The following is a 72,089-nucleotide window of genomic DNA, read 5'->3' as shown; positions in this document are numbered from 1 at the left end:
AAAAGAGAGAGGAGTTGAGGTGGAGGATGCTCCATCTGCAAGGCAGCAGTTGGTGGGCTCTCTCTTGCCTGAGCCTTTTAAAAAACTCCAGTTAAAACTGATGTGATTCAGAAACATCATAGTTCCAACAGACCCCTGCACAGTGGAAGTGCAGGTTCCTTTATGATGGAAAACAGTTTTCAGTAGGAACATCCTATCCAATTCTGCTCCAAAGGAAAGCAAAAGAAAAACAGTGCTCAGACAGAGCTTACATTTTGCTTTTGCTGTTCCTTGTGGAAGAATGGCTCTGATCTGGCATGTTGTGTTGGTTTAAGTATGTGGTTTTGACACATATCAAAGTTAAATCCACCTCTCACACAAAGTATAGTAGACTAAATGATATATTTAAAATAATAAAGACAAGGAAAAAGAAAGCTGGTTGTTAAAACTTTTAAAGCAAAAAGATTCAGTATGTGGACCTCCCAGCCAATGTTGTTTGTATGACAGATAGGAAGCTATCAAGCTTTCTTATATTTTGGTTTCCATCCCTCCACTTTTCCTTAAATGTCAATGATCCATGTAGATTAAGAAAGTTACATAGAAGTTTTATGCCTAGTGCCATCCAGCTAAAATAGCTTGAGGGTCCAGCTGTACTTCATTCAAGTAATTTGTAAAAAGCACACTTTGCCTTTCTACTCTTTCATCTCTTAAATGGTCCTATATGTACTGTTTTTTTTTCACAGCCTAATTATCATGTGGGATATAAGTACAGTCTTACTTGGTCCTTATTTGAAGCACTTGATCCAGGTGTTTTGATAGCAGGGCATGTTTGCTGAAAGATAATTTGCCAAAAAGGAAAAGACTCTTTTAAAGCCATCTGCCTTAATTAGAGATCATTTAAATTTAATTAATTTAAAATACATTAATTCAACTGTGTGGAAATTATCTGACTGCCAGCCCAGTACATGTCTTAGAAATGACTGGTGTTTGTTCTTGAATAACAGATAGGCTATAATATTTGGAGGTGGGGTTTTGCATTTAGGGATTACTTTTTTGAGAGACAATAATTTACCTCAATTGCCAGATAAGCTCAGGGAGACAATAAAACAATTTCCCTCGTACATTTCACTAGAATTTTGATGGAAATATATCTGTTTTACCAAACTGGTCTGTAACCATGAAGCTTTACAATAGAAAGGTTGTTTTAATGTCCTAGGCTAAGGGCATTGGAGGGTAATAGAAATGATTCATACTTTCATAAAATAGAAGTATATTGAAAGGCTAAAGAAATTAAACTAAATGGATCCCAGGTGTGATTCTACTGACTTGTTTAGGCTTATAACTAGTATGAATTTCACCTATTAGGCCTATTCTCATAGGAAAAAGAGACACTCTGAAACAGCAGGAAAGTTGGGGGGTGTATAAATCACTGTGATCAATGGAATCCTTTCAGCAGAGATGCAGAGGAAACAAATGGAGTCATCTAAAAATGGGAGGGTGGGAGCAGGTGTAGTACTGCAGATAAACCCTTCACCTGAAGCACAAAATTAATCCAAAGTAAGTTGCAAGGAAAAAGTTATGAATGTGTACTGTGGCTAATCATATAGCCTATTTGTTTGCATCATTAGACCTCAAGAGATTGTGGGTTTGGGGTTATTTTTTTCTTTTTCATTTATTTGAAATTATATTTCATTGGTGCTGTTCAGTAGAGCAGGGTGTAGCTAGCCTATTGCCAGAAGATTTAAGGACAAGATGCTCTCAAATATTTGTGCTCCCATATCCCCTATTCTTTGGAAAAAAATGGTATGTTTTCCCCTCCAGTCTCAAAATGTTGTGGCAGAGAAGTGAATCTGTGATTTGTCTTGTTCCAGTTGTGCCTGTGCATGCACTGAATACCGTGTGGTCAGACCATTGAGGCGCAAAGACTTTCTGGCGCAAAAATAAGACAGCTAACCAGGGAATGTATCAGAAACAACTGGAGACAACTGTTATCTCCAAATATTAGTGGGACAAATCTGACCCAGTGAACTGCTCCTGTACACTAAAGAGCGCTTTCCTAGTGCTGCTCCTGTCGGTGTTACAAATTTCAATGGAAACAACAGAAGCCTTGCAATTAGATAAAGTTAGGTACATGCATAACTGCAGGATCAAAATGTAAACCTGTACAGGATATGTTTCAGTGAATTTTAATTGATTGAATTTATTTTTCTTTTTTACTTGTAAGTTGAAGTATATTGCAAATATAGTTGTGAAGTCTTGTGAATCAAGTTTATTATTAAACTTAAATTATAAGCCTAAAGGAAGATGCATTTCTGAAATCTTAGTCTATTTTCATGCTGAGTCACTATGAGATGGGGCAGATTTTTCTACCTATAATTTTATTAAAATAAACAGAACTACTACCAGGATTTAGCAGGTATGCTCTAGAGGATACGACTTGAGTGGAATTGTATTAGACTAAATGTGATGTATATTGAAGAATTAAATTAAAATGAAAAAATATTTAATAGCAAAGAAATACTATATCTGAAACAAAAATATGTTGTAAAGCATAAATAAAATATAAATTGAACAGACAGAGGAGGGCACTGAGGGTCCAAATTTACAATGCAATTTTGAAGTGCAGAAAAGTCATATAACGTAACTTCTCAAAATGTAGCTGTATATCCTATTGATTTTTCATCTTTGTGAATGTATAAGTCACCAACAAGTCAAGCACAGCAGCAGAAAACTTCAGTAACTCATTAAAAGGTGCTTCAGTGCACCAGGGTGACTTGCAGTTGGGGGTTAACTCCATTTTGTTTGTGTTAGCCTTCACTTGCCAAATGACTGTTTTCTGCCTGGGCTTACTAAAAGTCATCAGATTACTGGAAAAAGCACAGTGATCCCTGGAGGTTCACCTTCCCCTGAAGGCATACTGAATAATGATTTTGTAGAACTTACCAGCACCTGCAGTAACCTAAAGACATGGTCAATACAAAATTTTTAGGGAGAGAAAATATCTTTTATTTGTTAGAAAAATGTCATTGGAAACACTTTTGGGTAGACCAGCTCTCCTTCAAGCTAAGATGGCTTTATACAATTATCCCATAATAGTTCACTTATATTTGCAAAATCAAAGACTTTTTATTACCTTTGAACTGAGTTAATAAAGTAATATTTATTAAGAATTCATAAAAATATATTTTATTAACTAACTAAACATTTATTGAGCTGAGCAAACACAATTTTCTTTCCAACATCCTATCCAGTGAAGAATGCCAAATGAAGTATTTTGGACTGGATTTCCAGAAGCATTTGTAGATGAGCCAGAAGAATATTTCAGGAAACCCAGATAATTTGTGAAGTAGAAGAAGCATCTGAAGTGAGAGACAGAATAAATAATTATGTGGGGAAACAGTTATGCAGAGCTTCATAATGAAAGCAAAGAATGCTGAGACCCCCAAGAACCATGTTTGAGTGAAGTGTTGGGGTCATGTCTACAAGATATCTTAGCAGCTCTCAGACTGGTATTTGCTCATTGTGAATGCTCACATTGACACTATACACTAGTGAAATAGCTGAAGCTGTCAACTGCTTTACCTTTCTGGCTGGTGCCTAAGAAAGCTAGTCAAAGAATAAACATTTGGCATGTTAGATTTACAAACTCATTCATGACAAAGACAAGCAGGCTTTGTGTCTTTGTTACAGCTTGCTGTCCTAAAGGAGGTAGCATTAGCTTTTAGTAGTACATCAGGACTTTGCTCAGTAAAGAATTGGGGGTTAATCAGACACTGCTTAAAGTGCCAGACCTCTATGAGAAAGTAGCAATTAATTACTAAGTTGCACATCAGCGTTTGTTGCTTTGGTTTAGTTTGTGTTGGTGTTTTTGGTTTTGGCTTGGTTTGTTGTTTTGTTTTATTTTATTTGCCAGAGCTGGCAGACAGAGAACCAAACCTTTGCTGCTTCTAATAAAGAATACAGTACTGACATACACATATGTGAGTTTACATAGCTGTTGACTTGTCTCTGTTGCAGGAAGCATTCATGGAATGCTGGGGCAGCAGCTGTCAAAGTAGAGGGGAAATGTCCTTTGATTTTTCCTAAGAATTCCCAGTTTAAAGGCTGAGAAACAAGGAGATCAGAGATGCTGGAGGATACGCATTTTCTTGTGTGCCTTTGGCAATGTGAAAAATCGTAAATACAAGTCAAATGCAATGTTGTAGTTGCAGGGCCTCTGTAAAAATAGCCTTAAAAAACGTTTCTAAGTAATTCCTAAATTATTCCTCAGGTATGCTCTCTTGGGTGGGCAAACTTCTCTCAGATGTCAGGCCAGATGCAAAGCATAAGAAAGGATTTGGAAGAGTGGAGCTTTGTGGCTGAACTCAGAAAGTTGTATGTGGGTAGGGACGGGCAATATTTATACATTTTGCAATAGAAAATTAAAAGTTTGTGAGTATAAATGGCCAAAATATAAGAGGAAGAATTAGGTTGGTTGGTTTGCTACCATTGAGCTTCATTTTTTATTCCATAGTAGGGGATGCTTTTTTTTTTTCCAGCATAGGTGATGCATTAGAGTTTCTTCCCTGTTGAATTGTGTTTCCTGCAAAGTTGACTGAAGCTTATGACTGTCACTGGTTTTGGTCACTCAGAGACATTTGAAAAGTGACTTGCTTGTCTGTTATTGACTGCCTTCAGCTAATGTCACTGCATTTATTACATGCTGCAGATAACTAACGATTCAGTTGTCAGCATCATGACCCTTCTCCTCTCTTTCTTATTTCTTTCACAAGGGAAAGTTGTACCATTACTTAGAACTGCTGTTAGTTTTGTCATGTGCTCTTCCATGCATCAGAGCACTGTGCGCACTCAGTGTCAAACACAGCTCACAGTAAAGCTGTTCTACTCTGTATGGGTTTGTAGAGGGTGAACTGTACCATGGTATCTGTGCATTCTCCAGAAGTATAAAAGCAGCATGACTAGTAAGTTACGTGGCTTTTTTTTCTCTGTCTTTGTCCATGAGTTTAATACTGACTTTATGGAAGTGATCAGAAAATTCAACTGAAAATTTCGAAGTACCAGTCTGAGGAAGAAAAAGGTCATTTATATACAAAGTGTTTTCATGCTGTACATACCTTGTAGTGCTGGTGTGACATGCTGCCTTACAGCAGTCTTTGCAGCTGCAGTATCTGTGCAAGTGCACATATACACTTTTTAGGTACTGTATACAGGAGACAGCAAAAGTTAAGATATATGTTGCATTTGTAGCTGAAGATTAGTGAGGTTTGTGATAGTCCTTAGTAAAATTAATTCCCCAGCTTCAGCCATTCCTCATGAAAGCAAAGACAACATTTATCTAGAAACTGGACTCACCAAGGGGCAGAATTCATCAGCTTCTGTCTTTACCCTACAGCTTTGGCCAACATTTTTAGATTCTATACCCAAACTGATGAGCATCTGAACAACATGAACAAGATCTTGGATGTTCATTCAATGCTTCTGTGAGCACCAAGGCAGAAAATAGAGAAATAGTGTAATCTTAGTATCTCAAGCTTACTTGTTTGGGACTAGGAAAGCCATTCTTGCACATTATCAGTAAGGATGTTTCCCCTGGTGCGGGAGTGTGGAGTAGGTCACATATCCAGAGCAGAAGAAACACACAAGACATTTGTGTTAAATGTCTGTCCAGCTGTACACTGCAAAGAGACAAAAGTAAAAACCTGTTATACAATATACCAAACTTTCAAATATCATCCCCAAAATATCATGTGTTATATGGGCTGTAACATCCAGACTGAGACAGAAGATGCAGAAGGACTCAGACATGCTTCTGCACTGTAGATTTACTGAGATGAAATATAACTTACTTTCCCTGTATGGGAAAACAACTTATGAATTTGCAGAGAATAGGCACTAGAGAGGTCACAGAATCACGGAACATTAGGAATTGGAAGGGACCTCAAAAGATCATCTAGTCCAATCCCCCCGCTGGAGCAGGAACACCTAGATGAGGTTACACAGGAAGGCATCCAGGCGAGTTTTGAATGTCTCCAGAGAAGGAGACTCCACAACCCCCCTGGGCAGCCTGTTCCAGTGTTCCATCACTCTCACTGAGAAAAAGTTTCTTCTCGAATTTAAGTGGAACCTCTTGTGTTCCACTTTTAGCCCATTACCGCTTGTCTTACCATTGGTTGTCACCGAGAAGAGCCTGGCTCCATCCTCGTGACACTCCCCCTTTATATATTTATAAACATTAATGAGGTCAGCCCTCAGTCTCCTCTTTTCCAAACTAAAGAGACCCAGCTCCCTCAGCCTTTCCTCATAAGGGAGATGCTCCACTCCCTTAATCATCTTTGTCACCCTGCGTTGGACCCTCTCCAGCAGGTCCCTGTCCTTCTTGAACTGAGGGGCCCAGAACTGGACACAATATTCCAGATGTGGTCTCACCAGAGCAGAGTAGAGAGGAAGGAGAACCTCTCTTGACCTACTGACCACCCCCCTTCTAATACACCCTAGGATGCCATTGGCCTTCCTGGCCACAAGGGCGCAGTGTTGGCTCATGGTCATCCTCCTATCAACCAGGACCCCCAGGTCCCTTTCCCCTTCACTGCTCTCTAAAAGGTTATTCCCCAACCTATACTGGAACCTGGGGTTGTTCCTACCCAGATGTAACACTCTACACTTCCCCTTGTTATATTTCATCGCATTTTTCACAGCCCAACTCTCCAGCCTGTCCAGGTCTCGCTGGATGGCAGCACAGCCTTCTGGCGTGTCAGCCACTCCTCCCAGCTTAGTGTCATCAGCAAACTTGCTGATAGTACACTCAATTCCCTCATCTAAATCATTAATGAAGATATTGAATAGTACTGGCCCCAGCACTGACCCCTGAGGCACCCCACTAGATACAGGCCTCCAACTAGACTCTGCCCCATTGACCACAACTCTCTGGCTTCTGTCCTTCAGCCAGTTTGCAGTCCACCTCACCACCCGACCATCCAGTCCACACTTCCTCAGTTTAGCTGTGAGGATGCTGTGGGAGACTGTGTCAAATGCTTTACTGAAGTCAAGGTAGACCACATCCACCTCTCTGCCATAATCCAACCACCTTGTTATGTCTTCATAAAAGGCTATGAGGTTGGTCAAGCACGACTTCCCCTTGGTGAAGCCATGTTGACTGCCCCAATGACCCTCTTATCCTTGATATGCCTTGAGATGGCACCAAGGATAAGGTGTCCCATCACTTTCCCAGGGATGGAGGTGAGGCTGACCGGTCTATAGTTACCCGGGTCCTCCTTCTTGCCCTTTTTGAAGACTGGAGTGACATTTGCTTTCCTCCAGTCCTCAGGCACCTCTCCCGTTTCCCAAGACTTGGCAAAGATGATGGAGAGTGGTCTAGCAATGACTTCAGCCAGCTCCCTCAGTACCCGGGGGTGCATCCCATCGGGACCCATGGATTTAGGGATGTCCAGATTGCTTAATTGCTCGCTAACCCAGTCCTCATCAACTACGGCAAACTCCTCCAATTTTTCAACTTCCTCTGGGTCCTCAGGGGTACGGGGCTCTTCAGGACTGCCTCCAGCAGAGTAGACAGAGACAAAGAAGGCATTCAGCAACTCTGCCTTCTCTGTATCTTCTGTCACCAGGGCACCCACCCCGTTCACCAGTGGGCCAACCTTGCCTCTGGTGTTAGTTTTATCTGCCATATATTTGAAAAAACTCTTCCTGTTGTCCTTGACCCCTCTCGCCAGGTTTAATTCTAAGGAGGCCTTAGCTTTCCTAGTTGCCTCCCTACATCCTCTAGCGGCAGCCTTATATTCTTCCCAAGTGGCCAGCCCCTCCTTCCATGACCTGTAAACTCTCCTCTTCCATTTGAGCTTACCCAGCAGTTCCTTGTCTAACCACGCAGGTCTCCTGGCTCCCTTCCTTGATTTCCTACATGTCGGGATGCTCTGATCTTGAGCTTGGTAGAAGCAGTCCTTGAATGCTGACCAACTATCTTGGGCCCCTTTACCTTCAAGCAGCCTTGCCCATGGGATTTCCCCCAGCAATTGCTTGAAAAGGCCAAAGTTTGCCCTGCTGAAGTCCAGGATTGCAATTCTGCTTGCTATTCTGTTCCTGCCGCACGAGATCCTAAACTCCACCATTTCATGGTCACTACAGCCGAGGCAGCCCTCAACCTTTACTGCTTCAACTAGACCCTCCTTGTTAGTGAGGATGAGATCCAGCAGTGCTCCTCTCCTAGTCGGTCTCTCCACCATTTGCATCAGAAAGTTATCATCAATGCACTGGAGGAACCTCCTGGACTATGGCTGGGTTGCTGAGTAGTCCTTCCAGCAAACATCAGGGAAGTTAAAATCCCCCACGACTACCACGGCCTGTGACTGTGAGGCTGCTCTCAGCTGCCTGTAGAAGGCCTCATCAACTTCCTCACCCTGATCTGGTGGCCTGTAACAGACACCCACAACAGTATCACCCCTGCCAGCCTGCCCCTTAATTCTCACCCACAGACTCTCAACTCGCTCATCCTCTGTCCCTGGACAGAACTCAGTACATTGCAGCTGCTCTGTCATGTAAAGAGCAACTCCGCCACCTCGCTTGGCTGGCCTGTCTTTCCTGAAAAGGAAATAGCCATCTCTGTTGGTACAGGAAACCCAAATCATCTAACATTAAATGATAAAAGGCTACACTTAGAACTTTCATATAGTTAGATATATTGCTTCTGTGTATTAAGAAATGTGTGATCTCTTGTCCTAAGCTCCAAACAGAATTGAAACCCCTGTGTTTGATCCAGATATGGCAAAGACTGCTTGGTTATCTTTCAGTGTGCTTCCCAGTATTAAGCTTATGAGTGTGTTACAAATGTTATGGATGTCAAAAAAAAACACATGTAACAAATTTTTCTCACAAAAATTGTCATGCAAGTGCCGAGGTTACTGTTAGTCATCATTATAATCCACGGGCTGTCTCCCTTAAAAGATGCATGTTCCTAGCTTTTTTCCTTTTCTGTGGTCCAGTAATGCTTCAGGATAAAGCATAAGGATTACATAAACATATGTTCCTATTCTGAGATCTTTGGGAAGAGGAGGCAAAGCCACCAGGATGCAGCTGCAGTAGAAGAGGATGTGAAAGTGTGTCAACTGCATAGCAAGGAGATGTGGTTTTCATCTCAGTTGCACAGCGGGAAGCACTTCATTCAATAAGTTTTCTGTTCTCTTTACTTAGACACTACAAGCTTTTGGGGTAAAGGTGCTTGGAGAACACATTGCTTACAAGTAAATAAAAAACTAAACACAACTGAAAGGATTAAGGTTCCTTCTGAATATAGTGATATACTGAAATGCATCTTACAGTAAGAGACCATCAAGACACACAGTCAGTCAGGATCTAAAAGTCCTGCTGGGCTATTGTATTTTTCAGGTGTTTCTGAGAGGATTTAATGTTTTCCATTTTGTTGCTACTAAGGAGCATTCAACAGGAACAGTGTTAAAGAAGTGTAGCTTTCTCTGATAGTGCAAGAGACTATTCATAAGACCTAAGAGAAGAGTTTTTGAGAGGAGTGCCTGAGTGGCAAGGAGTGATGTGTTGGGCCTTTGAGTTGCTTGTATGGAATTGTAACAATACCAGTATCGGGAATCTTTTGACGTTTCCTGAGGAATAGTTTGTCCTTCCAAGTAGAACAAAAACAGTATTTTGTCTCCTTGGAAGACAGTAAAAAGGATCAGAAGAAAAAAGAGCTTTCACAAATACATATGGTGGTGATTTATCTACTTCCTACAGGTAGGGTGAGGAAGAGACAGCACTGACATTTAATTTCGACTGTGTCACCTGCTACAACTGAGTACTGTAAAGCATTTTTTCCCTTGAGCCTCAACACAAATTATTTCAGGATACTTATTTGTTCTTTTCCTTTGTCATTTATTTAAATAAATTCTCACCAGCTTCTTGTGACTCATTTTCCCCCAGGGGACTGGCTATGCTGCCAACAAATGAAGATTCAAAGATTAACAAACTGTCTGCTTAGAGAAAATCCCACTGGTAGTTTATCTGCCATTGCTTTGTCTGAGGACACTTAACTTCAATATCTGATAGATACAGGAGTTGGGTTTTACTTTAATTGTGACCAGTTTTCACAAGCAGAGTATTTCCTTCCCCTTTGCACACACGAGTGGTCTGTTGTGCATTCTGGGTGGTCCTGCAGGGATTTCAGAGGCATATATGAGAAGATTAACCTAGTACTCTCAAAGCCCCCTTGGTGCTATGTCATGAGTCCAGTAATTAACTGTGAAGTTAGTCTGGTGCCATGGAGTACTGGTGGTAGCTGGGATGTCAATCAAAGTCATTGGTCTCTAATAGGTGAGCTTTTCTGGGAGATTCACCTGCCTTCCTACTACTGACCCTGTGCAAACAGTCTTCGTTCCTTCTCAACTGTTTTCCACCCAGTCCCCTTCTGCTTTCAGGTGGCCTGTTTTTGTTATGGAAAAAAGGGAGCCAGGAAAGTACAGAACCTTCTGCACTGGAAGTCTGTCTCCATTCTTTCAGAGCTCTGTACCATTAGTCTGGTGAGCAGTGACATGTGAGAAAAATGACAACAGTAACTTGGAATCTGAGGAGCAACTGCACACAGGCATTGGCACGATGGAAGTATCTTTAGCTTGGATAAGGTTACAGCAAAATGAGTTCAGTGAAGCTGAAGGAGATGTTGCCAGCAAGAGGAGTAGATTTTGGAAAGTAGATGCTGTGCACACTGTGATTGTTGTTTACTCTGTGAGCAAGCATGGAAAATACTACACATAACAGATGCAAGAAGATGCCAAAAAGATAGTTATTTCCTGATGGATGTATTTAAAAAAAAAAAAAAAAAAAAGAAACAGATGAAGAGTGGAGAAACTCTACATCCTGACCTGGATGTCCTTAGAAAATGCTATTATAAGAGAGCATCATAATTAAACTGAAGACATGCCTTTAGGACATTAAAGAACAAAATGCCATTAATCTAAGGTACAGCAGTAAGCTATTATGAATATGGACTTAAATTTTGATTTATATGGACCTAAATGGACATAAGTTTTGTTTTATAATGTCAATTCTAAGCCTGCTGGGGTAGTCCCTCAACTTTGAAATACACTTAGAGAACATCCTGTGCTTGCACAATGGGTAGCCGTTAACTTTTGAACCAGTCTCCTCTTTAGTCTCTAGCACCTTAAGTGTAGTATAGAAAACACAAAGGTGAAAACATAATGGTAACAGCTGCATATATAAAAGATGATGTACTTTTTTTATTTGTAGATAGCTACATTTGAGTTATAGCCACTGGACTCATCGATAATGATCAGCTGATTTTCTGTGTGACAGATGTTCTAGGTTTGTCTCTGCACACTTTTTAAATCAAGTGTGTAAATCAAAATTTATGAACATGAAAGCATGTCAGACTGTGTCCTTCATCACCTTCCTGGGTTGTCTAGTGTTATGCAATGCAGGGACATTACCTCATGGGAGAAAGATGAGCTGGAGAGGAGAGGGAGGGATTTGAAAGTGCACAAGGTGGGTAAAATGAAACTGTATTACAGAAGAGATGAGTTTCATACTGCATCAGATGCAGAGCAGATTTTCTCTATTTAAAAGGTAACCATTCAGGGACCAAAACATTCATGCAGGAGAGAAAAAAAGAAAAAAACCAAACCAAGCCCACAAGACAGGTTTGAGAAAGTCTTCGATGTGTTCTAATATTAATGTCATTCTGTAAATCTTTTTGTGATTAACAGAACAACAGCTCTGTCTCACCAACCAAATGGCTGGAACTGCAGCAACACTGGTGTTTTGGCACTGGGAACAAATTTTAACAGCTTTACTAAGCAAAAGGAGATCCTGAGTATTTTCTGTTCTGAAGTGTGATCTGTGGTCTCCTTACTTGCTCTCGTGAGCATTTGGAGAAATATATTTAGGACACCTACAGTTAAGTAAATATGAACACCCACAAAAAGCCGTGAGACTGTGTCTGTAAATATGGATTCATTCTCTTTAACATTTCTTGTTAAATACTGACCTCACCCATTTTAGTGAATACATAGTATAATACTAAATCTAATGGAGAATGTTGATACATGTATTTTGTACATTTTCTCAAGGTTGCATTCCTGAATGCCCATGTATAGTTTTTATATTTTTGCTGCTTACGGAAGAGATAATTTGTACTTGACTTGACTGTTTTCATGCAATACAGGAACTTGTGCTGAATCTCCAGCTCAGAACTTTCAGTTACTGACTTTAGTTAAATAAAGCAGTTTATTTGTATGCTCATCTTTCAGGCTTGCTGTTTTTACTCATGCCTTTGTTTCTTGCCAAGAAGGGTAGATTTCTTTTATTACAAAGCATTTAGAGATACAAAGAAGATTAAGGATATTTATTCTTGTTGATAGAGTCACACAGCTGAAAGGCACTTTAAGGGAGAAGAGGAAAATGTACTTTATGGTGGGAATGCCAGGTCAGCATCGGTAATCAAATTTCCTCCCCTGTCTTCTTGCGTATCAGAGCAAGTCATGTTTGATCTCTGTTTGTCTCGGGTTTTCTGTTCATTAGATGAGAGCACTGGTATTTCCCAACTGTAGCAGAATTTTAGAAAGGGGACTATTATGCTTTGCTTCTATATGAACAACACTAAAATGAATAAGACTTTTCTTATCCAGTTCTTATTATAAATACAGCCAGTTGTCAACCAAAAGCTGACAGCCTTCCATTGGTTTGGTCTCTGGCCCTATCTGTATCCCTTCCCACACAAAGCACTGACCGCATTTACACATAGACAATATTCCTTTTCCCACATTGCACACAAAACTGTATTCATATAGAGCAAGTAAATACTGTTTTTAATTCAACAAATCATGTCTAATTATGAGAAATGACGCCCTTAATTATCACATACTGTTGTGTACAATTCTGGTATGACAGTCTTGTGATTCTTAATACAGTTGCTAATGGCAGTTTTCACGCACTATCCCTGTGTGCCACTTGCAGCTAAGCATCATCACCTTTGGCTTCAGGTGTTCTCACTTAAACTGGTGCTCTGGAGTGTGATCCTGCAAACACCTCTGTGCCTCATCCAAAGCCCGTTTTGGTCTGCAGGAGTTTTACCATTTAGTTCAGTGGGCTTTGAGACAGGGACTGAGGAAGCAGAGCGCTGTTGGTTCTATTATTTCAGGATTCAGTTATTTATTATATAAAAGTCACATGCACAAGCTGAAGTTAAACTAAGCTAACAAGGAGCAGAGGAAAAAAAATGGTTTGATATTTGCAGGATGAAGAAATTTTATGAAGTTTTATTTTGATTTTTGAGAGTTGGTTTGTTTTTTTTTTATTAATTTGGTCTTTTGTGAAAGGAGTTTGTTATAACAATATTCTAAATAAGAATCTAAACATGTTTCATAATAAAACATGCTTTGCTTCACAGAGACAATATGACAAAATAGAGTTGCAGTTCCCTTCAAAGTAGTTATATGACAAACGGAAGAAATTCTTTACTGTGAGGGTGGTGAGGCACTGGAATGGGTTGCCCAGGGAAGTTGTGAATGCTCCATCCCTGGCGGTGTTCAAGGCTAGGTTGGACGAAGAATTGGGTGGCATGGTTTAGTGCGAGGTGTCCCTGCCCATGGCAGGGGGGTTGGAACTAGATGATCTTAAGGTTTCCAACCCTAACTATTCTATGATTCTATGATTCTAAAACCACTTAAAAAGAGGGATCAGGCCATAAAAAGACATACAAGTGGCTGGCAGAAAGGGCTGTTGCTGACCTTATCCACAAGGTTTCTTGTAGGTGTAGAGCTGTTATTGTGCTTGTCTGATGTGCAAGTGACACTGTGCAGAGATTCTTTTATCTTCTTCTGGGGCACAAAAAAAAGCTTAAGCACTCAGTATTGAAATGTATGGCTTTTAATAACAAAAGATCCACTGGGCAAAGACTATTGTATTATTGAGCAGCTGATTAGAATCTATCCAGACTACAGCTGTTTTCTCCTTATGTTTGTTGCATATGCAGATGTTGCTATGAGGAAAGGAGTCAGCAATGACTGATGTGGAGCCTGTGGTCACAGATTTTGCAGCATCAGGACGGGCAGGCCGCCGGAACGCCTTACCAGATATTCTGGGCTCTCCTGCTGGTGCTGGGACTTCAGACCTGCCACACAAACTGGCTGAGCTCTCCGTTTCAGAAGGTAATGGCTGCACATTCAAGAAATTGACACTTTTATGCAGTCGTCCTTTGTTTTCTTCTCAAGACTTCCGCCACCTTGCAGTTTTGATGTCAATACTAATATTTCTTTTTTCATGGAGGATTAAATTCAACCTTCAACAAACAGTTGGCACTTGTACCTCCTAATGAGACAAGTTAATTTTAACCCAGACTAAGTCTGCCATATCCACCTGCAGATTCAGTGTTCAGCAGCCTGGGGAAAGGTGCTGGGAACTGAATTCCAATTCCCCTGAGGAAGAGCAAACACAATTGCATTGCTGGACGGCTTAAAAAAACACTGCTCCAGCTATAGAGTCTACTCCTGCGCTGAGATAACTTAGCACAAGACAGCAAGCTATGCTGTTAATCCAATCGCAGCTATCCTAACTCAAGCATATACATTAAGAGTAGTTTTTACAGTAATTTACTCTTGCTGGTAGGCTTTAAACTTTGCTGTCTGAGACCAGTGTCTTATTTTGCCATATCCTTTAATTTGATAAGGTGCTCTGAATTTAGCACAAGTCTAATCAACACCAGATTTACTTTTTACTTTCGGGTAGGATTTCAGGGGGATTTTCAGATTCAAGAAAATCTAGTTTCTAATGCCTATGAAGTGAGAATTGTAAGGTTTGCCCTGAGCATGTGTTGCTCCTACTTTTTTAGGTTCTGATTTGGAAGTAACTTTTTCCTCTCATGCCCATCGCTCTTGCTTCTGTGATGAATGCCACCGCAGTTGGTGGGCCCATGTCCAGGTGCAGTGTAGTGAATCTATAGTAAATGAATCTATGCAGCCCATGAATCTGTAGTAAATTATAAGAGGGATTCCCAGGCTCCAAGGATGTGTGTCCTGCTTGTATGTTGCCCGAAGCAGCTACAGGATGTTGATTTTACAGCCTCATGAAGCACCATAAAGGCTGAGGGGCAGGGAATTCCTTTGATTTAAAATTGTTCTTGCTTTGGTGATTTAATTTATGTTTATTTATTTGGGGTTCTGTAATTTAAACCCAACATGGGCTACTAAATGACTGCTTGGCAGGTAGAAAGAACATTACTAGGAGCAGTGAGAACTGACAGAATTACCACCTTCAGGCTTGAACCTGGGAAAGAGAAGAAAATAAGAATCTCAGTGGGTGCTGGAAGGAGACACTACTTTTGCAAAACTAATTGCAAAGATTTGTGAAAGAGAGAGGGTGGACATAAAGCAAGAAAAAAAGGGAAAGATGACACAGTCAGATACCCTCAGGCTGCAGGACATTACTGAGAGGAACTGGGATAATCTGGAAAAGCAGGTAGGAAGGATGGCAGGCACTATATCAGAGTACATTTAAAGTAAAGCTGGGAGCCCTGTGAGTCCAGTTGAAACTCCTTTGTTTCGAGCAGAGTTTTTTCCTTAGGAATATGAGAAGTATGTCCCTACAGATTTTCTCCTGGTGTGTGCAACTGGAGCACTGGAAATCCATTCTAAAGTACAGTAATTTTACTAAAATACAGTACTATTTACTGCTTTGGTTTTCAAATATTATGGTGTTCTTTTTATTCCAAATCGCTCTTCTGCCTGGCACAGTCAAACTCCAACAAGAGACAACTGTTTCCCTTATCAAAGGGGAGGTAGATGAGAACTTATATTGTTATTAGTGTCAGGAGCTATGGAAGTGAAGTGACTGGTCCAGCCCACTGAAATATTCATTGCTACGTTATGTGTATTGTTAATAGCAGTGAACCTTGAGGGAGAAGCACAGTGTTAACCATGTTAAGCAAAGAGCTGTAGATAAGATCTTCATGTTTGTTTCATTTTGGCATCTAGAATGTTTAGTAGTTGAAAAATATATACTTTCTAAAGCATGCAAAATTTCTATCTTTTTCTTTTTTTTTTTTTTTTCCCCGGATAAAAATAAACATGAAGGAGTCAAAGTCTTGTTACAGAGATTTTAAACAGCAAAGCATAAAATAAGTACTTAGCCCTCCAGACAGAATAATCCTCATTTTCTAATGCCCATACAATGCACTAAGAAGAAATGAAACTCAGCTACATTAGTTACAGCAAAATGTACTGATGCTTTCTTACAAATACAAGGACCAGCATGGCCAGGATTTGAAGAACAGTTAAGAGAATGGAATTATGCTTTGCTTTTGTCACTGACATATAGCTGTGCTATAGTGTGCCCTGAAAGAGCGGTTTCTGTTATGAGCAGTTTGAGGTAGTGATAATAGGAAGTGAATACAGGAGACACTTAGGTCCACTCTGACTACTAGAATGCTTTTTGGAATTAGGAATTCCAGATGTATCAGATGGGAATTACAGCCTCGCTGTAAGTTAAACTACTGATGAGACAGCAAGGAGTGAGAATTCATTAAAACGGAAAGAAAGTTTGGAAGTTCAAATGCTGTGACAGGGAAACTGTGAAACATTTGGGGCTCTACCAGGCATCTCTTTTTGGTTGATTCCGGCTTTAAGAATAAGTTGTTAAAAAAAATGAAAGCTATTTCTAGCTCAGAACAAAGAAGCTGGATAAATGAGAAAAGTGGAGAAGATGGAACATGTGGCTATATAAAGTATGCCCTATTTTTTTTTTTTTTTCACTCCAAAAGATTCAGTGAAGATTATGGAAAATGGTGAGGAGAACTCTCTCCATCTTGCTTCAAATTTAGCTAATGCTCATTGGGTCATATATTTCCCCTCTTTCTAAAATGCTGTCAGCTGCTGTCATAGTGAAAGGTCAGGAATAGGATGTGCTAATACCTTTTGTCTGGCTTAGAAAAGAGACTTTGCTTTATTCTTTATGCATATACAAAGCTCATAGCTGTGTGATATAAATTTCCATGTACTCTGCAAGCTGCACCAACTTAATGTTCTCATGAGATGAACAGGAGAGATTTTAGCACCAACTGTTTATCACAGAGCCTAACTCTGAAATGAAGACCATCTGTATCCAGTCTGATCATCCTCTGATGGTGCGTAGGGTTTGGAGGGCCATGATGTTCCGCAGGTGGTCTGGTGGGAGGCCACAAGTGGAACCATGTTAAACAGTTGATTGGTGTCACTGGTGATCAAAAGGTTGAAGAGGAGGCTGCAAGAAGTTTGAGAGCAAAGAGGCTGTACTGGTCTATCATCATCATGGCTTGACTTCGTGAACAAAGATTTGGGAAGGGCTTTACCCACACTTACTACAAGTGCGCTGATGACTAAAAAGGCCAAGGTGGGATAGGCAAATCCGGCACTAATATTAAGCATCCAGCCTCACATAGGAACGGTCAATAGAGAAGATTGTTCTGTCTCCCTTTCCTCAACAGTACTGTGCTACGTAATGTGGAAGAGTGTCAAAGTAACTCAATTCTTAATTTACCAGTATAAAACTCCATAGCCTCCAAACCTCTGAGCAGACTTGCTCCATCAAGTGGTTTCTGCTAAGAGCTTTAGCTGATGAATTGTGTACAGCATTATATATTTGCTGTGATATGTAGAGACCAAGATATATAATCTTTTTGTCTGTTTGTGATACTTTACGCAAAGTCTCCAGTGTGAATAGCTGAAAATATAACCTCTTAGATTATATCTAGTAACATTGAAGACAATTCAGATATGCTGAGCAGAATTCTCCTTGCCCCAAAAGCTGTAGGTTGTCTAGAAAATTATTATGCTTTGCAAGGAAATAAAGCAAGAGGTGTTCCTGTTTCTTAGTGAGAGAATTTGAGCATCAGAAGTGATGATGTTGAACTCCATGAAGTGACCATGTACACTGGAGAGCTTTTACTTCTATTAGTCATGTAAGCATGCAACTCTAATATATGGGAGAGTGAACTTCCAAATGAAACTTAAAAAAAATTCCCTCATCTTGTGAAGACACGATGAATTCTCCTGGGTATCTCTTGGCAAGGAAGGTCAGCCAGATAACTGGCATGTTCATAAACTGTGATGTTATCTACCTGAAACCAAGCAATGCTCAGAGGAATGCAATATTCTACCTTGACTTTGGAAATGACCCAGAAAAAAAGAATAACAATAATAAAAAGTTGTCTCCAATCTTACAACCAAATGCATATTGATCAGTATGTGCAAAGAGCAGGCACATCAACACCAATAGGGAACTGCTTTTGGAAAATGCCTCTACAAGTTTTTTATCTGTCAAGTTAATCTCTGTTTTTAAAGCATCATGAGTGTGGTAATAATAAGCCAATCCAAACAGAGATGATCAGTGAACGATGAAGATATTTGGCTGCATTAAAAAAGCTGTGAGAATGTGTGTGGTATAAACATTTAATTCTGTCTTTGTTTTAGATGAAGGAGCAGAGGGTGGAGAAGTGTCATCATCCAAAGCCTTGCTGGAAAGTCAAGAGGCGGAAGGAAAAAGCAGCGATTCCTAACACCTAAGGACTGCTGGATTAATGAAACCAATTGACAGACTTTCCAGTTTCCCTGTGACACCCCTTCTGAAGTGTGGTAGCAACTTTAGGAGCACAGATGAGATTTTGCAGCACACTTGTACCTAGGTGACATTAATGTGGAGCTACTGTTTTTTATACAGTCATCCTTCAAAACAGATGTTCTTCACATCCAAATGGGAAGAAAACTAAAGAATGTGTCTCTTGTTTTGGGTTTTCTCATGGTTATGGTACTCATCCTAACTAATCTTCTTTGACAGTTTTAATTAATGTACCTAGCAGATGTACCACCAACTAAAGATTCCTTCAAAATAAAAATCCTGTGTCTTAATTTCCCAAAAGAGCTTCTTTCTCTCTGACACAGAGGTATATTCACTCTCCCCACCTTAAGGTGATATTAAGCATATATTAGATTTCAGATATTATCTGTAATGTATCTCCTGAGATTTTTGTTCTCATTAGGCATATGTAAATGGGTGTGAGAAATAAAAAGAGAGACATTTCTTTTTCTCTCTTCCTCCTGTCTCCAAAAGGTTTGGTAAACTACTTCAACATCAGTGTTTGCTTTCTAACTCGCTTTAAATTTTATTTGATTATGGCAAGTCATCTCAGTTCTCCTGCTCTTAGCAGTCTTGACACTTCTGTCATTTCTGCTTTTAGGCTGAATATTGTAGCTGTTCATGTGTATCTAAAATAAAGTAGTCATGTTTGTAAGTGATTAAAATTGTTCAATCTCACTGTGGAAATTAAATAGCTATCATATTTTCTGTCTTCTGTTGATTCCTTGATGTTTCTTCTGTATGACAAGACTTAAAACCCCACAATACATATTTCTTTTATTTCATATGGCTTTTGCTTTAATGGTTTGCTGACAATAAAGATGTTTCAGTCATTGTGATTTTTACAAAGATTTTTAAGCAAAGTTTTTTTCTCTGCTGAAAGGAATTGTTTTGTTATGGAGGTCATGCTCCTGAAAATACTTAGCATTCATTCCCTTATTGTAGGAGACCTAAGTTTCTAGACCTAAGGTACAGCCATGCACCTTTTACTGCAGCCTGGGGCAGCAGCCATTTATGTACTTCTTGAAACCTAACCAACGCTGACAATCGAATGCTTTAATTTGCCCACACAATCTCTCTGCTGGGCTACAGCCAGATGGAGGAAGTATCTCTGAGTACATTCCACATTTGACCAGTATACCACCTCTAAAATATTTGTGTATTTGATAGCTGGCAGAGGGCTTGTAAGAGGTCTCTCTACACACCTACCATTCCTGCTGTGCATTTATTTACTCATGCACTTCTGTCTTCTGGGGACCATTCAGTAAAGGATTCAGTTTCATCCAACTGAATTCACACATAGTTCCCTCCACTTACTTGTAGTCATCTTACAAGTGCAACATCCCAGAATTACTTGCAGGTTTGGAAAGGTAAAATAACCTACTCCACTGGAGCAAAACAAGTGGCTTAAGAAAGTCTGAGCAACTGAACTAGCTGAAACTGGCAGACCAGAGTTGAAAACTGCAGTGGAGAGGGACTCAGAACTGACTAGATTTGTGGTACATTCTCTTGTTCTGAGTTGCAGTCCCATTCTCATGTACCAGCCTTCTTTATATCATCACGATACATAAAATTGTTCAGTTTTAGGAAGTTAAAATGATCCCATGGAACTCAAGTAGCTGAGTATTACTGAAACAGAATTCTTTATACGCTTTAAGTGGAGCATATGCTAAAGTGCTCTTCTGGGTCATGGCCTATATTGAATTCTTTTCCATAATTGCAGCATTGGATATATTTAGATTTTTCTCTTACAGTCACTGAAATTTGGGTTACAGGAATAGATACTTAAAGTATTTTGTTAGCCTAAGATGCTTTCAAGTTTTTTACTATTAAAATGCCAATTACAAACCAGCTGAATTTAGCAAATTATTCATGTGCTAACTTCTACACAAAAATCATCCCACAGCTATATACATACATGTAGTTAACTGCTCACAGACATACAGCTTAGAACTAGTCAGAGTGCTCAGTACTCTGGGAAATTGGTGCTTACTTTGTACTTGAGCTATATGAATCTGTCATTGAGAAATTGCTGTGTAGAATGAAGGATTTTCACAGAAAATTAGAAAAACCTCATATGAAGTAAAGATTAACCAGAAGATTTAAAATGAAACTCAAAAGTGGGATGAACATTTCTGATCTCTAATACATGGGTCACATATTGTACAGTCCTCATTTGCCTGTGTATTATCTAGTTGCAGATCAACCAGTACAGATGCAGAAATACTTCTCTGCCACATGAATGTAGTCTGTGTCTAAATAATTATTAGTTTAGGCTGCATGAGAGAGTTTTTCTGTGGTAAGTTCAGATATAGGAGAGGAATATCTAGTTATGCCCTGGATTTTGTCAAACAAAACTGAACTAGCTATGTATTTCTGACCAGTATAAACACTTGCTGGTGCAGGAGAGATTGTGCCATATAAACTTCGGTCCAGAAGAATTTATTGGTTCTATATTATGCTTTCTCAGCCAAATGGGGAGCTACCCCTTTTATTGCTATCTGGGGGTCTCTATGCCATGCTGTCAAGTAGTCTGGGGTTTAGGCAGGGCTAACTAACTCAAGCACAGCTGAAGTTGGGTTCATTTTCTTGTTAGTATCTTGAAGATAGGTAATAGTCCCACTAAACTTTGTCTGAGTCTGTAAAGAGCAAATGAAGTGCTTCTGAGTATGTTTCTCACTGAGCCTGTTTATCCAGTCTGAACCATCATCCAGACTATACCACCCTCCCATTAGCTCAGCTAAGGGTAATTGATGACAGAGAATTCTCTTAATCCACAGGATAACAAAGTTATGGCCCTGAATCAGCAGGTTATTTTAAAACATGCTTAACTTTAAATGCATATGTCTCATAGAAGTCAACAGAACTTCTTAGTGCCTAAAATTAGGTACATACCTAATTACCTTGATAAATTACAGCAGCAAACTTCTATTAAGGCTAATCCAGTATTATAATGCATTAATCCCAATTTCCATTCCAGCAAGTATGGCACGGGTAATAGTGTCTATTTCACCACTTTACAGCACTATCCTGGGCTTTTATAGAGCAAAGAAATTCATTCTAGTACCAAGCAAAAAAAGGTAACTTTGTTGTCTTCAGATTTTAGAACTTAATGAAGCAATTACTCATTATTAGCCACTCTGCATATTTAAAAAAAAAAAAAAAAAAAAAAAAAAAAGCCAAGAAATATCCTTGTAACTTCACTGTGCATATATAAAACAATTTAGGTACTTTAAATATACAGAAAATTGGCCTCAATCTTTTCCACATGTTACTAGGAAGGTAATTTTCTTTGTGTCAGCCCTTCATCAGAGGCTTCATGTAAGAAGTAGATTAACATGCTGAGGTACATCTTTCGTTGCTATAAACCAGGAAAATTTAATTTGTTATCTGGAAGGCAATAAAGGATGAAATAGTTTTCGAGATATGGAACTGATCATTAGAATGTTCTCATTTAGAGAGATTAAGAGAAGTTATTAAGCATTTTTTTAAATTAAGCTCATTTGCTATGATCCCTCATACAGCTATTTCCATCTGTGCTATATACAATCATTCTGGTGTAATACTGCATAGGCTGAGCTTGGATGGATAAAGTAAGTGACCAAGCAGTTTGCAAAGTGGTATATTTTAACAGAAATTTCCAAATCATTGACAGTACAGCAATGTACAGGACAGACTTAATTGTCATTGCAGACAAAGACTGATTTTATACTAAATACAGTGTGAATTGTATCTAATTTTAGTTTTAAGTCACGAGTTACTAATCATATAGAAAATTTCTCCCAACTCAGAAAGTCCAGGAACACAAATGTTTAGCAGCAAGAGGGCTAGTCATATATGTTTGCCCTATCGAAATACAATAGGGCAACATCAAGAGAAACATCATACATGTTTGCACTGTCCAAGACATCGTATTTAGTTATATGAACCCACAGTTTGACCCACAGTGGCCACTTCTGTGTTGTGCAGCGGCGAGCATACAAAATAATATGACTGCACTTACATTAGTTAAAAATGCCAACACCGCAGTGACTAGAAGAGGTTTAAACTACACTTTACCATCAGTATTCCAAGTATCCTTTATGTATCACACATAGAAAGAGGAAACAAGGTTTAGAAAATTACTTAGGACTAGTTCATATTCATCTTTCCTGTCTGCTGGTGGTGCTTTATGTGTGGTAAAGCCCATCAAAAGGAACTGAATGGACGTTTCTGCATGGATTTCTCCACTGGATTCGCACAGGCTGTGTTTGCTGTGCTCAGTGAGCATAAGCCCCGGACCCTACGTGGTGGTGGGGGGGGTCCCAGGCACTTGCTCTGAAGTGGTTTGGATAGTAATAAAGGGCTTAAACTGTCCTGCCATCTAGTGGGATTTTAGCTTATCAGGTAGTTCGTGCAAATAAGTGGAGGGAGACAGTTTAAGAGACCTCAAAACCAGCTGGGGGGCATCTGCTTTAGAGCAAAAGAGCAAAGATGGTGGAGTTTAGTACCTTGGTGTCTTTGTGTATTCAGAAAGTTGGATGATGGCAAACAGGAGACGTCTTACGTTGCTGGGAACGCTGCTCCAATGGCTTAAGTCAGCTTGGGAATCCAATGCTGGGTGAAGCTCCCTCACCCCACAGGACTGCCTGTGGGGTAGGTATGTGATGCTCCTTCCTGCTGCCCCTTGGAGCTTATTACCTCCTCACCCAGTCCGCAGGAGCACATCGCCTAGTTCAGAGGCACAGACTTCTTGATGGAAACTCACTAACACTGCATGGGCAAAGGAAAGACGTGAGACTTGGGCACCGAGGAGTGAAGTAGCCAAAAGCATCTTCAATCTGCAAGCTCTGCCACAAAACAGATGTCTAAGTCTAGCTTGCAACCTATGCAGCTTTAGATGCCCCCTCTACAATTTGGGCTAGAGTGCCAATACCAGATGACTGGTTTTGACCTTTTTAAGGGAGAACTCAGTTTCATCTTCCACACCTGAAGCTGTTCTACTTGTTATAGTAATTAGCAATAAATGATGAGAGTTGTTTTATTATTGGTTTATTCTCTCACTCAGACCAGTGTGGACCAGTTCATATCGCAAGATGGCCTGGAGCAAGAGGAGGCCTGAAGGCCATTGCTCTGTGTCATGTCCTAAAGACAGATCTCTGGATTCTAATTAAAGCCTTAACACACTTGATGGAAAATAGTTGGGGTTTTTTGTTTGGTTTTTTTTGGCTGTTGATACAAAGCCTGAGTGCTGTGGGCTTTTCTGGATCAAACATATATTCAGCAATTACCTATAATGTAAAGGGTCCTTATGTTAGGATTTGGACAATCCTTACCGGTGCTTGACTTCTGGGGCTCTGCTGTTCAGTGACTGATCCTGTAAATTCGGTGTTTATCATACAATGTACAGAAAAACTAATCTGTGAGAGACTGGATTAACCTTCCCATTTATTTTATTTTTTTCCAGATCCCTTAGGCACGTTTGTAAATGACACATCAGCAGTGTAAACAAAAAGAAGGAACATGTAAACTGCTATTAAGCCCCAGCAGTATTCGAGAAATGGTTTCCTGATAAACCACCTAATTTTCTAAAGGCACAGGAGCACCTTTCGCCCGAGGGCTCCGCAGCCGTCAGACAGGCAGCCGGGCACTCCATGCACGGTGGCCACAAGATGGCGCCCGAGCCCGAGCCAGGCACACGACTGCCTTCCCCTTCCCCTCAGCCTTTCAGTCGCCTCGGGCATGGCAGTCGGCGTGAACCGTAAAGGGAAGAAGAAGGGGAGCTGTGGCACCGCCCGGCGGCCCGGCGCCGGTAAGGCGAAGGACGGCGCTCCCCGGAGGTGCCGAGCGGTGCCAGCAGAGGGCGTCCCCGCTCGCTCCGGCAGGGCTCGGCTGCAGCGGTGGCGTCCGGCCGCTCCCACCTCGGCGCTGCCCATGGCGCTGCCCCAGGGCCTCGTCCCACAAGCGTCTCAGAGGCGCCAGAAGGCCCTGCACGGTGTCGAAACGCATGGGGAAAACGGGGCTGAAATGTGCCGCCCTCTTCCCCCACTACAGCCAGCGCCTGCTGATCTGCAGGAGCGGGCAGAGGGCAGGTGAACTTCCCTCAGAGGTGCCTGCCGCCGTACCCGTCTGGTCAGCTAAACAAGCAGTTTATTTACAACAACGTGAGTTCTGACTCTCCAGCACAGCTGTCACTCCTGGACGGCCACCGTTCCCCAGCAGCACCTCCGTGACTTGGCGGGCACCTGTACACAGCTGCCCAGTGCACCAGTAGGTGGGTTCTGCCCTAGCAGCCGCCTAAGCCACATCCAGCAGAGAACAGGCGGCAGGGGCTGAGCCATGGTATCCTGTGCACCACGGAAGAAAAGCACCCTTTAAGTGTAAAACAGCCATACATACATCCGCGAGACAGCTACACGTTTTCAACCTTCTTGTTCCTCCCACCAATGTAGTACCTATCTTCTACTTTAATTGCTCAATAATACCATTCCTTCCAGCACTCTGAATTTCTCATCTAGTGCCATTCAGAGCTAGCATTCACCTACTCACTACTGCTCACCCCTTGCTTTGCTCACTTACACCTCCTGATTTATGCCCAACATCAACTGTTATTGCTTCAAACAGCCAATATAAGAAACTAATCTCTTTAATTGCCTCCATATTTGGTAAAATGAGATGGTAGAAAGACAACTCATTGCTATTCCTCCCAACAAGTCCTGAGTAGAGATCTTATACATCAGACAGACGCATTAAAGACCCTTGAGCTTGTCCCTGAATAGTCTTTGTCTTGAGCACTGAGAGAAAGCTCCTCTAGAACAAAAATAGCTTGTGATTATGCAAATAGGGATGGTGTTGCAATATAAGAAAGTGCTGAAATAAGTTTCAGACATGTTCTTTCAGACAGCCTTTGAACTCTTGACTTTGCATCTTTTTTTTTCTGATGATGTTAAAGTTGGCTGTTATGAGTAGAAACTTTTAGTTAAATTTATAAAGGATAAAATAAAATGTAAGAAGGAGTATACTTAAGGGGGGGGGGGGGGGGAGACAAAGGACAGTGAGATGGAGTTAAAGGCATGAAAGTTGTGAAATGTTTCCTCTCCATAGCCCTTCTTTTAGCAGAACAGCTGAGCCTGTTGTGGTGCAAGTGAGTCAGCCTCCTCCTGCACCCTCCACTGGCTCTGGACTATGGATGTTCTGAGCTGTGGCTGCAGCGCTCAATAAAGTTTCAAAGGTCTGGAGGAAGACACTATTAGAAGCCTTGTTTAACTATTACAAGATTAGTTACAGACTTTGTGATCCATAGAGGGTCTGGGTTACGTTTATGACTGACACACTGAAGGGGAAATCTTTTGAAATGTACACATGGATGTGTAGAATTAAAGGAATAGTGGATGTGTCTATACTTCCCTAATGGCACTTGCTGCGGTATAGTCCAGAAAGTGAGACCGTTGATTATCCACGCAGGGACTACACATGTATTTTACTTTCTGTGCATATCTGCATCTTTTCCCATGATAGACTTTGTTTTGGCAAAGAACAAACATACTCATAGCAAGTGGGGTATGTTCTAAAGTTTCCTGGTTTAGACTTGCCCATTGTGACCATCTCATGTGACTTCTCGCCTAATCCAGGATATGGAACTTCTCTGAATTACTTCCTGCATCATGTCTAATAGCTGTAGTTGTTAACACAGCTTACAACTTGCAGGGATGAAAAATCTAATGAGGCATTTTGAAAGCTGGTCAAGGGGCGAAGTTTCATCACAGCTAATATGTACTTCATTTTTAATGTAAATTTCTCTAGGCTTAATTTCCAGTGACTGGAGTTTTGTGTACCAGACTGGAGACCACTCTATTCTGTTTCTCTGGGATAGTCTGCAAAAAGCAGGATGACTGAAATTTTCTCCAAGATTGTCTTGGCACTGGGTCCCTCTTTAAGGCTAGTAATGAGCTATCATAACCCTGTAATGCTTCAAATTACTCTAGAGTTTCGTGTTCCAGGAATTTTAATATTTAGACCCATTCAAACTCAGAAATGACATAATGCTTGGTCACGAACCAGTATGTAAAAGCAGGGATATAATTGCAGTCTTGAATGAAGCAAGTCAGATGCATAATTCTGCCTAGGTCATCCAGCATGAGGTTTCATTTCAGAAGCACCTCTGTCTGATGTCAGGCATTTTTTTTCCATCAACAGGCCCATAAATTGATAACCTAATTAAGTTACTTATCAAAACTGTGGGATTCAGACATTTTTCAGGGGTGCATTAATGCTCCCTGTAAACCCACTGCTAGTTTAGAACTTTGGAGGAAATGGCTTGCTTTGGCTGAGAGATTCCAATTTAGAAGAGACAAACCCAGGAGTGTGTCTCCAGCTGCATCTGAGGGATCACTTCTGGCTCCAGCATGCCTTGACTCTGTCCTTTTAGTCCATAGCCGAGGGGAACAGAGGAGGACCCAGGCAATATCTAAATACAGCTAGCTAATGACCTCAGTTACTGCTTTGCATCTGTTCTCCAAACTTAGTGGTTATTTTCTTAAATTTGTATTTCAGTCAAATAAAGCTGATTTTATTTTTTGTCTGAATTTCAGATGGTGTTGAGAGTGATTTCAGGATATCACAGCAAATGGAGTGCTTCAGTATGGGCAAACAGAACAAGGTATACTGTGCTATTCCAAAAGTTTCTTAAATCCAGTCCTGCAAAGTTGTCTTGTTATCCTGCAAGGATTTAGCTTGAGGTCAATTATACTGAATTCCAAATAGTCACACTTATTAAGTGTTACACAGCCTTCATGGCATAAACTGGGACTACAGAATATGACGCTTAGAGATTACCTGTACTTTTAATACCATAAAATTTGTATTGCTTTTAATAAAACTCATTCTCTAGGTTTGTTATAGTACAGAATCTTTGGACCTTGATAGAGGGTGTGTTTCTGGTCCGCTAATATTCTCACTGGGCTGCTCTGAACACAAAATCTACACAAGTCTTGAAGAATCAGTTGCAACAAGTCAAATGCAAGTCACCTAGTCTCTTTAAACCTATGTGATATTTTCCGTTCATGCACATAAGGATTATTTTAACCTTATTTACCCCTGAAATAGTCAGTTGCGTATTTGTAAGCCTGTATTTATTTCTTCCTTGCATTTGGCCATGCTGAAATTGTAAGTCTGGACAGCTGATTTTGTGTATTGATTTTACAGTAATGAGACAGCTATTGTAAGGGACACCCAGTATCAGACATTTCTGTTACATTGTAGAGGATTTTAAATACTCTTTCTACTCTTAAACACAAAAGAAAACAAAGACAAATATTAAAATAACAAAGGCCTAATAGCACAAAGTTAAAATAACTGCATTCTCAATAAGGAGAACTGTGAGCCAGGAAGGTGGGCGGCTTTAGTGGAGGCTAATTCTTTGAGGAGAGCCTCCTACTTGAATCCTCTAGATGATAGGTATAGTAGTATTAGACAGCAGATAACAACCCTCTAAATGCATGTAAGAAGCAGAGAAGACCCTGGAGATATTTGGCAGTATTTGTTTCCTTCTTTACACCATTGTCAACCAGCTGTCCTCTCAGCTTAAACCAATCCGAATAAATGTCTAATAGTTCATAATGAGGTATTAGTGGGTATTTACTTTCCAGGACTCTACTAATCTCATGTTGCACCAATTTGTAATATAAGAAAGAGCTTGCAGGAATGAAATGGATGATCATAGAGCACTTCGTTTTCACCAATTAGCAAAAGCCACCAGAATTAGTCCGTAACATGACTTTTGCTCTAATATTAGGCTGTCCTGGCATTATTTTGGTTGAGCTTTTACAGTGACATGCTCCTAAGCTTTCCCTAAGGTATGCTGTGCTCTTAGAAGGGATACGGTATAAACATGTCTTCCCTGCTTCTGAATGCATTACCTTGCACCTTGCCTATCCCCTGGTCTTTCCAAAAGCCCTTCCCATAGCATTTATGCAGCACAAGACTGGATTCATACATCTGCTTTGTAGCTGAGGCCATTCTGTGACCACTTTCTTGTGCAGCTGCATAATTGGGTGTTTTCTCCATAAGGTATTTAAGTCTTTTGTTTAAACTGGGATTTCTGAAGAGCTGCCCATCAATAGAGTAAACCTAGTGATTTTCTGTGAATCGCCGACAGCACTGAGATAGTTTCTTTTTATTAGGGGGATCAGCAAATCTCTTAGACAGCTAAAGGACACAAGAGATAACTTTAGTTAAGGACCTTCTATTGCCCTGCTTGATACTAGGTTTTTCTGCAGCACCAAAAATCAAATCACACTCAGCCCTGAAGCAACATCCTCCCATCTGACACAATAGCTACTAAAATCTGGTCATTTCTGTACTACACTGAGATCAAAGCTGTGCAGAGATTCACAGCAGGGCTTCAAACAAAGTTAAAATGTGCCAATAATACCCAAGTCCACTGCCTATAAGTAAAGGAAATCTCTTCTACTTTCACCTACACGTTTTTTTCAATTTCCTTAATTCCTAAGTAGCCCCCTATATAGGAGATTACCAAAATTACTATGAGAGTTAGGACCCAGAATCATGTTGGCTTTCAGTAGGATTCAATACCTAAAAGGCCTCTGAGTGCCTACATCTGGTTCCGTACCAGGGGAGTTAGGCCTTGGTGTCACTGCTATCCTTTGTGGCACACATAAGTACAAGATGCTCAGAAGTTCAGGGTCGTCACTGACTGAACATAGAAATGTTTGAATAATGCAGTCATCACTAAATTATCTTATACCATCCCCTTAACTACTGATGAAAATCTACAGAGTAGTATGTTATTTCTGTCTATTATACTGCAAGGATGGTGAAAGGATAGGTTTAGCTGAGTTGGTGTAGCAAGAGTGCCCCTCCTGTGTTAGATACACAGAGGGACACCACAGAAGGATAGACAAACCTGACTCCAAACATTAGCTGCATCAACTTCACTATATTTAAATAATCATATTACTAAGCCCTTACTGACTGACTGTGATGAAATGCTCAGCAGTTCCTGACATTAATTATGAGAAATTGACATAGGAGAGAACCTCTTGGTCAGACTTTTCTACCACAGGAGCCTGGTGGCCATGTTGTAGTGTTCCCCCCTCCTACATTTTTCTCTGAACAAGTGAGTATTTTTTTCAAGGACTGAATGAAGGCTGAATGAGGCCAAGACCCTCATTCTCTGAATGCCTGAGGGCATGTGAAGCAGGGCTATAACAGGGGGGAAAGGTAGGCAGAAGCAGTTTTTGTGCCCTATATTCAAAGGCTGAAGGTTAAAGCAGTCCAAATCCACCCTGGATGGCCTTCGGAGAAAGGATTACTTATTACACAGGGATGTCTTGCCACAGCACTTCCATCTTTCAACCAGGCCTTCTGCAGACAATGCAAATGTGCCTACTTATGCTGCTCAGGTTTAAGAAGTTTGTGTAAAGGAGAATGGGTCTCTCTGAGTATTCAGATAGGAATCTACAGAGACATCTCGTCACACGGGCTTTTTACAGGGGAGCACACAGTCTGTTAAAACCTTCAAACTCAGCATGCTGACAGAATAAAAGAAACTCCAAGCTGGTCTCTTAAATGCACACCAGGTCAGTGTATTTCACACTGGGATCTCCATTCCAGACATAGCAAAGCATTTACATAGATCAGGATAACTTATACTAGCAGTTGATACTAACACAACTCTCACATAAGGATCCACAAGCAAATATAGGGCATAAGATACCATGGAAAACATTTTTGGCTGTGGCTTGTCACCCCACAAGGTGTCAATAATGTAACATTTCCTACTGTTGATATATCCTGCTCCAAAATCATCACTAACAGGTGGAATCTTACCACCATAAAACCTGATGTGATGACTTTGGCAATCTAAGTAGCAGAAGGAATGTGAACATTTTAGCAGACCCTATTTTACGTCTGAAGCATGATGCAAAGTGTTGAAGAATAGTTTTCTTAAGACTAGCTGCTTTTCTTAGCTAAGTATGTTGAGATATCCTGGTAGAAAAGAGCCATTGGTGTAAGTATGATTGCTTAAATTGTGAAAGATCCTGAAGCGGCTACCTCCCAAGGACCAGGCTGCAGTGCTGTCTGGAAGAAGGTGCAAGGCAGAAATGTCTTTCAGGAGTCCAGCTACCAGCAGGGGCACTGAATCACTTTCAGTTTTATAAGGCACAAAATCTATGAGGCTGGTTCTACACAACAAGCCCCTGTGAGCACAGAGAGCAAGGAGCTCTCCCAGGGCTTCGTGCACACATCTTGCACCAAAAGGAAGAGAAGAGGCTCTAGGGCTTCTGCAGACAGGGCTATATGAGCAGAAAACTCCATTTTGTCAGTAGTGGGAGAGGAGACACTGTCAGTTCATGAGGATATTGGTAAAATCATTTAGGATTTAATATGGTGCATGTCAGATAAAGTAGTGTCAGATGAGTGGTGAGGTCAGTTTGTATTTGCTTCCATATCAGCTGCCTGGGTGCCAGCAATGAAGCTCTGTGAGACCATGGCTGCACAGAGAGTTAGGCTATGGGTGGTGAACACTACTAAATACTTGATAATATTACTATATTGAGGAAACACTTCCCAAACTGAACAGGAGTCATGGATGACACCCATGCAGAATATCAATCCTGAGTGCCCCATGCCATGACAGTGCCAATCACAAAGCATATTCCTCATTCGTTATAGAGTGTTTGACTGACCACGGACATTAGGTTAGTGGACATCTGTATGAGATGCACCAGCAAGGCTGATATACTGTGCAGACTTTGGAGACACAGCATCATTCAACTTTGAAAAAAGGGACTTGATTCCTTTCAGCCTCATGAACAACACTTGGTGGTCTGTTACTTCAAGTGATGCTCTACTCTCCCTGGCTTTCTGAATACTAGCTGGGAAGTCTCAGAACTGCAGGTCAGAAGAGAAATTTGGACATAAACTGAGCAGCTGGAGGAGGGCAGTTTGTGTCTCTCATTGCACTTCAAAGTAAGTAAATGGAAAGTTAAAGAGAAATAGACACACTGGCTCATACCCTGAGGTTATCAAGGCCAATGAAAATTTTGTTGTGTGGTAAAAGGGATTACAATTATATATTCCTGGAGTTATTCAGAGAGGGGTTAATTCTTTCAGAGGACAAAGGGAAAAATGGCAAATTAAATTAAAATCTCATCAGCAGCATCACTTGTTCCACACTCAGGGAACATGCCATACTACAAGAGCCTGAAAAAGGCAAATGACAGTCAAAACAAAATTTAAAAATACCAGGAAAGTATTAATAATTATTTATATTTTGTATGGCTGAACCAGGTAGAAAATTACTGGGGTTTTGTTCCTAAATCACAGAAAGTCTATTCCACCTTGTCCCTGAGTTTTGTTATGAGCTGAAGAGCTAGATTCATGACTCTGAAATCCATCCAAGCTATAGATCTGGAAAAGCTGACATCATGGCACATCCCACAGAGTGACAGGATGCTTTCTGAAAAACACTCAGGAGGCAAGATGGAGAATTACAAGAAGGAAAACATTCCCTCTCTAACACACACACACACAAATCCCATAATAGATGAAACAGTTTTAGGCTCTTTTCCTTCATTCTTCATTCTTAGTCTCCAAATGCTGCCAGCTGTGGAGGCAAGATACTGTTTCCAGCTAACAACAGCAAATGCCAATTTCACCCAGCATCCCTATGGATGCCATGAGATGGAGGGGGAAAGTGGTCTCTACCTGGCCAACACCAAACTGGGCTTGAAAATCTCACGGCAAAGCTTTCAGGAAAGATGTCGTGCAGTAGCACTGCTATCCTATATTTTTATTCAGTAGAATATTTCACGTTTGGTGCCTTCTCTTTTTGCCCGTGTTACTTTATCAGGGACACCACAACGCGGGCGGGTGCTGGCTGCCCGGTAGGCGGCTCTGGCAAGGAGTGGTGACCTAGGCGGAGGCAACCCACCACTCTCTGCCCCTCAGTGTCTCGCCGTGTGCCGCGGCCTGGGGGGGAGCTCTAGCAGGGCCCCCCGCGCCCCTGCCCCGGCGGCGGCGAGGAGGAGGAGGAGCAGCGCCCTCCCCCGTGCGGGCGAGCGGGGCGGACCGCAGCTGCCCTCCGCCTCCCGGCCCCCCGCCGGGCGCCGGCTTTAAATGCGGAGCGGCGCGGGGGCCGCGGCTCTCTTCGCCACCCGTCGCCACCGCTGTCACTCCCGCTCCCGCAGGCGGCCGCCGCCATGGCAGAGGCTTTCTGCGGCACCTGGAAACTGGTGGACAGCCAGAACTTCGACGAGTACATGAAGGCACTGGGTAGGTACGGCCGGGCGGCAGCGGCACGCTCAGGAGACCTGGAATTTTACACCACCCTAAGAACCTTAAATTAATCATTTAAAAAAATCCCCCCGCTGCCAGAGGTAAGGCGCTCGCAGGGGCGAGGGGCGTATGGGCGGCTGTGTCCTTGTCAGTGGGGTTGCGTCGGTCCGGGTCATCCGTCCGGGGTGTGTGTGCGTGCGTGACAGCCCCACTGCCTCGGGGGAGACGGCGGGAGATGTCCCCCGGTTAGGGACAGCGTCTGCAAGAAGGGCAAATGCTGCCTGTAGATAAGCTGGAAACAAGCAACCACACAAGAAATCGTTACAAGGAATGCTAAGGAAGCGAAATCCGGAGAAGCAGAAGAGAGAAGTGATTGCCGCCCGCTCCCAGGCGCAGCTCGGGCGGGCCGTGCCACTGCTCTGGTTCCCTGTCAGGGCACTTGGAGATGAGGGAGGGCTCAGAGCGACAGCTTTATGTGTATAGAGGAGAACCTGTGGATACTTTAGGTGTAAGGGCATAAGCGAAGCAGAAAGTAGCTTTTCACGGTGGTAGCTTAAAGCTGTAGAGCAAGGGAAGAGATTTCTGTACCTTAATGTGTGGCAGAAAAGATGTAAAAAAACCCACGATGTCTGATGGATTTCTGTTTTTTCCTTCGATGGTCTAGGAGTGGGTTTTGCAACACGGCAGGTGGGGAACGTGACTAAACCCACTGTGATTATCAGCACCGAGGGGGACAAAGTAGTGATCAGGACTCAAAGCACTTTCAAAAACACAGAAATCAGCTTTAAACTTGGAGAGGAATTTGATGAAACTACCCCCGATGACAGAAACTGCAAAGTAAGTAAACTTTGGGGCTGCAAAGGCCTCATTTTCTCTTTCTTCTGCCCGCCCCCTCAGCTGTATCTTTGGAAGGGTCAAAGGAAAAAAATGTAACTTCTGCTACTGCCAGTTGTAGCACTGAAGGACAGAGAAATAAAAGACAAGGTTGCATCTTACTTGCCTGCTTACCTTATTCCTTGTCTGAAACAATGTGTTATCCCCCTGCCTACCTTCCAGGGTCGAACTGTTTTAGCTGCCTGCTTTCTTTCAATCCAAATATCATTTGGCATAACTTTTCCCAGGCAAAATGGGGAAATGTCTTCTTCCCAGCATCTCTAGGCACTTAACATAAATGTTATTCCAAAGCACAGCTGAAACAGTGGTTCTTGTGAGGCTAGAATTAAAAGGAAACAACTTTTTTCATCCTTTGACACAAACAAGAATTGTATGGAGCTCATGCTTAAAATGAGGCTTAGCTTTAAAATTGCTGGCACTACTTTATCATTCTAGATCCACATCCATCTGTTGGAGAGAATTCAATAAATAGTGTGGGCTGATTGTGTGAGCAGAATCTCAAATACCCCAAACAAATGAATGCCTTTGTGTCTCTTGCTATCTCACAGTCAGTTGTGACTCTGGATGGCGACAAGCTAGTGCACGTACAGAAGTGGGATGGCAAAGAGACAAACTTTGTGAGAGAAATCAAGGACGGCAAAATGGTAATGGTAAGTATAAAGCTCACTGATCATTCACATACACTGCTAACACTCCTCACTTACATTTATCTTGAGCTTTATGAAGAGGTAGTGTTACTTACACAAACAATTAAACTAATTGGTGTGAAAAGCTAGCAGAGATTTTTTTTAAATAGTTGTTTTGTTTGCTATCTTGTTTTACTGACAGCTAACGCATTGCTAGTGGTTGTAGGCAGGATACCTCTGGACTTCCAGAGTGTATATGTTCTTCCTAGAGATTGCATAAATGCCCACGCAAAAGGAAAAAAAAGTCCTGGTGAGCTGGAAAAGTTACAAAGTTCTCGATTACATAGGCAGTGATCAGTTGATAGTATTAATATCTTTAAAAATTTGGTTTATATATGCACACATAAATAATATTTAATTACACAGAACAAGTATTTCTCTAGGAAAATAAAACTACAATATTGCATGAGTTAATAGCATTTAGCACTCTTATCTTGCCAAAAAGATAAGCATCAAGCACTCTTATCTTGTTAAAAACTACGATAAACAGCAATTCTGTGAAAAAAAGTCTTTGTTTAAATTTACGTTCGTTTCCTGACTTTTCAGAAACAGCAGTATGGGGTGAATATATGGGGTGAATACCTGGTGTAAGTTATTATCTTACTGTTCAGGGTGGTACTTCTCATGCTTATTTTTGGCAGTTTCAAAAATAAAACTCCTTCAGCTATACTGATCTATGCGACTTTGCTGTTGGAGAGAGTCAGTTAGCTTGTTTTCTAAATACTTCAGAGAGTATCTGTATGGATGGAGATTTCCGAATGATTAAAAGCTTAAAGCATAGAGTCAGTGCAACACGATGTGACAAACAGTTTAAGGAAAAATACATGCTTTGTTTCTGGAAACAGCTGCATGAATATACAGAAAACTTTCTTCCTTCAGAATTTGAACACGGTGAGATTCCTTCTTCCACTTCTGCAAATACCTCCAAAATCACACACTGTAGTTACTGTTACGTAGTTACTGTATTTACTATAGTTGCACAGCAGCAGCAACTGTAACACTTGGTACTTCTAGCTACCTAAGTGCACAGAATGCATGTATTGTAATACAAGGTTCTTCTTAATTATAGCCCTATGCAAAATAGTACAGATACGGATGTAGAGGACTTGGAGTTTTACATAGCACATTTTGCAGTGTGATCAGCTTTCAGAAAATAAGTGCTAAGTCTGTATTAAAACAATGCTATATTTAAGAAACTACAGTCATGAAAATCAGAAAAATTGAACAGTCCTTTTAGTTGCCTTGTAAATGTGCATTATGGGCTTCCTGGGATTAACAAGAAAGTTATGTTTATGATGGGAACCATAATGAAGGTTTTGCCTGTTTTTCATTTAAAATGTCAATAACCTAGACCAATCTGTGTTTCTATAAATAAGATAATGTAAACCAACCCTGATCTAAAATTGACTTCTTAATATGTGTTATTATAGAAAATGGTCTGCATCTAACGTGTCTGTCTTTTCCTTGGACTTGCAGACTCTCACTTTTGGTGACGTGGTTGCTGTTCGCCATTATGAGAAAGCGTAGAGTTTACCTGACCTCTGTCCGGACGTTACTTCTGCTGGATGGATTAACGTACTGTCCGTAATCAAATGTAGCTAAAATGCACATTTCTGGCATGAAAGGTTAACAGTTTGAGGGAGGTGTGTTTTTTTAAAAAAGAATAACTTTATGCCATCAAATTGGCGCGCTTGTCCTGTCTAGAGAAATAGGTTAAACTTGGCATTAAATTTCTGAAACACTTGCCTTTTTTTTTTTTTTTTTTTTTTTTTTTAACAGTAAATTGAACATATTTGAATTGTTTTGGATTGCTGATCAAACAGAAATTAAAAAGTTTTTTAAACCTGTGCTCCTTTTGCTTTTCATCTGCTAAGATTTCGGTGTTCTGGAGGGAGTTGTTTCAAGTTTCTTCTTCAGAGTTAAACAACAGAAAAGGATTTAGTACACAATGCTGCAGCAGCCTCTCTTTGTGTTGTGGAGTGCATGGGAAATGAAAAATTGCCATGCTTTACTTCAGTGACTTGTTTTTGCTGGAGAAATTTAAGCCCCTGTCATTATATATGTAGGCAGAGAAGAGAGAGCCTCAAGCCAGTTTCAGCTCATGTCTTCATTTGGAACTTGTTACCCAGTGCATGTTAAGGTCAGTAGCTAGCCTTTGATGTCAGAGCACCCAGTAGTTTTGGTTTTAATGGTTCAGAGAGTTTTTAATTTGTTTTGGTGGGTTTCTTTGCTCATATACAAAGGATTGATGTAAATCAAAGTGAAAAGATTGAAGAGTTTCACAGGGTGGGAGGAAGGGACCAGCATGAGATACAAAGCTTATCTTTCATCAGGATCTAGAGGAGTAGGAGGAGAACAAAAGGAAAACAAAAGACAAACTTTCTGAGATTCCCCTCCCTAGGCTGTAGTTTCTTACCTCATATGTACAGGAGATGACAATTTGCACTGTGAGCAACTTAAAACAAAAAAATGCTGTTTAAAAGAGATAAATGAAAACCTTATTCCTGAAGAATATTTCCCTGAAAGACCAGGTTGTGAAAAACTGCCTTAGACTTCAGATTATTAGGAATAAAGAAAAAGGTTGCTGGCAGCATGAGTAAGATTGTTACTTAGTCCATGCTTTCTGACACATTTATTCAGCACACCGCATGGAGGAGGTGTAGCTTCTTACCACCTTTCAAGCAAAGGCACAGCTGAGCTGTGGCTTTAGTGAGTCAGCATTCTGAGGGTTTGCGGCTGCAGAAGGAGGTGCAGGAGGGGTGACCTGCCCAAATTCCCAGACCTAATACTGTGTTGTGCCATCTTTCACATCTGCTACATGGTATCATGGAAAACGGCTTCTTGATTCCCTGGATAACATGGGTACCCCATCTCACTCATAAAAGTTTAGGCGTAACTATGGCACCTAGCCAACACAAATACAAAATTTTATATAAAATTTGTACAATGTACAAATACAAAATATTACATTTACTTTCTAACAAACAAGCTGCCTGAAAGGAACATCCAAGTCTGTTTTCTCTTGTGGGGAACACTGTACATCTAGAAGACAGAGTCCTTAATTCTGAACCATTATAAATATGGAGGTTTGGGTGGATATTAATAGCTTTTAAAATCTAGGAGTTAACTTTTTTTCATTGAAGAAATGAAAGGTACAACTTGTGCCAGTGGTATGAGGAGTTGCAATCTCTGTGTTCTGTGCTGCTTCAGTTGCTCTAGTGCAAGTTATGTTTAAACAGTATGTTCTGCCCTTGGGTTTATCAGCTCATTTAATCCTTAGCTTCAGTGCCCAATACAGCTTTCACCTGCCTCCCCTCTGCTGCTGCCTGTTCTCCCATGGGTGCATTGGCCACACGACTGTCCTTCCCAGCGACCCCACTCACGGAGGAGCAGCTGCTTTTCCTACATCACAGGGAAAACAGACTTGGATCCCCGGTACTGACATTCATCTTCACAACAAGTGATTTGTGTGATCATTAGTAAAAAATATACTAAATATGAGGAAAGGAATACACAGACACTGTTAAGACTTGTTTTACCAATAAAAACTGAATAGTAAATATTTTACATTTCAGTTACTTTTAAACAAAGGCTACTTTTCTCTACATATATATGTTCTGTAAGTCACATGAAGCCATCCTAAAAGCTTCTTGGTGAAGTCTTTTGCTATTCTAAAGATAAACAATACTAACATCAAATTAAATAAGGGAACAGTAAGTGGAGAAGTGGTGCTTGTGAAGTGCCTACGGCATTGCTCAGAGAAGTGGAAAAGTGAGGAAAATACAAACACACAGGACTTCCAGCCCTGGAAAGCTGCTCTGAACAGAACAGTGAACAGTAGGATGTTTGACGGCAGCCATGGGATCCATAATGTCGCTACTGTGGTCTGCTCCTAAAACTGACACTGAGTACTCTTCCTCTCTGGAAAGTACTCTAACTTCAGCAAGGAACAGCCACTCTGCTACCATGAAGCCTTAGCAATGGAAACTCGTATTCACAATACACCTCAGCATTTTCTTAAGAGGTATTAAAGGTGTACTTGATCATTTCACTTGGAGTATTGTGTACAGTTCTGGTGTCCTCAACATAAAAAGGACATGGAACTGTTGGAACAAGTCCAGAGGAGGCCCACAAGGATGATCAGGGGACTGGAGCACCTCCCGTATGAAGATAAGCTGAGAAAGTTGGGGCTGTTCAGCCTGGAGAAGAGAAGGCTGCGTGGAGACCTCATAGCAGCCTTCCAGTATCTGAAGGGGGCCTATAAGGATGCTGGGGAGGGACTGTTCATCAGGGACTGTAGTGACAGGACAAGGGGTAATGGGTTCAAACTTAAACAGGGGAAGTTTAGACTGGATATAAGGAAGAAATTCTTTACTGAGAGGGTGGTGAGGCACTGGAATGGGTTGCCCAGGGAGGTTGTGAATGCTCCATCCTTGGCGGTGTTCCAAGGCCAGGTTGGATGAAGCCTTGGGTGGCATGGTGTAGTGTGGGGTGTCCCTGCCCATGGCAGGGGGGTTGGAACTAGATGATCTTAAGGTCCTTTCCAACCCTAACTATTCTATGATTCTATGCTTTCATCAGCATTTTAAATTTTGCAGCATGTTAAGTAACCAGGATCCATTATTACACGTATACTTCAGGTCAGAAACGCTCCTTCCTAAATATGCCCCAGACTCCTGGTGCGGGCTGCTCGGGGCAGCTGTGCCCCGGGACTCACACTGCAGTCAGTTTCGCACCGCCAGGGCCACGGCTGGCTCGGAAGGAGGGAAGAATTTTCAGCCACAGGTCCCAGCCGCTTTGGACAGCCGTAACCCCTTGCTGGAACCCCAGGGCCCGAAGGAACAGGTCCGCTCAGCACCACAGGCCGAGCGGGGAAAGGGCTCCCAAAGGAAGCTTCGCGCCCATCTCGGATCCGCCGGTGCCGTGAACGCAGCCCTGCCCGCGGCTAGGCTAGCTCCTACGAGGTGCTCATTGTCCCAGTGCTTCGCCGGGGGTGGCACCTCCTGAAGGTCACCCCGATTCCCGGCACGTCTGTCCAAGACCACAGCAACTGCCCCCCTCAGGAACCGAGCGCGGGACCCCAGCCGGGGTCAGCTTTTGGCCCCCGGTGGTACGGGCGGGGCGCAGTGGCGGCTTCCGGCTGCCCCAGGGAAGCAGCGAAGCGCCCAAGCTTTCACAAACCGTTCCGGGCTTATCCCTTTTCTCCGCGCTGGGCCGGTCACATGAGCGGCCGTCGGCGGGCAGGGCGCTCCCGACAGGGCTGACATGGAGCTGCGGGGGAGACGCGCCGCCCGCTTGGCCCTCAGCCTGGCACTGCTCTGCTCCGCGCTGGAGGCGGTGCCGGCCGGCCCGCGGCCCCGCTCCGCCATGGGTGAGTCCGCCGGGGGCCGCAGCTTGAGTGGGGCCGTCCCCGCGCGGGGTGGTGGCAGGCTGGGGCCACCCGCTCAGGAAGGGTGCGGGGTGAGGGGCAGCGCGGTGCCTCCCTGGCTGAGGGGGGCCCGGCTGGGGGTCGCCGCCCGCCCCTCCGTGCCGCCGGTGCCGGGCCCGGCGGCGAGGAGGCCAGGGCTGAGTGCTCCCCTCTTGCGTCTTTCCATCCCTTTCTCGCTGTTGCCCGCCCGTAAACTGCTGCAGTGCCATTCCTGTCCCAGCTGGCTTCAACTTCATGTGACTTGTAGATAAGTAAATATATCGCTATTCAGGTATGGGGGGTTAAATGGGGTTTATATTTAGTTAGCCAGGCTGGCACTCCGGCCGGTGGCAGGTAAGGTGAGCCCTGCCCTGCCTTTGGCGTGGTGTCCTGAGGCACGCACTGCAAACATGAAGTTTGGTTCCTGTGTTGTCAGCAAACACACACGTGCTCTGCCTGGGGTGATCAGTGGAGTGATGGTGTACAGCGGTGAGGGCTCCGAAAGGGGCTTCCACAGGATTTTCATCCCTTGTGACTCACACGTGCCTCAGACCAAACACACAGCAGCGTCCAGGCGTTTCTCTGTGGCCTGTTGATAGCAGTCACAGTTCTGCAGGTTTTGAAGAGCGCTGATGGTCTTTGCTTCCTGAAATAAAACTCGATGGGGTCAAGTCGCGTGCTGCTTGCTTTGCATGAGCATGTGACCTTGGGAAAATCAATTTATCGGTCCTGGTTTCACAATCACTCCCCCAGATACATGTGTGCCTTTCCCAAGTACTTTGAAACTGACAGAAAGAAATTACCTTCTTTTACATGAAGCTTGAAGGCTGGTAGTCTAATAAAGCTTAATTTGTCTTGTTCACCATATTACACTTCTCAGCTCCTTCTTCTGTGCAGTGCTAAGTAGCAGGAACTGAGAATGTGTCAGCCTGGAAAGTAGTGAGTAAGGCTGACACACCTCTCTCTGGTGAGAAGCCTGGTCTCTTTGTTACTGCGGCTGCTGGTGAGATGAAGAACTTCGAGATTTTTGCACACATGCTGTTTCTTGCCTTTCTTTATATACTGTGATCTTTTGTAGTAGCTTCTAGCCAGGGACGGTCTGGAAAAATAATTAATACTCAACTCCCTCTCTTTTCAGGTGGAGTGGAGAAGTCCTTCTATTGCCTCCTCTGCTTTCCAGTTTCCAGACTGCTATTAATGAAAAGGAGCTGATTTTCCAGTCCCTACCAATCTCCACTTTTGTTTCTGCTGCATAGCTCAAGCCTATGCTGCTTCTGTTTTCCGTTTTTCTGAGCAGACTATGTGAAGGACTCTTTGTCAGGAATGCAGAACTCACCCACACCAACAATTTGTTAAATTTATTCTCCCTTTCGAAACTTGAAAGAGGAATAGCAGTAGACAAACTGGAACAAACTTGGCATTACCCATGTATAATAGCTCAAATGCAAATAATATATTTTCTTTAATCTTTGTTTTCTGAAAACAGGGCAGTTCTGGCATATATCTGATCTACATTTAGATCCGACTTACCACATTACCCCTGATCGCACCAAAGTTTGCTCTTCTTCCAAAGGAGCCAATGCATCCAACCCAGGTCCTTTTGGAGACTTTTTGTGTGATTCGCCATATCAGCTTATTTTGTCAGCATTTGAATTCATGAAGGATTCAAAGCAGGAGGTTTCGTTCATGATTTGGACAGGGTAAGTGTTCAAGTTGCTCTGCAGTTCAAGTTTTTAACAGCTGGATAACCATATAGTGCAGTAATTTACACGTTTGTATTTGCACCAACAAATATGAGTGTACTATCTCACAAACACTGCTTTTAAACAGTCCCTTTAGTTGTCTAAATGGCTAATAAGTGGAAGACTGAGTGAGAATATAAGGCTGTTCTTGGGAACAGATTTTGATCTCGCCAGTAAGTTCTTGATATTGTTGGACTATTCACTGGACATTTACCACATGACTATTAGTTTACGGTGTTAGAAATGATGTGTGGAGGGTGGCAAGTAGAAAAAGCAAAAAGAAACTTCAGAGGAATAACTGACTGGAATGAATTGTTATGGGAGGTATTGGATTTTCTAGGTGTTAGGGTCACTAAATCTAAAGTGTATCTATTTTTAGAAGATACGTTTTAATTCTTTGGTAAGAGGTAACTAGAATCAATAATACAGCTTACGTATTTTTAAGTGTATAAAGTTACCATTCACGTTCAGTGCCCATATGAATTCTAGATCAAGGTCTCACAGTGGGAGGGTAACTGTGTTGTAGATCTTGTCTCTCTCTTCATTAATATCACTCACAGCTACATGTGCTTAAGAAGAAGTGTGGTTTCATAGTCCCTTATTGCAGTATTTTCAATGTGTGCAGTTGCCTGTTGAGTAAAACGTTTCCCTTTTCTGTGCCAATCTTCCTTATTAGAAAACGGGCATAATACTACTCTCTCTCTCTCACACAGGTGTTATCTGTGGTGCTTTGTGTGCCTTAGCAGTGGGACTGGAGAAAGAAGTGTGAAAGGGAGGCATATGTGTAGCTCCATAGTACCATACCCTGTTACTTTCTAGGTATTCATAAAAGATGGCATTAATTTACCCTTCTGCCATAGCAAAATTCTGCATTCTATCATCACATCATTTTTTATGGTATGAATCAATGGATAATTTATCACAAAAGATTAGTATCTTTGAGTGTGAGAACTGGTTGTTTATCAATGACAAGGTCTTTTTTTTTGCTGGAAAGTTTATATATGTTATGTCACATCACTTAATTTTATTGGGGAAAGGGTTTTAAGAAATATAAGTATGTAAAGACAAGTGATTAATTTGTGTCGCTTGCCTTATTGTACTTACTTTTCAACAAGGTGTTGTTGAAAGGGCGAAAATAACTTAGCAAGTTGTGCAGATGATGGAAGATACATAACCCAAATTGAACAGTATCTCAAAATGATGGAGTTGTATGAATTTAATTTCTAAGAAATCTTTCTTAATGATAAATGTGAATCATAGGATAAACATTAGTCAACTTTGGTTTTTAATGCCTTTGCAGACAGCCTTTCAGGCAATTTGATGATATTCATTTGAGTCCTATAGTACTATTACATGCTAGAATGTAGATGTATTTGCAGAATTTTTTGCCTTTCCTTACGTTGTAATAAACCTTTGTTAATAAAGCCTTTTCCTTTTCCAGAGATAGTCCTCCTCATGTTCCTGTAAATGAACTCTCAACAAAGTTGGTCATTAGCATTATTGGCAATATGACTTCTACAATTCGTAATTTCTTTCCAGATCTTCAGGTTTTCCCTGCCTTGGGCAATCATGACTACTGGCCACAGGTAAAACAAGTTAGAAATTTGTTTATGTATCATATTGAGTGTGTTCCTAACCTCTCAGAAAACAGGTGTGAAAAAGAAGAGTTAAATTTGTCTGTTCTTCTGGAAGCAGTATTCTACAGTCCTCCAATTAGCATTTAAATTATAAATAGTTCCATTCAGGAACAGAAAGTACATCTGTGTGTGTGTGTTAAGTTACCCAAGCAAACGCTGATTCCAGGTAAAACCTACATTGCCTGAGGTCATGCAAATGTACTGCTCATGGCTTAGAACCACCAGGTCTTATCATAGTTAATACACACTTATTTTTTCTTGCTGTGTAAGTCATGCATGTGTCTACAATAAATTAATCTAGCAGAAATGACCTTAATGGATCTGTGAACCTGTGATAAGATTCAAGGCCTATTGAAAGGCATACTGGAAATCTGTCTGCTGACATCACTGGATGGTTTTCTATCAGACAAATTGCAGAATTTTTGTAATGTTCCCATAGTTTTGCCACTATTATTAAAAATATGGGGGTTTTCTTTCCTTATTGGACACTTAGAAATACTTGCATTGATGATTTACTGGATATGTGGGTCATTGCAGCTGAGGACAGTGCTTTTTTTACTCTCAGCGTTCTGTGAATATTGTTTTTGGCATAGCTCAAAAGTAAACAGTTGCTTCATGTGTCCTTTAAAGCATATTGTGGGTTGACCTGACAGCACTCAGGACTCAGAAGCAGGTTCTGTCATTGCATCTGAGAGGATTGTAAGGGATGTGGAGGAGGTCAATGAAAATATTTTGTTTGAAATGCCTAATGGGAATTTAGTACTCCCCCTGGACTTTTATTCCAGCTTTCTGTGTTACTCATTAGGCCTATCAAGGTATATCGTGGTGTAGTAGGTGATTGTATCATTGCTGGTGTCATTGATGGAGGGATTCCCAAATCGAGGAGTAAAGGAAGTGATCAGAGAGGGGAAAAGGAAATGTGAGAGACAAAATAAGAGCTAAACATGTCTTGGAAGTGTGAGCTCACAAACCAAGCTGGGACTTCAGTCTCTTGCATTCTTACTCTTGTAGTAGAGCTTCAGCTTGTCATATTCACCAGAAACACTGGCAAAGTATTTTGATAAATAACACTTCCAGCTGAAGTCTCACCCAGTGCTTTGTTTTGTTTTGCTTTTTAAAAAGTCTTAACAGAGAATAGTCATTTAGCAGTCTCCTTCGGTATAGAAGAAACAACTGCATTCATTAACCTTGTAGACAAAGAGTGTAGTGACTTCTTCAACACATCGGAGTTTTATTCGTGAAATTAAATCTGAAGATAGGGAAAGGATGGCTGTGGGAAGGCGGTGGAGGGGCAGGGGTGCAGCAAATAGTATTTTGAAGCAGGTTGCTGATTGGAGTAACAGTTTTAGTTCTCTCTCCACAAAACCACACAGGTGTGTTTCTGTGATACTTTACTTTCAAATGGCAGGCTTTACCACTGTGGAGAACTCTCACAACTTTATGTTACTGCTTGAGAAAGACGATGGGATCAGAAATTCCCCACTGTGGGTTCATTTCAGGTTGATGTTTTGGGTTTTTTTGTTGGCTGTTGATGACATTTTGTTTTTCATGTGGACATGCTTAGCAAATGTCCGTTGACTGGAAGCTATGTGGAACAAGCCAGACACTGTAGGCTGTTTAGAGCAAGCGTGAAAGCTGTGTGCTCACCATGCACGAGATTATTTTATGGCTTTTTGTTGTGTTCTGTCCTGTCCGTCTTAACCATTTAATGGTCTTGGCTGATTTTTCTTGCAGAGCCTGCTAAAAGAACTACTCAGGTTAATCAAGCATTGGGATACCTTTCAGATTGTATATTGTGACCTCAGTCTTTCTGCATAGTTTTACTCCTTGTCCCTGCCTAAACCAAATTCTCAAACTGCTGTCTAATCCACAAGTTCACAGAGCATGGGCGTGCCTGGGTCCAAACTGCCTCTGTCAGTAACATGATCTCTTATCTGAGATCAGGTTTTACTATGTCTGTTAGTGCCTGTTAGCTCTGGCTGAACAGGCGTGGCTCAAAGCTTTCTTAATAACTGGTATCAGTGCACTGCAAGCACCAAATGTCTGAACAGAATTCTGATTGCGCTATTCCCAGATAGAGACTTGGTGCCTAAGCCTCTAATAACATAGGTTTAGTTTCAAAGATCTTAGAAAGGTCAAATTTTATGTTTAAGAAAACATGCACTGTAATACTGTTTCTGCTTTTTGACCTCTGTTTTTTTCTTCTGGATCCACAAATCCAAGCAGGTATTTGAGGAAACTCAAGGACCGGTTGGAATGTTCTTTGTTAGGGTTAGAAGACGGCATGGCTCTTGCCAGACTGTGACACTTGGCTCAGACTGAAGAGTGCTACAGTCCTAGTTGGAGCCAGTGGGAGAAAACATTGACAACACTTTTACATTTTAAATGTTTTGTTACTAAAACTACAGGTTATCATGGAAATATTTGTGAATTTAACCGGAATGTTTATGAGGCCTATAGTGGAGTTTTGGGAAACACCTATGAACCGCAAGTTGCTTGAAAAATTGACCTTCTGTAAAAGAGGCTTATATTCAAGCTTTTACACCAAGAGACTTTATTTTTAGACTTTGAATCTTCGATTTATGTATTTATTGATTTTGCATAATGTATGGTTTTTCAATCTGCTGTGCTCCTAAGGGTTGAAGTATTTCTGGCATTAGTTTATCAGTGCATTAATAAAGCCATGCAGTTATTTCTAAGTTCAGGCATTTGTTCCTGATCAGCCACAGTGTATGTTCAGAACTTTTTTTTCTTTTCTTGAGTTCTTCTTGGTGGTGGCTGGGTATACTTACATGTTAAGGGATAATTTAGTGATGTTTTTGTTGTTGTTCTCTGGTGGTTTTTTGTGTCTGTATGTGAATGCTAAGACTTAGGCAGGTTCTGCTCTCTCACAGGATCAGCTTCCTGTAACTACCAGTGAAGTTTACAATGCTGTAGCAGATTTCTGGAATCCTTGGCTAACAGATGAAGCAATCAATACCTTCAGAAAAGGTAAAATATACCAGTAATGCATTTTAAAGCTAGGGCTTAGAGAACTAATGTTTCTATAAGTTTGTCCCAGTTGTTTAGCTAAGTCTTGCAAGATGAATCAGTACAATGGATTGTCTATAATGCTTCTCCTGGAAGAAATATTTGTCTTTTTGAATAGCAGTGCTTATCTTCAGAGTACATTTATTCTTTTCTGATGCAATAATTACTGCTTCTTGTAACATGTACAGTATTACTGGCTTTGTACCAGGACCCTCATAGTGCTTTTTAGGTAAAAGCCTAAGATGCACAAGAAGACCTAAATTTGGTTGTAAAAAATTGATGAAATGTTTGTTTTGTTACTATATGTATTTCAGAGTGTACTGAATAGGCACATATTTGTTCTAGTTAGGATAGCATGTAGTCTTGGTGATGATACTGTTAATTGCATCATATTTGCATCCAATTTACTATACTAATAGAATATTGATACCTGATTATGATTTTTCTTTTTAGCAAAGGAGTGAAAAGTTCAACCCAACTCCCAATTCACTCAAACCTTAGTGATTTGGAAGTTTTAATTTGTGGTTTTGTGTCCTGAATGAGAAGGAACTTTGGGTAAAAGTGGAAGTAGAAATTCTAATAGGAAAAAATCCTTAAAGTGGCAGACCTTAAATTGAAGTATATTGTTATAGCTCTGTTGCCATAGCTCCACTGAAGTCCATGCACTATGAAGTTGCACTTATTGAAGAAGCTTTGTATGCCATGGAGAGTTTTAGGAGCTTGGATTGACAAAACGTGATCTTTACTTTTCATTGTATTCCAGTCTGAAGTTAAATGATTTTCAAAGTAACAAGGCTACTGAACTCAAACGGTTCTTCCTGGAGGAACCTGTAAGTTTTCAGAATTTAAGGAAATTTGGACATTTTAACAATTACTGCATCTCTTAATAGGGAAGAAGTGTTACAGGGCACTTCTTCTGTGTCATTGGATAGCTGCATCTGAAAACTGTCAAGTAAACACAAAAGCAATTACACGCAAGAATTCATAGCAACTAAAATGTTGCTGAACACAGATTCTTAAGATGTTCTGTTGTGATAAGGTGGTGCATGGCTTGAATAAACATTCCATATTCTATTTTGTTAGAGTAAGGCTGAATATTTTGTCAGTGTACTTCCATTGTACTTCTATTCCTAAGTTGTGCTTTAAAGCATTTAATTTTTCAAATGGTTTTGGTCGTATTTTCACAGGTGGCTTCTACACGCAGCTGTTTGAATCCAACAGTAGCTCTCAACCACTCAGGATAATCAGTCTGAACACAAATTTATATTACAGCCCCAATAGTGTAACTGTGAATATCACTGACCCAGCTGATCAGTTTGCCTGGCTGGAGGAAATACTAGAAACCTCTTCACAAAAGAAGGAAAAGGTAGGGGCTGTGAATAGAGCCCATCAGCATTATTTGTTTAAACTTTGAAAAGGAAAAAAAAAAAAGTAGTAAGAAGCAGAGACAATGAAAATGGAAACATGATTCTAAAAGAATATTAATGCTGCCACAGATACTGCAACGTCAGAATTTAATTTTTTTAATAATTCTTCCTTGAATATGCACATTATACCACAACAATTAATAAAATAGTTGAATGGAATTTCTGAGATTATGGAGTAAAATACATTTTCTTTCCTACTATGTAAAATACTATAGAAGCAAGGATGAGAATACTTAATACTTTCATTTTTGTTTCTGACTCTTTTTACTCATAACCTTTAATTTTAAAATGTGCACCCTAGGCCTGAGACAAAAGCAGGCATATTTCATTTATATTTTTATGTAATTGCAAGTATTAGAAATTAGGAAGGACCACAAAACTTACCCAGGCTGCAGCAATTGCTATGATTTGAGTGTTAATAATAAATTGTCCTATAATACTCGGGTTTTGAAGTGAGGTTATAAATAGTTGGCTTGTGTTTGGTTGATTAGTGTGGGGATTGGATAATCATCTGACCAGAAAAAGTGTTTAATTTGAAACGTTTACATTTTGCTATGGTGTTATAAATTTAATAATATTATTATATTACAGTTGGGAGAGAGGAAAGCTTTCCCTTCCTCATAAAACCCTGCAGCATATTAGTTTGTGCAGTTGCAACCAAGTCTCAGCCTCAGACAGAGAGGTTTTAATTAGTTCTTCCATGGTTTTGGTGACTCTCTGACCATGCAGGCTCTGTAGTACTGTAGCATATTTTTTTCTTACTGTCCTCTTGAGATGTCAAATCAAAAGTGTTGCCCTAGTAACTTATTTTTTAATTTGAAATAATTAATGAAGTTTTCTTTTGGCCCAAAATCACATGTAGATTTATAAAAACTTTCCTAAGAATATACTGAATTATATATATAAAAATATCTATTTTTTTTTCTCATTATGAATTTAGACATTCTTACTGTTTGTATTTTGTGTAACAAAACTGTCATGATTTATAACTTTCAGAATGCCATTTCTAAGATAGCATTATTATGAAATTGTGGTAATCATTTTTAAGTTACAGCTGAAAGGGTAGATTTCAAATGAAGGTGCTAATTGTGCTTTCTGTATCTAATTCCTTAGGTATATATAATAGGACATGTGCCAATAGGATACTTGCCATATGCAAGGAATACAACAGCTATCAGGGAGTATTACAATGAGAGACTGGTAAAGATTTTTCGCAATTACAGTAGTGTAATTGCAGGGCAGTTTTTTGGACATACACATAGAGATAGTATCATGGTCCTCCTGGATGAAGAAGGTAATGATGTTTGTTGAATCCTTAATTTTTTTCCTTCTTGATTAAAAGCAAATTAATGCTTTCTTGCATGTTCTTACTAGTTACCCTTTGCTATAAATAATTGAATAAAGAAATAGGGAAATGCTGCTATTTGTCTACAAGAATTCAAGCCTTACACACTGCCATTCTTTTTATGTAGAGAGAACTTTGCAAGGCAAACTGTTTTTTGTTGAAGTCAGAAGAGATTCCCCAAGCTTCCTTTTTTTTTTTTTCATGAATGTGTATGCCTAGAGAAGAATTTCTAGTTTTTCCTCTCCACTCTTACAGTGACATGGGCAAATTATACTAGCCAGTTGCTATTGTGTAATGTGTCAGAGGGAATGTTCTCAGGCCGACTAGATGTGCTCTATGTTCTTGTGTTTCCTGCATCATTACCATGCCTCTCTGCTGAGTTCCCTGCTGTTTCAAAGTTAATTAAGATAAGGGTAAGCAGGAGGCAGGGGGAAGAAAATCTCTGCCTGTTGCATCTCTTAGATCAGCTAATTTCCCTTCAAGAAAAACACCCAGGTCTGAAAATACTCCTTTATAATCCCTTAGTTTAAGTATGGCCATGGCTGTATGGAGCACTCTAACATCTTTAACAGAAAATTTCTAACAAGTAACTGGTTAAACATTTGTGTCCGCACCACAGAACAGTGAGAGGTCCATTGTTTTGGTTTATGTAAAATATCCAAATATTAATTGGCTCTAACTGCTTTATAAGAACTCACAAAAACAATGCCCAAAATGCTGTCTAGGGTAACAGTGTTCTAAATAATTCACCTTTTTACATGGCATTACCATTAAATTAATCTTCAGTAAAAAGGAATCCAGTCCTAGTGAAAGAATGAGCTTTTTGTTTATTTGTTTGGTTTTTTTAATGGCATTCAAGGCAGTTTTATACCTACATATTTTTGTTCTTTGTCTCATTTGTGCATGAATCATCACCTCTACTGCAAATTTCACTTGGGACAGATTGATCTTGGTGCCTTGTTATTCCAGTTTGCATGTGCAAGTAATTGCTTCCAAGTTATTTTAATAATTTTGCATCTTTTGACAAAATTTAAACACTGAAATTGCACGTATCTGAGTATAGTTTGTGTTTATCTATACAATTTTAGGCTGTCTTCTATTCATGCCATTTTCCTCTCAACAGAATTCTGGAGAATTCAAGATAACTGTAATACTGTAGCCAGCATCAGTGTACTGAGACACAGAGCTCAATTTTGTCTTCTCCAGAAGAATCTTCTCATTTCCAAGCTTCCAAAGCTTCTGCTTATATGTGGAGACTGACCTTACAATTTCACAGCTGTGATGTTGTCAGATAAAGGAATAGTTAGGGCTTTTTTGTTCACAGAGAACCTCACAATATACTTACCTGCATATTATGTCTCATTAAAACTGGTGTGCATCCTCATGTTTCAGTTGCTGTAAAGATTGGTGTTCATGTACTGCTAGTCTGAATGACTGAAGTCAAATTCAGGTGATGATGCCCTGGTGTTTCTAATAACATCATAAATACATAAAGAAAAAAAATTACTGAAAACAGTATGTAAAATATGGCATTGAGACAGCAACTAAAAGTTTTTAATATTTCTTGACTAGAAATAGGCAAAATACAGAGATCTTACATATAAGGAAGACCATTTTGCACAGATAGTTGAATTTGGTGGGACGCCTGTACTATAGACAGTCTTAACTGGTACACACTGGAATGTGTACTGTGGTATTTTACACAGATTTAGTTCTATCCAGTGGAAGTATAGAAGGAGTTCACAGTGATAGAGCTATTCCAGGGGGAAAAAATGCTAATGTACTTAAGCCAGTCACTCTGGTTCTTGCTGTGTTGGTTCTCTACAAATACATTTGTTTGAGAAAGAAATGATTGAAAGGAAACTGTTTCCTCACCTTCCCTCTTCCTGCAGGAAAGCCAGTAAATTCTTTGTTTGTGGCACCTGCTGTAACCCCAGTGAAGAGTATATGGCAAATGGAGTCCAATAACCCTGGTGTTAGATTTTATCAATATGATGTTTTTGATTATAACTTGCTGGTAAGTAAAGATTTTAAAGCATAGTTTAAGGCATCTAAATACAATGTTATTAAAAATCACACTGAGATGTCAGCCTTTGTGTTATTATGGCTGTTGGTGGAACTTTGGTGCTTACTGGGAAAAAGAAAGGAACTTGGTCAGTCTGTCTGTGCGTGCAGTACTACCCAGTACTTCCTGTTCTCTATGGAAGAGTCTTATGACATAGAATCAAAGACAGGCAGAAATTTTCTGGTCAGAATCTTAAAACTATTTGCAGGGAGCTCTGCAACGGTGAAGAAGGTTCACTTAAATCCTGGGCTTCTTTACATACCAGTGTTGTTTGCTGGTGATAGCTTGAGCATTGGGATGCAGTCCATGAAAGCTTTTAAAGGGTGTAGAAGAGCTGATGAAAAAAAATACTTTTAACCATGTGACGTCTTCTGTAATCATGCAGTCTCTTGTAAAGTTAATGCTTTTTATCAGAAATTCTAGATACATTTAGAAGGAAAAAAAAGTAAAATACTTTGATTTGTAGTCTCATGATTTTTGGATATAAAGTGAATCCTGTGTAATTACTCTGGCTCTGAATGACTTGGCTATTCTCTGTAATTCAGAGTAAAATCTTGACTTCCCTGAGTTCAGTGACAGTGCATCCTGCAGCTTGACTGGGATTGGGGTTTTTCTTTGGAGACCTATGCTAATACAGGCTACTCCTTTCCTGTGCAGATTTCACTCCTGCATTTCCATCTCTCCCTTTCCTTTAAGTTCTCCCTTGGCTGTCCTTTTCTGTCTATTCTGACCCTCAAGCAGTGCCCACAGAAAAAAACCTTCTGGTTCTCACCCTTTTTCCCCACTCCTAGAGCAGACATGGGCACAGTGGATTTTGGTTTATCATTTGGGCAGGAAGACCTCCAACACTGCCGCTGCTGCCCTTTGTGGCTCCTTTTTCTTCTTCTCCCCATCCCCCCACCATTACTGCTCTGCAAGTACCAGCTTTGGGTGTAAGCCCAGCTCTTGGGGTGGGACATGACCTTCTATTCAGTTGTGAATAACGAGGAGTGACAGCTTCCTAATCAATATATCACTCTAGAGACTTAATGAAGCAGGGAAGAAAGCAATACAGCCGTGCGTACTTTTTCTTTCTCTCTCTTTTTTTTTTTAACTGTAGGATCTTTGGCAGTTTTACTTGGACCTCAGAGATGCCAACAAGAAAAATGAATCAAACTGGAAATTAGAATATGTTCTGACTAAAGCTTACGGCGTTGAAGACTTGAAGCCAGAAAGCCTGTATGAAATGGCCAAGCAGTTGTCTGTGCCACACAGCACGCTGTTTGAGCAGTATTATAGTAACTTCATTGTGAGTTATGACAAAACCATTGTCTGTGAAGAGGGGTGCAAGACCTGCCAAATATGTGCAATCCAGTATTTGGATTACTCCTCATACACAGATTGTATCAGTCGGGAAGGAACATGGAGATGAAGTCTCTCTGCAATTTATGCTGATACTGACTTTAGCCTGTGATTTAAAGAACCTGCTCATCCTTTCACTCAGGCAGTGACATGCTGACAGAGAGCCTGTGGGACTTCTCTGAATTTCAGGGGAGCAATATACCTCCCTAGATCTTTCTTCTTGTAAACGTATTTTCCTTCCACATCTAAATAAAGGTTTATTGGCTACGTAATAGTGGTGAGATACTTTGCTGTTGTTTCAAGTGTCCTGTACCTTCGGTAACAGCCATCCCAGTATGTGGTAATAGAAGTTACTCAGATCTTTAGAAATCCAAGTCTCTTTCCTCAGGACGTGTAAACTTAGGCAATGCCATTTCAGGCATGGGATTTGTATGGGGGCAGGTTTCAGCCATCTGCCATCACAATTTGCAAACTGAAATCTGCAAAACCTGCATTTGCTGAGACTGGAGTGCATTTATATTGTTGATGTGATGCCAATATTAAGTATCTCCCTGTGTCAAGTTTCCTTTTCCTTCTTAACCCCTTAAACCCACCTCTGCTTAGGGACATTTTCTAATGACAGCATGAAAGTGACTCAGTGGAACATCCTCCTCCTGTGAGTATTTCATGCATTTTGTCAGAATGTGTGTGTTTGCCCAGCACAAAGTGTTTTTTTCTTATGACAGAGCTGTGTATACTGGTACTGCTATCAAGCAGTCTCCTGGTATGATGCTTTGCAGCAGACCTTAAATCATGTTTAAATTGATCAACATCACTAAGTAGACATAGCATATACATTCTGTTTGCAGCACAGGTAAACGTGCACATGTCATGTTTCTCAGATTTTTTTCACAAAGCAGTATCATACTTAATGTGATTATTGCCTATGTGAATTTACAATTGCACAGACTCTTTTCCTCTTGTGATTAAATGTATGCCATGATGATAATATTAAGAAGGCCATTTTATCTTGTGCATATAACCAGGAAGGACCTTTACCCGTTTTTCTGTCACTTCAAGAGCTATACGTTTGGAACCTTTGGTCAATACAATATCATACAAACCCTACTCCAGATAGTATTATTCCAGAGTAATTGGAACTGCAGAAGTGGTTATGAGACAAATCCAAATGCTGTTTATTTTCATGTGATTAAAGCCTTTACTGTAGCATTGAGGATATTTCTGATTTTGTTTCCACCCAAGTTTGGAATATTTAGCAGAACATTTCCAGACAAATTTTCTAAGCCTGTAGTATATACAGCTGTAGAAGCAGATACCTCAGATTTGCCATGCATCAATCATCCAAAGAAGAAACACTGGTTTGTTAAATTTGCATTCAGAAACCAATCCTCCAGTAGTGCTAATGTTTAGAAGTGGCATTAATAATTCACAGTAGCCAGTCCTGTATTTTAAATTGCTTGGAAATGGTATGGTGGGCATTTAAATGCTTTGGAGCTATCTGCTCTGGCTGATCTCGAAAGTGTCTGGATACATAAATAACCTGAATTAATGTGGGTTCTGTACAGACTGTGGCTGTGAGGAAGTACTCGAAAGTTACAGAGGTGAAAGCTGATGATTCCCTTTGTGTTGGCTGTGTTCACTGGTTGCATTTCTCATTAGTGTGTTCATTAAAAAAAATACCCGTGTTACCTATATCAGTTCTCCAAGGGCAAGTAATCAAAGTTGTGGGCGGATAGTTTAAAGGGCAGTTGCAGCTGGTGGGATGGCTGAGCTGCTTCCAATTTGCCAGATGGGTTTTGTTCCATTCAGTCTTGTGCTTTGCAACCGCCTCTTCTCTCATACTGGTTTATTTCTGTGAGTTCTGTGAGTTCTTTTTAAACTTAATACATACAAGATACTATAAACTATAAACACTATCAAGTTGTATCTTTATTGTTGAACTTCAGGGAGAATTGAACCACATGGCTAAGCAGCTACAGAACTCTAGGAGGAACATCTAGGATGGGTTTTTGGGCATCTTGCTTCCTAGATTTCTTTTTAATATGTGTGTCAGTAGGTGTTATTTAGTGAGCAAGAACAAATCAATGACTACAAATGTCAAAACTGCAAGCTACAACCCAGACATAATATTTTAAAATTTGGATTTCAATTGAAGCCTAGAGTTAGATGGCATCAACCAAGGATGTTTGGGTTTTTTTTTCAGCCAGAGGGATACATCCAGCAGGATTACATTTACCCAGGGTATATCCTCCAAGATACACCTTGTTATGCCAGCTAGCATTCTGTTTCTCCTGTATATAACTATACTCAATATATATATATTATATATATATAATATAATATATATACTCAATAACTATACTACAAGGTCAAGCGTAACTGACCAAGAAAGATCCATGAGTATGCATCATCTTGTAACTCAGGCATAAACCAACAAGAGAGCTTCTTGGAATGTTACACTGTAGGAAACAAGATAAATCACATGAACACCTTAGATGGCACCTGGGTGTAAGGGGAAATAGGGTGACCACAATATTTTTGTTTCATGTTCCTACTTTATTCCTTCATGGAAGTAGGAATGGTCTAAAGATAAGTTAACATTTCCTGACAGAAGCCTTTTTTAAGGAATCATAAAAAATACCCAAGAGGCATGACCTGGTAAAGTTGCTGGATCTTGTAGACCAGATTTCCATTTCACCTTTCATATTCTATTTTGTGTCCCCACCTTGAATGAAGGATTAGGGGGATATTTGTAAGGTCACATTTGTCAGAAAGACAAATTACACCACCTAGTGGAGTAAAAACCTTTTAATTTATTACAATTAAAGTTGAGGCATGTAAACAAGGAGAGTAATTTCTCAAATACTCTAGGATTTAATTTCTAGTTTTGGAAGGAAGTGCTGCTATTCTTTGTTGCAGTACTGCTATGTAGTACGCTTTCTCTGGGTCTTAAATGGTTGCTGGCTCCTAGAGGTCATGTCACTTGATGGATCATGAACCCTGCGGGAGGTGCAGGTCTCAACTCACATCCAGGGAAGACCTGTGGAGCCTGTGGAAGGTATTCTCAGAGTCCAGCTCAGCTAGCCAGCAGAAAAGGAATGTGATAGAAATGAGATCTATCCCTAATCAGGCTGGTGTCTCCTTCCAATTAGTTTCTATACTTTAATTCTCCACTGGAGTTAACTGTCTGATCTTATATCTACATAACAGGTACTGCTGCCTAATAGAAGTGCCTTCTTTAACAGGAGAGTTGGTGCTGAGGAGCTGATGTGACCACTGCACATTCATTAGGAGTTGGAGAACATTAGATGTACCCTTGAACAGCAGCTGCCAACTGCATTGCATCTGAAAGAGCACTCTCCAAGAGCACTCTGCAACATGAATAAAAGCACAGTAAGTGAGGATGATCAGTAAACTGTTCAGAGGTATGCTACAGATCCATACTAAGGTGAAGGTGCACCCAGAGGCTAACGTTACTTGCTTTAGATTGGGGCACTCCATAGTGTCTGGATGTGATCTCATGATTTCTGGTTTTTTTCACCTGCCAGCCTGAAGAAATTGAAATGAGTGGAGGAGATGGGCAGTGAGTGAACATTTTGTTAGTAAAATCAAAGTGATGAATGTAACTAAGTACACGTAGTCCCTTGTCCATTTCCTGTGTGGACGAATGATGAGCACTTGGCATCTTCAAGGAGAAGTACCTGGTTTAACACTGACATATAAGTTCCACTGTGGAAACAGCCATCTCAAGAAGGTGGGTTGTCACATCGGTCTGAGAATAAATACTGTTGGAAGTCTGTCTTGAGCCCAGTCAAGAGGAACTATGACAATATCAATGAAGAAAAGGACTGTAATTGTCTAAATGATATTAGTTGCTTTCCTTCCTTATTTTCCAAAAGCTGAAGACTAACTTTTATCTGCTTACCAGTACAGCTTTCAACAAGAAAATATTGCTTTAGATAATTCACTTGTCATCTGTTGGCCCCAGCTTTATTGTTCTGCTGGAGGAACAGCCTTAGGAATTCTCCCAGCTTTGTTATTTGCTGGTCTGCAAAGAAGCCGAGTGTAAAATGAATGTTGTTTTCATACTGTGTTTGAAATATCACAGCTATAGAAATCCAAAGAAAACACAGAGAAAAAATGACCAAAAATGTTAACCATAATATGTATGCTTAATTTATTTCTGATGGGTGTGGCAATGGGAAAGTCACTGTACTGATGAACGTTGCCAGTGTGTTGCTGCACAAAAGCGGGTTCCTGCAAAAGTGGGTATTGGGAGACTGTCACAAGTGGGATGGAAGATGCAGTAGATGGATGACTGAAATCGTAACAAGGGAATAAAAAATGTTGAAAGCAAAACCACTGGAAATGTGCCAAACTCCAGCCCTAAGCACATAGTGAAGAACTGGAAAGGGCACTGATGTGCTTACAGATGTGGCCAAATTACAGCTTTTCAAGTGCAACTTGCCTTCAGTGGTGGAGCTATATTGAAAGACTGTCTAGAAAATTCCTTCTATCATCTGCATTTCTATTGAGCTGTGATCTGAATCTACCTGTCAAATGTGTTAATCAATGAAATATCCCTCCATCATGTCTTCCAGCTTGCACTGGGTAAGAAAACTGCACAGGCTGTTCTCATACCCTATGAACTCTTTGTGTGATTTTAAAGCAACCACTCAGGCATCAGGAATAATTAAACTGGAGAAGTTTCAAATGTGGTGCCGGGGAACAAAAAAAAAATTCCCATCCTGAAAAGCATCCTGAGATTTTGAGATTTCAACATTTCCCACTGGAATAAAACCAAGATCTTTTTGAGGTTTTAGGCAATGAGATATGCAAAGTGGGGATTTGCACCTGAGTCTGCCATCTTTCCTATCAAGTACTTGCTGTGCATCTGTCATGGTGTTGACTATGCTCTCTTCTTCTACCCTGGAACTGAACAACTTTCTAAATTTAAACTTTCACTGGAACTGTTACATTTATATAAAAACCTCTGATATTGACACAGCATTCTGCACAACTTCTTCCACATGCTGTAAAGTTTGACACCTTGCCTGTCCACATAGTACATGCCAATGGATACACTGCAGCAGCTTTTTTGTTGTTGTATATAATCTATGGGTTTTGATGATTTGTGTGGGCCAGAAGATCAGCTGGTAAAAAGTGACTTCAGAGCACTGAAATTAGTGAAGTGATGAATAAATAAAATAATGAATAATCCTGCTTGAGATTCAGGATGAATTTTCAAAACCACCTACAATATATTTCTGTGTGACATAATGCAGTCGCACATGGAACTGAACAAGCGGACTCAGGTAGCAGTAGTAGAGTAGCTGTATCAGTGGAATAATTCCCCCTGTATCCCAGAGTGACATGATAACACAGCTATCCTGCTTCCTCCTCCGAGCTACCTTGGATGCTTGCCTGTATAGCATTGATTTATGAAGTATAAGTATATGCTGACAGACATAAGCATACAAACCCAAACAAATTGTGCTCCCAGGTCTTCTGGGATGATGTTTATTGACTAGAGATGGACAACCCTTATACAGACACTCTGCATCTTGTGGATTTTGGAGTTTACAAAACAATTTAGAAATGCCTGAGGCTGCAATTTCTTTAGGCTTTTGTAAAAGCATTGAGCCCAAAATCTCCAGTATTCAGTCTAGCACCATCTTCCTCCAAGTGGGGGTGGTGTTAAAAGCCTGTAGTTGAGTCACTCAAAATACATGCAGAAAAACTTCTTCCAGATGGGTAGGGTACCTTAAAACTCTTGCAGGCTGCTCTGGCTTTTTTATGCCTTATAAAATGGGAAGCATACATTTTTAGACGCTTTGAAAAACCTTTTCTGGCCAACTTCTCATTCCTATTTTGTTGGATGTTTTGGGCACAACTCATCCCATATATTTGAATATTTTACACCTACGGAAACTACCATCTGCATTTCTAAACCAGTTGAAACTTGAGACTTTGGTAAAATATGCTGCTAAAAGATTCTGATGCTGTTGCAGCTGATTGTAATGAAGCATGCATTTTACCTAGCATTTTAATTGAGTCACTGCAAAGAACATTTAACTTAGTCTCGGGGGGGGGCGCGGATATTTGATGTTGTTTTTACATCAACCTACCTGAAACCTTCCAACATTTCTAACAGACTTTGTTGATAGCTAACAAGACATGTTGCAAGCTGTCTGTTCTTAACAAAGTCTCCTCATTTTTAATTTCTTTTTTAATCTAAGTGGAAGTATTTATACAGAGCTTGAAATTCTAGACAGGCACAGGATTTTGCTCAGAATGATCGCCAGTGTACAATGGAGGATTTTCTATAGTATGTTTTGTGTTTCTCCCCTCCTCCAATCCCCCCAGCCAAAGCAAATTTCTGCTAAGTGGTGTCAAAAAACCATAGCAACTATCTTGTGACAAAGCTGAGGAGGTTTTGTTCTGCAGGGAACCCATTAATCACTCATATTGCCCTCAGCTCACAGTCCCATCCAGTCTGATTCTGGGAATTTTCTGCTGAAAACCCTTGCTAAATATTTGCATGGGTGAAGCACTCCCCTCAGAGGAAGCCACAGTGGAAGGGGAGTGTGTTGTTTGTAGCCTGTGTGACTGTGAGAGACTCCAGGGATGGATGGAGGGATTCCTATTACCAGGAGACAGGATTTTTCTTTTCAGTCACATCAGGGGAATGATGGCCAGGAGCAGGGGGTTTGCCTGGGGAGTGGGTTGGAGGCAGGCAGGCAGTGCAGCAGGGGAGAGCAGAACATGTTCACTGGGCTTATTAGGATGTGCATCTGGGCAGTTTTCCATCGGGTGTGGGCACTGGTGCTGGAGACCTGCTGGTTGCTCAGTAGGTGCCTCTGCTTACTGCAGTAACATAAGCTCCTTGCTCTCAGCAGCTAGCTGGGCGGCCACCACCCTCCCTTTAGCCCATCTCTTTACTCAGAATGTTTAAGTTACCCCTCTAAGGCCCAGTGTTTTTCTCTGTCAATGATTCACATTTCCTCTTTTATTTAACTGATAAATGTCAGCCATTACTTGCTTTTTGCATAGTATCACCTCAAATCAAGTTTTCAGTGGAGTCCATTTTTCAGAATATGCCAGAAATTAAGCTTTGACACATCAAACCAGTCAGAAAATTCCTACTCACTCACGGCACCTACTTAGTCCATAAAATCTTCCAGCTGCAACAGAAATCCAGCCCACAGGAGTTTGTATTCTTGAATATATTAGCCACCTATGATACAAAGTGTGCCTCAAATAATTTTGGGAATTTGGAGTCAAAAAAAATGGATAATTAGGAGATTTGAATGGCTCTTCCTGTATCCTGATTGTCAGTATTTACCTCTGATAAATAATAAATGCCTTAGAACAGAAAGTATTTCTATACACTAGCCATATTTGTTACATTCATATAATTATGCAGAAAAGCAATTGCTGTGTGATCAGCTGGGTAGAGGCAAAAGTGGTTGGTTGTGAATGGAAGAGGAGTGGCCCTTAGCTCTCCCTGGCATCTGGACTGCCATTTGAATGGAAAATAGGATCCTTCTTACCTAATGATTTATGTGAAAACATGTCAGTACTTGTCAATGCCTCCAAGAGGATGTTTTCCCACGGAAATTTGCATATGTGCCCCGGTGCTGTCATCACATCTTTACACCAGGCCATGTTTTGTCACCGCTTCTCTTCATGGAACAAAGATAGTATTAACAGTCAGGGCCTCATAGTGTGCCATATTCTTTGCAGATACACTGATTCCCTTTTGAGGCCCCTAACTGTATTCAAGGTCTCTTTGCGTTGCTTTCGCTCATGAAGGAGAGCTAAGGCTATTTGAGAGAGACCTGCCCCTTCATCACTGAGCTGGGGTAAGTCATATCACGACCAGGGGAGATGAAAATCTCTTGCTTCAGCTGCAGTTAGACAGCTGTTACTATACTGCTGCTAAACAGAACCTCAGGATAGGTCTTCTTGGACTGTGTCTTTTATACGCCTCTTCTTAGCTTTGTTTTCAGATTATAAGTTTTTCTAACACTTCATATGTGTCTAGACAGAATGACAGACCAGTGTTCTATTCTTAAATTGCAGAAGGTTTATCTCTGTGTAGTGTACTGCATGTTCAGCTTGAAGAATAATCTCCATGCGTTTCCTTTGTTCAGGCAAAAACTCCACCTCTCGGTTTATGCCAGCATAAGGAGTGTTTAGCCTCTTTGTAGAAATCTGACTTCAGGAATTTTGTTTTGTTCACGCGTATGAGCTATAAGAGTGTACTCTTGAAGACATAATTCCAGGAAAAGAAAGCAAAGTGTGGAGAAAAATTTGAATTAACTGGTGCTAATTGGGTAGGCTGACCTAGGTTGGCACCCTTAGAATCTGGTGCAACTCCACTGAGGTCAGGGTGAAGTCTGCATCTGCACCACTTAACCTAGGGTATGAGAAAGCCGATAATACTTAGACTGCAAACAAAGTTTTCGATTCAGTTGTTTGGATGAAAACCAGCCTTCACGTATATGCCAAATGTAGAACTAGAAATAGCGATCTTATTTTAAACATTTTCATTGCGCACCTAGACAGGTCCTATACTTGTTAAATTCATTGCTTCATTCAGTGCCTGCCATTGTGGTTTTTAGTGTCTGGCCAACTTTTATTTCAAGAGTATCCTCTTATTTTTGTCTAACCAAACTTGGTGAGACTTTGTCACCTACTGGTATGGAAAAATTATAAACCACTTGAATTTAGTGGTTAGGGAATAGATTCTAAACTCTATCCATACCATATGCAATGCATATAAAATAATGCAAAATTACTTCTCTTCCAGTGCAGGATTCCGGGTGTTCAGAATCAATGAGAATTTCAGTCTCCCTGTACAGTTGTTAGTGATTACCTGATCTCACTTTTTTACTCTCTCCTCTATTCTGCCTTTATTCCTCACCCAGCTATGAATTACTAGTGTTAGGAAGAAGGCACGCTCTTTTTTTTGTTGAATGTCAATAAAATATTCACTAGAATCATACAAGAATTTGTCCTGCTGCTGGCAGAGAGCAGCTCCACAAACAATGAGCTCCTTTGTTTGCCTTAAGCATAGTAACAAATGGATTATGTGTAACAGCCATCTATAGGGCTTTTATTTCATCTTCATTCAAGCTCTGCATGTTTTGCACTGCTTTTAATGAGGCTGCCTGAACTATGGTAACCCCATGGTACATTTGTAAGCAAGAGATACTAGATGAATCAGCCCCTTCCAGGACTGCATTATGAGGTGATCTGCTTTCATTACAGATTTATTTTACAGGTTGTAGACTTCAGAGAGAGGATATTACAGGCACAAGCAGCATTATCAACTCTGTAAGGCGAAGTTCAGGGTCTGCATGAACGTGAATCTGTGTTCCCACAGCCAAATCTCCATCCGTTGGCGTGGCTTGAAACACAATCTTTTTTGTGCATGACCTCTCCTTTGCTTCCCTTCTGCTTCAGACTCATACAGGAATGATTGATAGTCCTTTATAAAATACCCCATAAAGAACTGTTTTACTTCCCTATCAGTATGAAAGCTTGGGTCACCCCACAAAAAACAAGTACAAAACCCAGCATCTCACAGCAGAATGAAAAGCCTCTTCTTCCTTCTGCCTTTCTGAAGTGTGAAGGTTTCCTCTCTGGAACTGGAAATGTTTATTTCCCAGCAATAGAGCTCCCTGTTGTCAAAACCAACCGAACACATATTCATAGAAGTTCATCAGACAGATGCCTTCTTTTTTCTCTAGAGGACTATGAAAGTTTTACTTTTTTTTAACATTGTTTACAAATTTTACTGAAGCAAAACAGGTTTCACAAGTGGCATAGTGCCCTACTTAAGTGTTTTGTAGTTTGCTTGAATGTACTCTGTTGTCGAGACCTTCAGACTGTTCTGCTAATCTTCAGTCACTATCAGAATCAAAACTGGGTAGTTTTTGCATAGGAAATACTGTTACAATACAGAAGACAATTGTAAGTGCAGTAACAAAGTAGATAAAAACAAAACCACGTGGCAGCTGAAAGGCCTCATCTTCTTCCTCTCTGGACACATTTTCAGTATGTTACATGAAGTGTTTATAGCTCAAGCAATTAAAAATTATAGCTCAAGCAATTCTTGATTTTGTAAATAGAAGAAAATAGTGAAAAAATAAGGGTCATGGAATAAATACAAGAGATGCCATTGCTTTTGATAATCCCCTGAACAGGACTAGGTATTCAATTCTTAAAGAAATCCCTGTTGCTGAGTTTTCAGATTTCATGGCTGGAAGGTGGTTTTGATAAGGAATTACTGGCAGTAAGGTAAAATCAGGTTGAACTGTGATTTGCTAAGTCTTAATGATACTCCCAACAGCACAGGGCTGCACCTAATGGCTTGTGCTAATTGTAGTCTTAGCTAGCTAGAAGCAGTGAAGAGCAAAGCCTTGAGATTAAAAGTATTGTGGACAAAAAGGGAGAGATCATATAACATATCTTGTCACTATAGGAAAAGAAAAAAGTCTAATGATGAAGACAAAATAATTAGCAAATGGGGGAAGACTTCCAGATTTTCTAGGTTTTGTGTTTCGGTTTTGTGTTTCTTTCAGAAACAAATAGAAAGTATTTCTATACCCTAGCCATATTTTCCACATTCATATAATTACGCATTCCTCTCCCTAGCTCCATTTTGTGTAAAAATCTACAGTGGCAGGCTTGGGGAATTCACCAGCTATTTTATTTTAATTTTACTTTTTTAATAGCGAAATCCTTTCCAAGTACTTCTAATTTCTGATTTTACTAGTGCAGTTGTCACCCCTCTGTTGCCTATACTTCCTTCTGTTACAGACATGTGTTTGTGTGCATCTATGAGATATATCAAGGTAGAGAAAGATAAACCTTGAATGCACAGTGGATGCATGGGTTTGCTGCAATATCTGAGTTTTGGCTTCATCATTTTTTATGTGTCAGTCTCCAAATTCCCAGTACCTGGGAATGAGAGATTGAACTGCCTGGAGGGCAACTTCTGATCTCCTGAATGAAAATGTTTGTTACACTTTATGTACATGCACTGTATGTCATTGAGCTGCAGAAAAAGGCACCATCTGCATACTCTTGAGAAATGGACAGCAATAGAAAGAAGATTACACATGTATCTGGAAGTATGTTAAAAGGCTGCTGAAAAACTCACAGGGAAGACTTTTATTTAATGAAAATTCATGTTGCTGTGTGATAAGCATGGGTTTACTTAGTAGGGCTTTACTGTTTATTTGTACTTTGGCTTTTGTGTTTTAATGAGTGTAAAGGCATGCTGATCAAGTACCTAGGCACTTCATTATAAATAGCAATTAATTAATTTCCAACCTTTACTTAGACTGAGTTTAAATACAGCATGTTTCAAACTCAAGACTCTGGAAAGCATTTAAAAGGATGAAACTACATGTTAACAGACACTTATTAATCAAGCTTAAATGACACCATGCCTTGGGAAGTTGCATCTGAAAGGGAAGTTGACTGGTACTTTGGAAGTTGATCCAATTTTAAGATGAGATGTTTCAGGTTAACACGGAATGCTTAATCTTTTCCACTCATTCTCCTCTCCTTTCACTTCATGTCTAATATTTTCTTAGAAGAACCTGGCCATATGCTTTCAGTGTCTTGCCCTTCTGAAAACCAGCTGCAAGTTTCCATTGCTTTTCATTCCCTCTGTATCTGTCAAAAGCTGTAACTATTGTGAGCAACAGAATGTTTGGATGTGTCACGCCAGGAGTCAGTCTTTGATGAGCTGAGTGAAGGCTGAATGAAGACTGAAAAAGTGAAGTTAGTTAACAAACACAAACACAAACCCTGTATTTACTACATTTTACTGTGAAGGAACTTCAGATATTTATTTCTATGTTTCACCTTTCTATGTCAGGTGTCTGGCAAGATCACACAAGTGTGAGAATTACTGAGTGTCTTTGTGGTAACCTATCTCTACTAACAAGAATAATACATTTGCAAAATTAAAACTGAAAAGCTGATCATAAGCAATCACCAAAGGATTGACTAAGGGTGGGGGGGGTTGTTTGGTTTTTTTTTTTTTGGGGGGTGTGTGTGTTTTTTTCTTTTTTTTGTTTTTTTTCCTATTGAGAATAATGAACACTTTTTAGGCAAAATGAAATATTGTAAGATGACAAAATAATGCAGACTACTTTTAAACCCACTGCCTAAATGTTTCTGTTTAAATAGATGTTACTAGACATTTAGCTTACTAATTGTCCAACAAGGGACTGTGCAACAGTTGTTGAGGTAAACTGCCTTCGGTTATCCAACATCATGGACATTTTGTGCTGGTATGTATTTGAACATACCTGTCACTGAAGGCAAAGAGACTACGCTGATTTACATCAGTTGAGATCTGGCCTTGTTATCTTCTGAAACAAAAGCAAATTTGTTTTCCTTCCTTCTGTGCTCACCTCCCCCACCAGCCCCACTTTCACAAAATCCTGTTCCACCAGCTAAGAATAATCACCACCACCACCACCACCATCTCCTCAGCCCCAGGCGGGTGCTGCTTCGTGAGCCAGGACTGAGCTCAGGGCAAGGCATTCGGGTGAGGGCTGAGAGCCACCTCTGTGCCGAGGGGAGATCCCTTTCAACTTCATGCTTGGCTGGAGCTTTGTTCTCTGTTGAATGCTCCCCCCTCGGAGCCTTTGTGCTGCAGCGGGGTCTGAGGCGTGAGGCGGCCACCAGCCAATGCCCGCACCATGTGTGGACAGAGCATGACCAGTTTGGCTGCAGCCAGTCACTGCTGGGCTTGGCGTTACATCACCGTCAGCCCACAGCTCGGCCAGACGGAGCCAAACAGGCTCCTTGTTGTTTTTTCTCTTTTCATGGACAAGAAGAAAGCCTGGGAAAAGAGCAGGAATCCCAGACCTTCCTTGAGAACAGCCGAATATTGTCTGCATGTTAATGAAGGGAACAAAACCACAAACCACACATGGCTCTCTCCCCCCTGCAGCCGGGGTGCACAAAAGCAGGGTGTGTAATCGGAAGGAGTGGGCAAAGGCAGCGCAGCGTGGTGAGGAAATAACCTGCAGTCCCCCTGCAGCGCCGGGAGAGGCTTCTCCGCAGAACCCACTGCGGCTCCTGGGAAGGCCAAACCGCCAGAGTGCTTCCCTGGATCCTGTTTCTCGTGGCAATGACCTCGCAGTTGAGCTGGAGGGTCTGTGTTGATGTGATAGCCCAGCAGCCAGATCTCTTCCAAAAAAAATTAATTGTAACACATGGTGCGCTTGTGATTCCAGTTTTGTGTTCCACCCACAAAGTCAAGATGGGTACATACACTGAGCTTATCCCTGTTTTTCTGAGCTCCTGATATTAAGAGAAAGTGATAGCTTGTTTGTTCTGTTTTGAAATTCAAAAGAAGTTTAATTTTTCTGTTTGCAATGAGTCTCAGTTGTTGCTTCTTTCAAAAGTGGAAAAATGGATTTGCTTTGTGTGTGTTTTGGACACTATAAGTACTCGAACCTTTCCCATCTGCTATGGGCAGGACCAGCTCCTGTGAAATTTCTGCAATCACAAACATCCATCTCTTGGCAGCCAGGCGTAGTGTCCCTATGGAGGAACACGGTTGTCATGGGAAACCGCGATCATGGAGAGAGAAACAAGTTTCATGAGTGATTAGGGGTCTTGTCTGACTCTGCTATGAAGGCAGGCAGCAAGCTTGTACTCCTCTGGAAGCCAGAGCAGAGCTTGGCCACAGGGCAGTGAGCTCTTAGAAAGCTTCTGTTGCTGATCTCTTCCACTGGACCTTTGAATGGGCTGGGATCTGCTAGGACTCTCCAGGCAGGCATGCTCTTCCATGCCTCACTGTGTTCCCTAGCTCCATTTCTGCTGCATGTGATATTCCTTCTAAAACATCAGGACATAAGGAGGATGTCATATGGGTGGCTAGGAGGAACCCTGTCTACCTTAGGGCATCTATTGTTACTGTTACGCAGTTGTGCTAAGTGACAGTGTCATTGCAAGAATTTATTTGGGAATTGAGATCTCATGCTGCACACCTCAGACTTACCAGAAACTGTCTTTGCAGCCCCATTATCATAAGTCTTTTACTGTATGCTTTTGTGACAACATTGCTGCATAAGTTAAATCAGTCTAACCCTTTTCCAGTGTTAAGCCTTCTATTTCATATATAACAGGCAATCATTCCTTCCCATACTTCTCTTGGAGACATCTAAAAAGCCGGCCACTTCCTAAGCCACCATTTAATGTTATTCTTGTCTTGCTTATGCATATGGGTTTATTTTTAGAGAAAACTACAATGTGGAGTTGGATGCCTATCAAGATCAGGGCCAAAGATGGAGTACATACGTGTACGTTGTGTACAAGACATCTAGCAGCCTAAGTGTTTCAGGGCTCTTTGAGAGCCTTCCTTTCATCTGCTCCACTTTGATCTCATCTTTTTTATCAGGGCTGACCACAACAGTGCACCAGAACTGTATCAGTGGCCTGCAAAGCAGCATTTAGACCTCTCCATCCCTGGTAGAACTGCTTTTCCTCATGTGTTCTACAACTAACAGACACTGCATACCATTGCCTCATACCTATCCTGTGATTTACCAACACACACAGGTTTATTCCTTCTTTATTACATGTTCTGTGTATGAAAAATAGTGTAAAATCTCTCCAGAAAAATACAGAACCTTGTACCTCCATTGAACATTTATTCATAGAGCCTTCCTGATCTCTAGAGTGATAGGTTTTTCCACCAATGCATGAGATCTGATTATAGCCTTGCACCAGTACAAATGTTACCACTGGTTACAGATTTACCCACTAATTAAAAAAAAAAGTTGCTATAATTAAAAGTCTTCATTCAGATGTGCTTTTACAAACGAGGGCCTCAGTGCATGTTGTCAGTTGTGATAGTACACTCTGACAGGCAGAAAATGGGAAGAATTGTCTCAGCTTCTTATGGTACTGTGAACTCTATGGTAATTAATTATGTAAATAGATGTGTGTTGTTCATTTCTGTTGACAAAGCATGTTCCCTTCGCACATGAAAATGAATCGTTGCTTCCCATAAGGAGCAAAATCCTTAGCAAGTGTAGTAAATTTGCAAATAGCCCTGATTTCTTGGAAGTGCAATGAAGATTGCAGTCCTTTACCTAAACATGCCAGTTCTTCAGTAGTATTAGCTCAGCTAGAGCAGCGACCTTGTAAACATATTTTTTACCCTAAAACTTATTGTGACTGACTAGAGACAAATAAAAAACATGCCTAAACGTACTAGTCTGGTTCACACCATGTCCTTACTTCTCTCAGAGACAACATGCTCTTAGAAAACTACTGACAGAGATGTATTTTTCCTTACTTGGCTGAAAGATGATAGAGCACAAACACAAGCCTTGGCTTCAGCAGCTTTTCCCAAAGATTAAAGAAGTGGTTCAATCAACTAAAATAGGCTGTATCAATGCTCCTTTTTCATACAGGAAGTATACATGATGAGTCTGAAATCATTAGAGAGAAAATTTACAAGGTTGGCAAAGTATTCCTCAGCTTTCAGATCCATACGTAACTCTTTAGTGCCCTCCCCTGTCCCAGTTTGGAAATACCTTCCTGGTAGGGAAACCGTTTGTCTATGGTTAAGAAAATAATATTGAGACTTTACTCCTAAAATTAAATATTACTGTTAGCTGTTTTCTCTTCAAATTCAATTTATTTGTCTCAGAAGTGGGAGAAGGAGCATTTCATTCTTTTGGAGAAAAAGAAATGAAAGAGCATGATTTCCAGTGGTCATAATGACACTGACTTCTTAATAAAGTATGTCAGAGAGGCAAGTGAAAAAAACATTTTTCACCACTATCTAGGTCAGTCAGATATTTTTTCATCTGGGTCATTTAGGACTGACCGTGGTGTGCATTTCGTGTGGATAAGAGAGAAGATGTATGTGATGTATGTGCTATCTAAATTGATGTGTTAATCAAAGAAAGAAAGAACATAAGGGTGGTGGAGGCAAGATACAGGAGAAAGAAGAAAAAGATCTGTTGTATTTGCAGATGTAGGAGGCTCACCTCATTGGTCCTTTTGAGATGGCTTTACTGGTACTGTGGGCAGCCAGCGCACCATCTTCACTGCCTGTCTGCCTTGGAACCATATCCCTGCAGCCTCACTGCCTGCCACTGCATGCCAGACCTATGCAAGGGTAAGAGGTTCTGATGCACAGTCAAGGACATTCAGATTTCCTTAGACTTCTGAGAGAGGTTTGCTGAGCTGGCTGTGGTCCCTTATTACAAAAGGATTATCACTCCACATCCTTGGTCCAGCTCTTCAATAATATTTTCTTGCAGAATGTCCATCTCATTTCCTTTCTACGAAAGAACAATTTCCCATGTGTTACTTTCTCATCTGCCTGTCACATCCTCCCTACAGGAAGTGGAATTCACTGATAAATTAAGCTGCCACATTCTGTTCTGTCCTTTCTCCCTGGTAGTATGTTCAGTTTGTAGCTTTGATGAGCTAACTATGAACCAACACTGATACAAGATGTATCAGTATAAGCAACATCAAGGTTTTTGCCATTTTTTGCTTTTGTTTTGTCTCGTCTCTTATTTCATTATGATCTTCAGGGACAATTCTGTGATTGTAATTTACGGGGGTAGAGAAATTTAAATCCTGCTTTCTACTGGTTTCCTTCTGCCGTGCAATGTGTGCTAAAATAAGAATCTGTCCATCTGTCTTCCTTGGGTACACAGGTACTTTTTGCATGACTAAAATTGGATCTTCTATCCAGCAAGACATTTATATGGGTTAGCTTGTCTTAATATGCTTTAAAGACAAGTAAATGGAAGAAAGACAGTAACTAGAATATTTAGGTCAAAGATTTCTTCATCCTTCAGATAATCCAGTTATTTTAAAAGAAGCAGAAAGTAATCCTAAAAGCTGAGCTTATCCAAATCAATTATAAACATTGCTTCAAAATCCCTTACAGATTTTATTTTATATTGCAAAATAGTTTTGAAAATATTAAGTATGTCAGTAAAAAACCTCAAAAAAAACAAAACAACAAAAATACTTAGGTTGTTTGTTGGCTACTGGAAATTAATATTTTCAAACGGTGATTTGAAAGTGTTCTGATTCCAGGTATTTGGAATGACTGTGCCAAGCCTGAATTGAAGTTTTGCAGCATTCGCCAGAACATGCAAAACAGCCAGGAGCTAGTTTATACCTTGGCATTGAGTGTATCACAACCATCTCTACAGGCGAATCTATGCAGAGTTCACTTTAAGACCAAGGCTTCAAGATATTCACATGCACTGCAGACATACTCATAGGTATCTAGCTAGATGTCAGCCCACATTAGTTCAAAGCTAGAAGGAACAGTGGGTTCCCTTCTCAGATGAGGCTAATTAGGAAAAGCACGGTTTCTTTGTTTAGATTTTCTTTTTTAATTACAGAGCAAATAAACCAGTATTCCAGCAATGTACCATGCAAGACCAGTAATCTCATGTGTCAAGGTTTTGCTAAGCATGAATCAATACTATTATTTGTTGCATATTTTACAGCATTCACCCATTGACAGGATTTCCAAAGACAGCACTACTAGTGAGCTCACCTTCCTGACCATCTGCTTGTCTAGTATATGCTGGACTCTGTCAGTTTCTCCTCCATTTGAAATAACTCACAAGACCCCAGACTCTTGGCTACCTGCTCAGGCCAGAAAAAGGTAACATCATCTTTTCTTTAGAAGAGAGAGATTGGTATAATGCTGCATCTATCATGAAATATTATGAATTGCATTGTATTAAAATGATCTTTACTGAGCTGGAGTGAGTTTCTGTTCTGCATTCTAAGTGGATGGCAAGCAGCAAACCAGTCCATTGCCTGTGTCTCACTAGAGACTCAGCACACAGAAATCAGAACCACCATTGTCCTTTCTGATTCCAGATGAAAATGGGAAAGATTAACCTACATCTCCCAGCAGATGTATAGACTACAATGTATTCTGACACAGTGTAGAAAAATACTGTTATATTTCTAAGTGTACCAATACCTTGCTGTTATGATTTACAAATTAGATTCCTAAGTTTTACTGGGAGCAGGCATATTTCCAACAGTAGGGTTCTTAGGTTATCTCACTTCTACAATCTCTTTGAAGTCTCAGCAGGAACAAATTTTCAAATCGTAGTTGGTTTATATTAGCAAAATACAGTTTAACATTTATTTTTCTTGCAAGAAGTGCTTTTGACTTGTTGGGGTGTAGCCTGAAGCTAGGAAATTTCACACAGGTGCTTAAACAAATCTAATGTAATGATGTTCCAGCAGTGGTTGTGAAAGGGTGAGACTCTTATCAGTTGCTAAATTTCTCTGCTTTGCTTAGATTCTTGCTTTTCTAAAAAAGAGACGTTATTTTTGAACCAAGTTCTTGGGAAAAACCAGTGTTCGTTTCAGAAGCAGAAGCCCCCAAAGATCTCTGTTGCCATTCAGATAAAGGCTTGCCCTCAAATTTGTTCTATTTCCCATTCAACACTTCTTGTGTAGTTGACATCAGCTGAAACTGCCAACTACTTGGGATGCTCAGCTGCGCTTCCTCACAGAGATGAAGAGGTGCCACTAATTTTGTTTCAGCCTTCCTTTTCTAGGAAGGTTGTTTACTTTTTCAGATGCCACTGCTGCTTGCTGTAGGTTATTGACTAATGGTATATTAAACCCCATAAATATAGATATAAAAAAGAATTCAAGCAAACAGGTCTACACTGGAGACTTTGAAATGGAGTGTGTTATACTCAATGCACAGAATGGAATCATAGAATTCCACCTCTCTAAAGTATTTATTCTTAATTTTTTAAAGTTCCATACCACAGGATTGCTTTTTGCCTCAAAAATTAAAAGCTGGTTTTATATCTAGTGTTCTGTTAATGATACAGTAATTAAACTTCTCAAAAGGAAAATCAAACATACTGCAAAACATAATTTACTAGCACTCAATGTAAATCATCCAATAAGAAAATACCTTTGCAATAGGTCATCTAATTCACTGACCCAACAGTTTATAAAAAGAAGTTTCACTTTGAATTGCCTATTAGTTAGCTATATGTTAGATTAATATAATCGAGTTTTTGTTTTAGAACCATTAATTCTAGTTTGAGAAATAACCTGAGCATATTTCTGCATTACATGTTGCATTACTGAGCCAAAAACCACCTGCATGGCAGTACAGGCAATTCATATTTCTTAAAGCTGGAAAAGTTAATGAAGGCTAAGAATTTCTTTTGAGGAGATACTATTTATTATATATGTAAACCAGATTATCTAGTACAATTTCTCTAAGTGTATTTGAAATTTAATTATATTTCATTATAAATTATTTACACATTAAATTATATTTTATGGGAATGTCATATAAAACACACCCTGTCTGAAAGGGATGTATTAGCAGCAGATCAAGGGGTTTGAGCTGCTTTGAAAGCAGGCAGTACAGAAGCACATTTCGTCTTGGCATCATGATGGCTTGTGCTCCTCTGGATGTAGAGGGTGGGAGCCCTCTACATGTCACACTATGTGGAGTAAGTGGATAGAGTTGATCATGCAATAGGCCCAAAGGGGAACCCCGCTACCCGTGGATCCTGGAAGAGACCATGGACTGAC

At 40.6% G+C, this 72,089-nt stretch overlaps 3 protein-coding genes across 3 annotated transcripts; all 3 read left to right on the top strand.

Moving 5' to 3' along the window:
• Positions 1-14,014: 14,014 nt before the first annotated feature.
• PKIB (cAMP-dependent protein kinase inhibitor beta) lies at positions 14,015-18,541 on the top strand (the record flags this gene model as incomplete). The annotated part of the gene is made up of 2 exons (XM_080616039.1): positions 14,015-14,162; positions 18,456-18,541. 2 exons carry the CDS (start codon positions 14,015-14,017, stop codon positions 18,539-18,541), a joined length of 234 nt encoding a protein of 77 aa, XP_080472165.1.
• A 14,281-nt stretch (positions 18,542-32,822) lies between these two features.
• FABP7 (fatty acid binding protein 7) lies at positions 32,823-36,802 on the top strand (the record flags this gene model as incomplete). The annotated part of the gene is made up of 4 exons (XM_080615818.1): positions 32,823-32,895; positions 33,563-33,735; positions 34,341-34,442; positions 35,955-36,802. The coding sequence occupies 4 exons, from the start codon at positions 32,823-32,825 to the stop codon at positions 36,003-36,005; spliced, it is 399 nt and encodes a 132-aa protein (XP_080471944.1). The 3' UTR covers positions 36,006-36,802.
• Positions 36,803-39,743: 2,941 nt separating this feature from the next.
• SMPDL3A (sphingomyelin phosphodiesterase acid like 3A) lies at positions 39,744-52,542 on the top strand (the record flags this gene model as incomplete). The annotated part of the gene is made up of 8 exons (XM_080616692.1): positions 39,744-39,849; positions 41,372-41,585; positions 43,069-43,213; positions 46,159-46,255; positions 47,482-47,660; positions 48,835-49,015; positions 50,959-51,083; positions 52,231-52,542. The coding sequence occupies 8 exons, from the start codon at positions 39,744-39,746 to the stop codon at positions 52,540-52,542; spliced, it is 1,359 nt and encodes a 452-aa protein (XP_080472818.1).
• Between the last annotated feature and the right edge of the window lie 19,547 nt (positions 52,543-72,089).

Source organism: Psittacula echo (assembly GCF_963264785.1).
Source record: "Psittacula echo genome assembly, chromosome: 4".
Classification (NCBI taxonomy): Eukaryota; Metazoa; Chordata; class Aves; order Psittaciformes; family Psittacidae; genus Psittacula; species Psittacula echo.
The sequence above is the reverse complement of the archived record's forward strand: the minus strand, read 5'-3'. Positions and strand labels throughout refer to the sequence as shown.